At 36.3% G+C, this 60,948-nt stretch overlaps 3 protein-coding genes across 3 annotated transcripts; 2 read left to right on the top strand and 1 right to left on the bottom strand.

Moving 5' to 3' along the window:
* The first annotated feature begins 7,861 nt into the window (after positions 1-7,861).
* On the top strand, positions 7,862-28,102 carry LOC148942159 (uncharacterized). Its single transcript, XM_089103087.1, has 3 exons — positions 7,862-8,008; positions 20,881-21,029; positions 27,976-28,102. The coding sequence occupies exons 1-3, from the start codon at positions 7,942-7,944 to the stop codon at positions 28,096-28,098; spliced, it is 339 nt and encodes a 112-aa protein (XP_088959213.1). The 5' UTR covers positions 7,862-7,941; the 3' UTR covers positions 28,099-28,102.
* A 368-nt stretch (positions 28,103-28,470) lies between these two features.
* LOC148942158 (nicotinamide riboside kinase 1-like) lies at positions 28,471-29,078 on the top strand. The gene has a single exon (XM_089103086.1). The coding sequence runs from the start codon at positions 28,475-28,477 to the stop codon at positions 29,036-29,038; it is 564 nt and encodes a 187-aa protein (XP_088959212.1). The 5' UTR covers positions 28,471-28,474; the 3' UTR covers positions 29,039-29,078.
* A 4,743-nt stretch (positions 29,079-33,821) lies between these two features.
* LOC148942157 (protein CFDP2-like) lies at positions 33,822-34,217 on the bottom strand. Its single transcript, XM_089103244.1, has one exon. It carries the CDS (start codon positions 34,215-34,217, stop codon positions 33,822-33,824), a length of 396 nt encoding a protein of 131 aa, XP_088959370.1.
* Between the last annotated feature and the right edge of the window lie 26,731 nt (positions 34,218-60,948).

The raw sequence follows: 60,948 nt of genomic DNA, 5'->3' as shown, positions 1-60,948 counted from the left end.
TTTCTAATTATCACCCATCTAGGGGAGATAAGACAGCTAAAAAAAAATGCAAACAACCTTGACAGCTACGAAAAAATTTCAGTTTATAACATAAAGTTCATTATCAATACTTCACAAAACAATACATGTTTTTCAGGAACGTTTGTTTTTCGATGAGCAAAAAGCTGTTTTCTTCTCAGCCGAATTTGCCTGAAAAAGCTATAATGAAGACAGGGCTTTATAAATCACCTACTGATTAGCAGAAACTAAAAGGCTGCTGCAACAAAAGAAAGCTATTTAAGGGCTCATTTAAAAGCTTGTATTTAATTTTTTTTTACTTGTTTTATTCATAATCGCTTTTTATAAATTTGACTTGATAGCACATTCCCACAAAGTGCACTTTCGGTTGTTTCCCCAACTTTTTTAAATGAATTAAGTGCCTTTTCCAATGAAATTACAAAAAAAAAGTGATTTCAAAACCTAGGCAAGAGCAAAACATAAGGGGGCAAGGACGCCCGGTCCCCTCAATTACCGCCGCTAGAACTAGTACACAGGCTTCATCACAGAGTGAAGTCTGAAGATTCAATTCAAAACTGTTCAATTCAAGCTTAATTTTTAGTAGATGTTTAGTTGGAAAGTTTTTAGTTTTAGTGAATTTGTTTTCGCAATAATCTTTTACTTTTAATATGACTAGTTGATTTATGAAACTTACTATTACTAAGAGGGTCCGGAGGGGGAGTATATGTGAGGGGATTGTATAAACCTCCAGTTAAAGGCTTTTGACCATAATTACTGCAATGCTACCGTTTTATGCTTCCAAACTCTTCTACTTAAGAAATGGTACCAAAAGTGCTGTTTTTAGTGTATCCAAAAGTATCCACTTTTGGATGGTAAAATTGAAAAAAAAAACAATTAGATATGAGTTCAAAATCTGCCTTCCTGGGATATGCCTTATAAAATGAGTGCATCACGCTTACAAAAATAGCGGATTATCTGAAAAGTAATGATAAGAAGGGACAAACCATGATTAAAAAAAAAATCCAAGCTGGAATCGAACGCATGACAATCTAATTTGAAGTTTATCGCTGTACTGACAAAACCACGCCTCTAATAATGTAATTTAATATATTGGTGTTTGTAGGACTTTAATTGTATAGCTTATTAAGGGGTACAGGAGGAGGAAGTCTCAGGAGGTGTTCTTGCAAATCTCCAGTTAAGGGTTTTGGCACATAATCATTACAATGATACCGTTTTATGCTTCCAAGATTTTCCACTTAAGAAGTGGCACCAAAAATGTTGTTTTCAGTGCTATATCTCACTTTTGAATGGTAGAATCATAGACAGCACAATAGCGCTGCCTAAGTAAAGAACGATGTTGGCAGTATGTATTGTTTTTTTTTTTTTCTTGGTCTTAGACCAGGGCACTTCGTATCGAAGAAGTTGTCGTAGAAACTTCGAAAAGGGCTCATTTAATTGGAAATTGGAGTGGCTAGTGCCCTTTTTAATAGTCGAAAGTGCTTGGAGGTCAACTAGCCCTCTCCCCCCCCCCCCCCTACGCCCATCATTCCCCCAAACACATCCAATCAAAATTTTGAGATAGGCATTTTGTTCAGCGTAGTTGATTTCCAGATAGAAAATATGCTTTGAGGAGGTCACTCCCCCACAACCCTCAGGGCAAGGGTTTTAAGTTATGCCCTGGGGGCATAGAAGAACGATGTCGGTACAGTGTATTATTTATTATTTTCTTCCTTTAGACCAGGGCACTTTGTATCGAAGAAGTTGGTGTAGAAACTTCAAAAAGGGCTCATTCAATCGGAAATTGGAGTGGCCCTTGCCCTTTTTAATGGTCAAAAGTGATTGGAAGGCAACTAACACCCTTTCCACGCGCACCATTTCCCGGAACACATCCAATCAAAATTTTGAGACAGCCATTTTGTTCAGCGTAGTTGATTTCCAGATGGAAAATATGTTTTTGAGGAGGTAACTCCCCCCCAAGCCTCAGGGCAATGGTTTAAAGTTATGCCCTGGGGCCATATAAGAACGATGTTGCACAATGTATTTTTTTTTTTAGACCAGGACACTTCGTATCGAAGAAGTTCTTGTAGAAACTTAGAAAAGGGCTCTTTCAATTGGAAATTGGAGTGGCTTGTGTCCTTTTTAATAGTCGAAAGTGATTGGAAGGCAACTAACACCCCTTCAACGCCCACCATTTTCCGAAACACATCCAACCAAAATTTTGAGATAGCCATTTTGTTCAACGTAGTTGATTTCCAGATGGAAATGATGTTGTTGAGGAGGACACTCCCCCCACAGCCCTCAGAGCAAGGGTTGTAAGTTATGCCCTGGGGGCATATTATGTTTTTATAGAAAGCGTTGTCGTATAAACTTCAAAAAAGGCTCATTCGATTGGAAATTCAAAGGGCTAATGCCCTTTTAATAGTCGAAAGTGATTGGAGGGCAACTAACCCCCTCTCACGCCCATCTTTTCCCCAAACACATCCAAACAAAAATTTAAGATAGCCATTTTGTTCAACGTAGTTGGAAGTTCTGGAAATTAGGTCTTTGAGGATGACAACCCCCCCCCCCCCCACAGCCCTCAGGGCAAGGGTTGTAAATCATGCCCTGGCGGCATATAAGGTTTTTGTAGAACACGTTTTCGTAGAAGATTCAAAAAGGGCTCATTCGATTGAAAATTGAAATGTCTAGTGCCCTTTTAATAGTCGAAAGTGATTGGAAGGTAACTAACCCCCCTTCCACGCCCACCATTTCCCCAAACTCATCCAATCAAAATTTTGAGATAACCTTTTTATTCTGCGCAGTTTAAAGTTCAGGAAAATATACCTTTGAGCAGGGCACTCCCCCCACAGTCTTCATGGCAACTGTTATAAGTTATGCCCTGGGGGCATATAAGTTTTTATTGAATTCTTTGTCGTAGAAACTTGAAAAAGGGCTCATTCGATTGGAAATTCAAAGGTCTAGTGGTCTAGTTGTCGAAAGTTATTTGAGGGCAACTAACCCCCCTCTCACGCCCATCTTTTCCCCAAACACATCCAATCCAAATTTTTAGATAGCAATTTTGTTCAGCGTAGTTGATTTCCCCTTATAAATTATGTTTTTGAGGAGGACACTTCCCCCCAGCCCTCAGGGCAAGGGCTGTAGGTTATGCCCTGAAGGCAGATAAGGTTTTTATAGAAAGCGTTGTCGTAGAAACTTCAAAAAAGGCTCCTTCGATTGGAAATTCAAAGGGCTAGTGCCTTTTTTAATAGTCGAGAGTGATAGGAGGGCAACTAACCCTCCTCTCACGCCCACCTTTTCCCCAAACACATCAAATCAAAATTTTAAGATAGTCTTTTTGTTCAACGTAGGTGAAAGTTCTGGAAATTAGGTCTTTGAAAATGACAACCCCCCCCCCCCCCACAACCCTCAGGTCAAGGGTTGTAAGTTATGCCCTTGGGGCATATAAGGTTTTTATAGGACGCGTTGTCGTAGAAACTTCAAAAATGGCTCATTCGATTGGAAATTGGCATGGCTAGTGCCCTTTTTAATAGTCGAAAGTGATTGAAAGGCAACTAACACCAAAAAATCCAATCAAAATTTTGAGATAGCCATTTTGTTCCATGCAGTTTGAAGTTCAGGAAATTATACCTTTGATTAGAAAACTCCCCCCACAGACTTCAGGGAAAGGGTTATAACTTATTCCCTGGGGGCATATAAGTTTTTATTGAAATCTTTGTCATAGAAACTTGAAAAAGGGCTCATTTGATTGGAAATTCAAAGGGCTAGTGCCCTTTTTAATAGTCTCAAAAGTTATTTGAGGGCAACTAACCCCCCTCAAACGCCCACCTTTTCCCCAAACACATCTAATCAAAAGTTTTAGATAGCCATTTTATTTAAGGTAGTTGAAACTTCTGGAAATTAGGTCTTCAACGATGACAAACCCTTCCACCCCTACAGCCCTCAGGGCAAGGGTCGTAAGTTATGCCCTGGGGGCATATAAGGTTTTTATAGAAAGCGAGGTTTTAGAAACATCAAAAATGGCTCATTCCATTGGAAATTGAAAGGGCTAGTGCTCTTTTAATAGTCGAAAGTGATTGAAGGGCAACTAACCCCCCTCTCACGCCCATTATTTCCCCAAACACATCCAATCAGAATTTTGAGATATCCATTTTGTTCAACGTAGTCGAAAGTTCTGGAAATTAGGTCTTTTAGGATAATAACACCATCAGAGCCCTCAGTGCAAGGGTCGTAAGTTATGCCCTAGTGGCATATAAGGCTTATAAAGAAAGTTGTTGAAGAAACTTCAAAAGGGGCTTATTTGATTGGAAATTAAAATTGTCCTTTTTAATAGTCGAAAGTGAGTGGAGAGTAATTAACCCCCCTCTCACGCCCACCATTTCCCAAACTCATTCAATCAAAGCTTAGAGATAGCCATTTCGTGCAACGTAGTTGAAAGTTCTGGAAATTATGTATTTAAGGATGACAAACCCCCCATAGCCCCCAGGGCAAGGGTTATAAGTTATGCCCTGAGGGCTTTTAAGGTTCTTATAAATTTGTCGTAAAAACTTCAAAACGGGGTCATTCAATTGGAAATTGAGAGGGCTAGTGCCCTTTTTAATAGTTGAAAGTGATTGGAGGGTAACTAGCCCCCCTCTCATGCCCACCATTCCCCCAAACACATCCAATCACAATTTTCAGATAGCCCATTTGTTCAACGTTGCAGAAAGTTCTGGAAATTAGGTCTTTGAGGATGACAACCTCCCCCCCGTCATCCCTCAGGGCAAGGGTTGTAAGTTGTGCCCTGGGGGCTTATAAGGTTTTTATTGAAAGCGTTGTCGTAAAAACTTCAAAAGGGCTCATTTGATTGGAAATTGAAAGGGCTAGTGCCTTTTTAATAGTTTAAAGTGATTGGAGAGCGACTAACGCCCCTGTGACGCCTATCATTTTCCTAGACACAACCAATCAAAATGTTGAGATAGCCATTTTATTTAAAGTAGTTGAAAGTTCTTTAAATTAGGTCTTAGAGATGACAACCATCCTCACAGCCATTAGGGTTAGGGTTGAAATTTATGCCCTAGGATCATATAAGGTGTTTATAGAAAGTGTTGTCGTAGAAACTCAAAAAGGGCTCATTCGATTGGATATCGAAAGGTCTAGTGCCCTTTTTAATAGTCGAAAGTGATTGGAAGGCTTGAAACTTTTACAGTAAAAATCGATGTGGGTATAATGTATTATTTTTGTTGTTGTTGTTGTTGTCTAGACCAGGGTACTTTGTATCCATGTAGTTGTCGTAGGAACTTCGAAAAGGGCTCATTCGATTGAAAATCGAAAGGGCTGATGCCCTTTTAAATAGTCGAAAGTGATTGGAGGGAAACTAATCCCCCTCCCAGGCCCACCCTCCCATTTGCCTTTATGTTTAAAAACTAAATGTTGCCTTAAGATTAAATCAAAATGCACTGTGTTAATGCTAATTCCCAATAAGGTATCTCAGCAGTATCCCAAGAACGACTGAGGGTATTGTATTCAAACTTTCGGGGCTACTTCTGCTCTTGAAATTTAACCAAATCAAAATAGTGTAAGTGTATCCAAGCTATCAAAGAAAGTAAACAGATTTTTTTGCGAATGGTATAAAGTTTTCCATTTCAGGTCAACTAGAGGAGGTATGAAACTAAATTAAACACTACTATTTGTGTCCAGATTTTTAAAACGGTGTATGTTGTTAAAAATTGCTGAAAATTTTTGAAACCCAAAACTAAAATGAAAACAAAACGCAAAACGAACAGAAATTAAAATAAATAACCGAGACAAACTCAAAACGAGCAGAAATTAACATAAGTGGGGCTCAAAACCCTTATGCCTTCCCAAGGCCAGAACATAATTTTGCACTTTACTGAAAAAAATACAAATGTTTTTGCTTTTATAACTTTAATAAATCAAATAATATTAATATATTGTACCATTAAACATTAAACACATTTAGTACCATTAAACACAAAGATAAAAGATACTGATATAGATGATTGAATAACTCTCAAAACGAAGAAAAATTAAATTGAATGTTCAATTCAAATTTAAAACGAACCAAAATTACTACAAGTTTGTTTACTGTTATTTCCCGCCATCCGTAACAGTAGAACTTCTAAGGCGTAATGTTTAATTTAGGTTTTATGGAAAACTACATGTATTTTGAACAAGGGGGGCTTTAATTTTTTAAAATATTAAGTGAAAAATAAAGAATAAATTACTACAATAATCAAGATGATTGGAAAGATCCAATGAAATAAACTATATTGTCGATAGATAATGTTATTAATTCTTTAAAATCTCATAAATTAAAGGTTTCATTTCATTGTATTTTTTTTGCATTTTTCAATGCTATTAAAAAAAATTGTTCGTAGTAAAGTAAGTGCATAAATGAGCAAGTTTTATTTTGCTAAAGGCTATAGGGTCATAGCAATTCAAAACCAAAAGGAAAATTCACTTTCAAATAATCGACATTGTATAGCATTACATAACAAAAACAAAGAAAGATGAAGGGCTTCTCATCTGGTTTTAAGTGAAGCACAAATGCTGCAAAAGGGCTTAGAACTCTGAACACTCTTCAATGTGCACTAAAAGTCTAAACTTAATACCGCCAGCAGTTCTTCAGATATTGCTGATAAGTCCTTTTAACAACTATCGTGCATATAGTGTGTTTTGGTTTTGTTCAACAACCCCCTCAACATTTACTGAAGTTTCACCTCAATTCCCTAAGACTAAAGGGTAAAGTAGCTTAAAAGGGCGTGGGAGGGGGGTTGGCTGCCTTCCAACCAATTTTCAACATCCCCCTCAATATCCCCTGAAAGTCTCGACTTAATACGCTAAGCCATTCTTAAGATATTGCAGATATACTTTTCTGATCAACTGGATGTACATAATGTCTTTTGATTTATTTCAAAATAATCTTGAATTTCCTTTAAGTTTCACTCAAATACACTTAGGACACCCAGAATCAAACTCCCACCTTTTCCCAATGACAAATTCTGCATGCAAACAATGAGAAAATGGCTGGAATGGTATCCCCGGAAGCGTAGTTACTAGACCTTTTTACTACTTTGAACAAAAAACCTTTTTCAAAAATTTGGCAAGTTATAAAGAGAGGGACATATAAAAAGAGCTAGGGACGCTGGTTGCCCTCCGATCACTTTTCAACATGCCCTGAATTTTCAACTTGATTATAATTGACATTCTTCTAAACCGTTCTTGAAAGTTTCACCTTTACACCTTAGGTCTTTTTGGCAATTCAAAATAAAACAGTTCCCCTTTTCCTAATTAAAAAACCTTATATGTAAGCAATGGGCAGCTTATAACTTAAAGTCCTCGCCCCGGTGACTGAGGGAGGGGTTCTTATCAACCCCATAGGCATAGTTATTTTACCTTTGAACTTTTTTGAACAAAATAGCGGTTTAAAAATTTTGGTTGGACGTCCTTTTGGGGGGAAATGGGCGCGGGGGGGGGGCTAGTTGTCCTCAGTCACTTTTGACTCTTAAAATGGGCACTAGAAGTTCCGATTTCCAATCGGTTCAGCCTCCTCCGAAGTTTATATGACTACTCTTTTCATGTGAGGAGGCTGTGGGAAAAATACAAATAGTACCTTGAAGCCTTATGGCCCCTTACTTTAGGTAACGCTAGAAGGTTGCCTACACGATTGCCCAGAACGATTCTGACAAATATGATTATTTATCAATTATTTCCATTATATGCTTTCTTTTCAATATAATTGGTGTGTTTTTGACGGCCCACTAGAAACATTTTGATGCAGCCACAGAACCACTGCGACGCATAAGACAGATGAAATTTGATGGATCACGCGAAAACGGCCTTTTACGTACGACAAGCTAGTTTTTTGCTCCTGAAATGAAAACGCGACTTTGACTATCAGTCTACAATGCCGGTAACTCTTATTGAAGAAAAAGCACTTTGGTAATGTCTGATGCACTTTTGAAAAAAACACTGAAGAAGTTCTACTCTGATGATTGTACTACTCATGCAAGTAAGTCTAGATCCTGTCAAAATAGGTATAATCCCTTTTAAATTTACTATAGAAGTAGAGTAACCTCTTTTTGAGCTACTCCAAAACTTGCAGGGCTAGGCCCTGTACATTAGGCTAGGCTATCTGTTAAAAACCATTGAAATAGACATAAGCTTAGCAATCTACAAATGGCTATTTCAAAATTTTGATTGGATGTGTTTGGGGAAATGATGGGCGTGAGAGGGAGTTTAGCTGCCCTCCAATCACTTTTGACTATAAAAAAGGGCACTACCCCTTTCAATTTCCAACTGAATGAGCCCTTTTTGAAGTTTCTGCAACAGTGCTTTCTATAAAAACCTTATATGCCCCAAAGGCAAAACTTACAACCCTTGCCCTGAGGGCTGTGGAGGGAATGTCATCCTCAGAGACCTAATTTCCAGAACATTCAGCCATGTTTAACAAAATGGCTATCTCAAAATTTTGATTGGATGTGTTTAGAGAATTGGGGGGTGTGAGAAGGGAGTTACTTGCCCTCCAATCACTTTCAACTATTAAAAAGTGCGCTAGCACTTTCAATTTCCAATCGAATGAACCCTTTTTGAAGCTTCTACGACAATGATTTTTATAAAGAAAAACATTATATGCCCCCAGGGCATAACCTATACCCCTTGCCTTGAGGGCTGTAGAGGACGTGTCCTCCTCAAAAACAAAATTTCCTGACATTTTAACTACTTTGAACAAAATGGCTATCTCAAAATTTTGATTGGATGTGTTTGGGGAAATGGTGGGTGTGAGAGGGGTGTTAGTTATCCTCCAATCACTTTTGACTATTAAAAAGGGCACAAGCCCTTATAATTTCCAATTGAAAGAGCTCTTTTAGACAACCTTTGCCCTGAGGGCTCTGAGGAGGTTATATTCCTCAACAACCTAATTTCTAAGACTTTTAACTATGTAGAACAAAATGTCTGTCTAAAAATTTTGATTAGATATGTTTGGGGAAAAGGTTGGCATGAGAGGGATTAGTTGCCCTCTAATCACTTTTGACTATTAAAAAGGACACTAGCCCTTTGAATTTCCAATCAAATGAGCCCTTTTCAAGTTTCTACGACAAAGCTTTCAATAAAAACCTTATATGCCCCCAGGGTATAACTTACAACCCTTGCCCTGAGGGCTGTGTGGGAGTGTTATCCTCAAAGACCTAATTTCCTGTCTTTTTAACTACTTTGAACAAAATGGCTATATAAGAATTTTGATTGGATGTGTCTGGAGAAATGGTGGGCTTGGAAGGGGTTTTAGTTGCCTTCTAATCACTTTTGACAATTAAAAAGGGTACTAGCCATTTCAGTTTCCAATCAAATGAGCCCTTTTTGAAGTTTCTATGACAACGCTTTCTAAAAAAAAAACTTCTATGCCCCCTAGGGCATAACTTATAACCCTCACCCTGAGGGCTGTGGGGGCTGTCATCCTCAAAGACCTAATTTCCAGAACTTTCAGCCAAGTTTAACAAAATGGCTATCTCAAAATTTTGATTGGATGTGTTTGGGTAAATGGTGGGTGTGGGAGGGGTGTCAGTTGCCTTCCAATCACTTTTGACTATTAAAAACAGCACTAGCCATTCCAATTTCCAATCAAATGAGCCCTTTTCAAAGTTTCTATGACAACTCCTTTGATACAAAGTGCCCTGGTATGGAAAAAAATTGATACAAAGTCCTCCAAAAATGTTAGGGGGAATGGTGGCATGAGAGGGGGGTTAGTTGCCTTCCAATTACTTTCAACTATTAAAAAGGGCACTAGCACTGTGAATTTCCAATTGAATGAGCCCTTTTTCAAGTTTTCACAACAGTGCTTTCTATAAAAACCTTATATGCCCCCAGGGCATAATGTACAACCCTTGCCTTGAAGACTCTGGGGGGAGTGTCCAGCTCAAAGATATCATTTCCAGACCTTTCAACTACATTGAACAAAATGGCTATCTCAAAATTTTGACTTAATTTGCTTAGGAAAATGGTGGGTGTGGAAGGGGTGTTAGTTGCCCTCCAATCATTTTTGACTATTAAAAAGGGCACTATCTCATTTAATTTAGTTTCTACAACAACACTCTATAAAAAAAAAACCTTATGTGCCCCCGGGGCATAATTTACAACCCTTGCCCTTAGGGCTGTAGGGGGGGTTGTCATCCTCAAAGACCTAGTTTCCAGAACTTTCAACTGCATGAACAAAATGGCCATCTCAAAATTTTGATTGGATGTGTTTGGGGAAATGGTGGGCGTGAGAGGAGGGTTAGCTGCCCTCCAATCACTTTTGACTATAAAAAAGGGCACTACCCCTTTCAATTTCCAACTGAATGAGCCCTTTTTGAAGTTTCTGCAACAGTGCTTTCTATAAAAACCTTATATGCCCCAAAGGCAAAACTTACAACCCTTGCCCTGAGGGCTGTGGGGGAATGTCATCCTCAAAGACATAAGTTCCGGACCTTTCAACTATGTTGAAGAAAATGGCAATCTCAAAATTATGACTGGATGTGTTTGGGGAATTGGGGGGTGTGAGAAGGGGGTTACTTGCTCTCCAATCACTTTTGACTATTAAAAAGGGCACTAGCCCTTTCAATTTCCAGTCGAATGAGCCCTTTCTGAAGTTTCTACAACAATGCTTTCTATAAAAAAAAACCTTATATCCCCCCAGGGCATAACTTACAACCCTTGCCTTGAGGGCTGTGGGGGAAGTATCATTCTCAAAAACATAATTTCCAGACTTTTTTACTACTTAGAACAAAATGGCTATCTCAAAATTTTGATTGGATGTGTTTGGGGAAATGGTGGGTGTGTGAGGGGTGTTAGTTATCCTCCAACCACTTTTGACTATTAAAAAGGGCACAAGCCCTTATAATTTCCAATTGAAAGAGCCCTTTTTGAAAACCTTTGCCCTGAGGGCTCTGAGGAGGTTATAATCCTCAAAAGCCTAATTTCTAAGACTTTTAACTACGTAGAACAAAATCTAATAATTTTGATTGGATGTGTTTGGGGAAAAGGTTGGTGTGAGAGGGGGGTTAGTTACCCTCCAATCACTTTTGACTATCAAAAGGGGCACTAGCCCTTTGAATTTCCAATCAAATGAGCCCTTTTCAAGTTTCTACAACAAAGCTTTCAATAAAAACCTTATATTCCCCCAGGGCATAGCTTACAACCCTTGCCCTGAGGGCTGTGGCTGAAGTGTCATCCTCAAAGACCAAATTTCCTGTCTTTTTAACTACTTTGAACAAAATGGCTATCTCAAAATTTTGATTGGATGTGTCTGGATAAATGGTGGGCTTGGAAGGGGTTTTAGTTGCGTTCTAATCATTTTCAACTATTAAAAAGGTACTAGCCATTTCAATTTCCAATCAAATGCGCCCTTTTTGAAGTTTCTATGACAATGCTTTCTAAAAAAAACCTTATATGCCCCCTAGGGCATAACTTACAACCCTCACCCTGAGGACTGTGGGGGGCTGTCATCCTCAAAGACCTAATTTCCAGAACTTTCAGCCACGTTTAACAAAATGGCTATCTCAAAATTTTGATTGGATGTGTTTGGGGGAAAGGTGGGTGTAAGAGGGGGATTAGTTGCCCTCCAATCACTTAGTGTCCTCCTCAAAAACATACTACACTGAACACAATGGCTATCTCAAAATTTTGATTGGATGTGTTTGGTAAATGGTGGGTGTGGAAGGGGTGTTAGTTGCCTTCCAATCACTTTTGAATATTAAAAACAGCACTAGCCATTTCAATTTCCAATCAAATGAGCCCTTTTCAAAGTTTCTGTGACAATTCCTTTGATACAAAGTGCCCTGGTATGGAAAAAAAATTGATACGAAGTCCTTCAAAAATGTTTGGGGGACTGGTGGGCGTGAGAGGGGGGTTAGTTGCCTTCCAATTACTTTCAACTATTAAAAAGGGCCCTAGCCCTTTCAATTTCCAATCGAATGAGACCTTTTTCAAGCTTTCACAACAGTGCTTTCTATAAAAAAAAACCTTATATGCCCCCAGGGCATAACATACAACCCTTGCCTTGAAGATTCTGGGGGGAGTGTCCAGCTCAAAGATATAATTTCCAGACTTTTCAACTGCGTTGAACAAAATGGTTATATCAAAATTTTGACTTGATTTGCTTAGGGAAATGGTGGGCGTGGATGGGGTGTTAGTTGCCCTCCAATCATTTTTGACTATTAAAAGGGCACTAGCTCATTTAATTTAGTTTCTACAACAACACTTTCTATAAAAGAACCTTATATGCCCCCAGGAACTTACAACCCTTGCCCTTATGGCTGTAGTGGGGGGGGGGGGGTTGTCATCATCAAAGACCTAGTTTCCAGAACTTTCAGCTGCATGAACAAAATGGCCATCTCAAAATTTTGATTGGATGTGTTTGGGGGAAAGGTGGGCGTGAGAGGGGGGCTAGTTGCCTTCCAATTACTTTCAACAATTAAAAATGGCACTAGCCCTTTGAATTTCCAATCAAATGAGCCCTTTTTCAAGTTTTTATGACAATGCTGACTATAAAACCTTATATGCCCCAGGGCATAACTTACAACCCTTGCCCTGAAGACTGTGGGGGGAGTGTCCAGCTCAGAGATATAATTTCCGGACTTTTCAACTGTGTTGAACAAAATGACACTTCCCCATAGCTCTGAGGGCTGTGGGGGAGTGTCCTCCTCAAAAACATGATTTCTATTAGAAAATCAACTATGCTGAATAAAATGGCTATATCAAAATTTTGATTGGATGTGTTTGGGGAAATGGTGGGCATGGAAGGGATGTTAGTTGCCTTCCAATGACTTTCGACTATTATAAAGGGCACTAGCCATTCTAATTTCCAATCAAATGAGCCCTTTTCGAAGTTTCTACAGCAACTCCTTTGATACAAAGTGCTCTGGTATGGAAAAAAAAATAATACATTGTGCCAACATTGTTCTTTACTTAGACAGCGTGATTGCAGAATTTTTAGGAATAATTGTCTTATCTTGTCTCCTCTTATCTATGTTTCATTGTGACAATAATATTTGGGCAATTCAGTGTGGAAATCTCATCCTTGTAAATTTATACCTTCCCTGTAATTGCTGCAATGTAGCATCTCTGACTGCATTTGCCAAATGTTGCTCTAGACTCAAATTGTTCTTGAAAAACCTCTATTCTAAGAATCTTGTTTGGATTTTAGCTGGTGATAGAACTGTGACATCCTTCATGATTCAGATAGATCAACTCTCCTTTTAGAATCACTACCCAGTGGATATCATAATGGAGAGGAAAACCAATCATTCACATTTATTAATAATATAGAGAATACAAGTCTAACCTTGATCATGTAATTGCATCAGGTGGATCACTGATAAGCTTAGTTGTCAATTTTGATGAAAAAAAATATTGATGATGACCATCTGATTCTAAAGTGTGACCTCCTCATCCCATTGTCAGTTGAGTCTCTTCCCAATATAACACTTGAAATGTATTCTCCCTTTATATATTCCCCCTTATTGTATATATCTCCCTTTATATATTACCACTTTCAATGCATTGTTATCTTTAATTAAAGTGCCTTACCATTTTCTTTAAAGATCTGTTCCTGTTCAAGCCAGTTGTATAGATTTAAACTCCTATTATTACCAGATATCTACTTGTTTAAAAGCTGCTTGCGTGCCTATTACCTTAAATTACCTTACCTTAAATTTCATGTCCAGCGAGATAAGGTGGTGTTGAGCCTCCTTTAGAAATCTTGCTGTTGGTGTTTCAAGGTTATGATTTGACATCCCAGTTCAGCCTCCATTCAGCATTGGCCCAGTCTTGATCAACTCCTTTCTTGAAGGCATCTAGAGTTTTAGATTGGACAGTGGCTTTGGATAGGCGGTTCCAGAGTGGGACAGAATGGACTGAGAAGAACTTTTGGCGCTCTTGCTTGATGAAACGGGGGGTCTTCAGCTTCTTGGTGTGTCCTCTTGTGGTAGTTGAGAAGGACAGGGAAAAGACATGACTTAATAGGTCATTTTCTAGCAACTTACGAGTTGCTATTATGTCTCCTCTTTTCCTACGGTATACTAAGGTAGGAAGTTTGAGTAAGGTGAGATGTTCCTTGTAAGATTTGTCTTGGAATGCAGAGATAAGCTTAGTTGCTCTTCTTTGGACACTCTCAAGTACTTTCACGTCCATCTTATAGTACGGAGAGGCTAAGGTCATGCCAAATTCCAGGTGAGGACGGACTATGGCTTCGTACAGTTTCGTAATCACTCCCGACTTCCTGGTGGTAAATGTTAGCTTTGTGAGGCCAATGGCTTGGTTTGGTTTTGCAACTTGAGCTCGTGTGTGGCAGTGAAACTTCAGCTCACTGTCAACAATAACCCCCAGGTCCTTCTCCTCACTGACTGCCTCAAGCTGGGCGTCTCCTATGTGATATGCAAGTTTTGGATTATTGTGTCCAAGATTGAGAACTAAACATTTTAATCCATTGAACTGTAGACACCAATCTGATGACCATCTAGATAGTCTGTCCAGATCTTCTTGCATAGTTGACAGATTTAGGCTGTTCTGGGCCAGTCCTAGGAGCTTGCAGTCATCAGCATATAGCGTCAAAGGATTCTTCAGATTAGTTGTACAGTCATTGATGTACATGCTGAATAATGTGGGCCCCAGGATGGTGCCCTGTGGTACTCCGCTTGTGACTGGTAGTGGTTCAGAATAGACAGCATTGCCATTGCAGTTGTACACCAACACCCTCTGAGTCCTGCCAGTTAGAAAGGCTTCTATCCAAGCTACTATATCTTCATGCACTCCATATGCCTTTAGTTTCAAAATTAGTAGTTGGTGTTGAACTTTGTCAAAGGCTTTGGCTTGGTCGAGCAATATGACATTCACCAGCTGACGAGTATCCAAGAGTCTAGTCACAAAATCATATTACTCAATTAGATTAGTATCAATTGAGTGGCCTTTTTGAAAACCATATTGGCTTTTGATAAGCAATTGGTTTTTCTCAAGGTGGGACCAGTGCATTGTTTATGATGCCCTCAAGTACTTTACATACAACTGATGTGAGACTTATAGGCTGATAGTTACTAGCAAGATCCCTTCTCCCTTTCTTGTGTATTGGCTTGATGTTGGCTTGCTTCCAATCATTTGGAAGTATTTTGGAAGCATTGCCATTGCACTTGTACACCAACACCCTCTGAGTCCTGCCAGTTAGAAAGGCTTCTATCCAAGCTACTATATATTCATGCACTCCATATGCCTTTAATTTCAAAATTAGTAGTTGGTGTTGAACTTTGTCAAATGCTTTAGCTTGGTCAAGCAATATGACATCCACCGGCTGACCAGTGTCCAAGAGTCTAGTCACAAAATCATATGACTCAATTAGATTAGTATCAATTGAGTGGCCTTTTCGAAAACCATGTTGGCTTTTGCAAAGCAATTGGTTTTTCTTGAGGTGGGAGACCAGTGCATTGTTTATGATACCCTCAAGTACTTTACATACAACTGATGTAAGACTTATAGGCCAATAGTTACTAGCAAGATCCCTTCTCCCTTTCTTGTTGTATTGGCTTGCTTCCAATCATTTGGAAGTATTTTGGAAGTGAGGGACATCTCAAACATCATAGCAATTGGTTTGGCAAAGTATTTAGCAGTTTCTTTTAACAGTCTTGGGTGTAGGCTATCGGGTCCAGCAGCTTTGTTAGCCTCAAGTTTTTTTTAGCCTCTTCTTAACGTCCTCTTTACAAATAATTGGCATGACCATTGGTTCTGGGATTAGTTTTTCTGGTAGAGGAGGTGGTGTGTTGGCTGTGGGTAGGGAGAGAAATTCGTACTAAAACTGGAATTCAGGGGGTATGCTTTTTCTTTTTTACCTGAAGCTTTTTTACCATCCTCTCTCATTAGATCTGGGATATCTCGTCTAGACGGATTAGCTGCAGAGACATGTCGCCAAAACATCTTTGGGTTCTGTTTTGAGTTAGCTGCAATTGTATCTTCATGGTCCCTCATAACCTTCCCAGTCAAATTTCTTAGTCTGTTTCTACATTTCTTAAACCTGCCATGGTGGGACATTTACATTTTACATACTTGGCCCAAGCTCTTTTCTTTTTCTTCATTGCTCTTTTTACTTCTTTTGGCAGGTATGGGAGTGTTTTAGGCGGTAGACACCTATATTCTTGACACCAATAGACTCCCATTTAATCCTGGATAGGTCCTGCCTTATCTGCTCATAGTCTGTAAAGGATTTCTTTATCATGTTCTCCTTCTTATTGTTCATCTGTATCTTAGTCAAGATACAGACATGGTCACTGCTTCCAAGAGCAGGACGGTAAGAAATAGAGAGAACTCGTTCAGCATCATTTGTGATAACTAAGTCAAGTAAGGATGGTTGTTGTTGGTGCCTGAATCGTGTTGGTTGATCTACAATCTGTATCATTGAGAGAATTCATTCAGGTACCAGAAAGCCTTTATGGAATATTGATCCTGGGATAAAGCATGTTAAATCTAAAGTGAAGTTTTGGTTGCATCTTTAGTTTGCTTGTGACCAGCCGTACTCTGGGCCCGTTTTTAAATTAAACAGAAAACTAAGCATGACTATAAAATCAGTTTACTCTGTCCTCACTTGAATGCTTCGGGTAGACCAAAGATTAGCCTCTTGGAGGAATGGAATTAATAGGGAAAAACGCACACCAGTTGCTCATTCAAGTTTGAAGTTACATGATTTTTCTAACTATTACCATTCAGTTTTTAGTGTTGTTAATAGGTCCCTTCAAGAAATATTTCTTGCAAAGTTAAGATAACTTTTACCATACCATATTGACAATCTGATGTTTTGTCCATGTTATCAGATGACATCCATTCTGCACTCAAATTGATGAAAGTAAAATGACCCAGTGCTCTTGACAATGCTGGTATTAGTTTTCATCATTTTTCATTCAATCACCCTGCTCTTATCAGTAATTTGTAAATGCTATTTTAAGTTTGTCTAACTCAATCTATTGTACCAGATAGTTTTCTAATTGGTCATTTTAGCTCTATTTTTAAACAAGGAAAAGATCCTGATAGTTGTAGTTATTATTGACCAATTGCTGTATCATGGTTTTTGAGCAAAGTATTTGAACATTTATTACTACCAGAAATTAATTCCAAGTGCGATTTTATGTGTATGCTGGTTGGTTTCATAGTAGTTCTAACTGGTTGCAGGCTCACCATATTCTCACTTGCCTTACAAAAGATGCATTTAAATTCAAAGATCCATTTTATTGTCTAACAGTTGACATTTCTGGAGTGTTTGACAATGTTGTTAATGTTAATGCCCAATATTACCTTGCTTTATCTGGATTAAATAAACTGCTCCTGGCAGTTTTTTTGGTATTGTTATTCTGGTTCTAAAGTTCAGCTAAAACGGAATGTTTTAATAGTTGATATCAAGTGGCCACCTTTGATTTTGAAAATGCATCTCTTCCTTGCTCTACTTCAGGTTAATTGGCTGGGAATTTCGCTCAGTTGTTCTCTTACTTCTACATGATCAATCCTGATGAATAGAGTGGTTAAGAATCTAAGGGTAGCATATGAGAAAATTTCACCCAATGAAGAAAGATGTCTTTGCAGTTTGTACCACAGTTTTAGTTCTCTTGTCCTTCTTTTCCTTTGTTGTACTACCCATTTTTTTCAGAAACAGAATTGTAGTGCCTTACAAAAGTGGCATATTTCAGATACTTTAAATTTTTGCTTTGTTTACCATCATGGCGCCAAAACAGTAAATTAGTGGATGAGTTTGTCCTTACTGATATACAATCTCAAATGAATAGTCTTACTGAAGCTTTATGTGTGTAAACTTAAAATAAAATTTCTGATTATGACCCTCTTTTCCTTTTTTTCTTTCCAGAAGTTAGTTAATTTTTCTTCTCTTTTTGCCTACAGTATTTGAAGTCATTTTTGTGTCGTTTTTTACTTTCTTTGCTTTTCTTGTTTTTGTCCTTGTATTCCACATTGGTGCTTCCCTTGCAAAAAATCAGTTTCCTTGTTGTTCAAAGTGGGGAATTGGAATAGTAGGTTTGTGACCTTGCTGATTCCAATGGTGCACATATTATTCTGATTTGACGCAATTTTTGAGGGGTTTTAGGCTCTTTTTCGGATTTCCTTTATTTTGTTACAGAAAAATTTTGCTATTAAGGTTAATCAAGATAATTGTTGCCATTCTTGAGTCAGGTACAAGTGGCAATTTTGTTTTCACAAGACAATTAAAAAAAAGAAAAGTGTTTTAAAACTTTGGTTATTATGGGTTGTCGTTTTCTCTTTACTATGTTTGCAAATTTAAAAAAAATTTTGTCTTTTTTACTGTTTTTAGATGTAAAGTATGCCAAAAACCAAAGGAATCATTTGTGTTGAAGTAAGCCTAGACAGTCATTTCAGAGGGAAGACACAAGAAGGTTATGTGATTTGGAAATTCTTTCCTGTATTAATAGAGCTTCCTAGTTTTAAAAAAGTCTTATTATTTTTGGAGATTTTAGTTTCCATTTCTAGCATGGGTAGAAGGCCACGAATACTTAAGAAATGTTTCAGTAGTCCTTTTGTTGGGATGCCTAGAAGAACCTTCACTTTTGTATTGCTAATGAGGGTCAATTCAAGCTGAAGAAACAAAATACTTATCGACTATATTAAGTGTAAGGTAGCTAGAGATCAAGTGGGAAAATTATTGAGGAAAATGACACAGAACTGTGAGGAGGCTTTACCTGTGCTATCCAAATCCAACCCCAAAACGTTTTGGCACTATGCCTTATCCCAAAAGGCAGGACGTCATTCAGTAACAAACCTAGTGGTACGGAGCCAAGAAATCCTTGACCTATGACATATTGCGAGTGATCTTAATGACCATTTTGTGTCTGTCCTCACAGCACCAGGTGACAGCACTATCCTTGATTCACCTGAGTATGAGATCGAAAGTCTGATGTTATTCATCGTAATTGATCAATTGTACCTTCAAAACATGATGAAAAAACTAGATCCTAATATATCAGTGGTTTCTGATGGTATTTATATCAAACTGTTGAAGAGGCTCAGACATAAGTATCTAATCCTGTTGATGCTTATGAGCATATAACTGTTCTATTGACCATGAGATTCCCGTGGACTTGGCTCTTCTTGACTTTGACAAAGTCTGTCACAAATGCCTTTGTATGAAGCTAAATGCTGCAGTTTCACACTTGGATGTTGTAGAGTGGATCCATAGGTTCTTGTCAGAAAGAAAATTACGAGTAAAATCTATCGAGAGAGTGCTGAAATCTTCATGTCTAATGTCAGCAATATTCTAAGTGGAGTACCTTAAGAAACCGTCTTTGGACCAATACTTGTGACATTTACATAAATGATGCCCCAAGTTTTGTCCAGAACAAGGTGAGTCTCTATACTGACGAATCAAATATTATTGCCCCCTCTTTTCTTTCATCACTTCAGTCTGACCTTGACTAGTTCAATAATTGGGCAGTTTGTGGTGTCTGCAGTTTAATATCCAAAAGTGTAATATTAGGCACTTTGGGAAGAAGAACCTGATGCAGCAGTATTACATGGTCAAAGCAAATGGATCATGAGACCCCCTACTCCCAAACAATACTAAGAAGGATTTTGGAGCCCTCGTTAATAAATACCTCAAATTGGGTTGCCACACTTGGACAACTGGAGCCAAGGCCAAGCAATCACTGGGTATGATCAAGTGAACGTTATGTAGCTGCTGTCATAACCAAGATTTTAATTGCCTTAATCCATCCCAAAATGAAGTTTGATATATGCGTTGCCCCCTCCCCCTCAGCAAAGGAAACAACAAGCGCTGAAGTCTGTTCAAAGGCAAGCCACCAAGTGCATGGAAGACAGTCATTTCCCAGAGCGTCTTGAGAGACTCAAGCTTCTTACCCTTAGCTACAGAAGGAAAAGGGAGATGATGGACTACAAGCAACTAAATTCTGGAGAATTCCCAATCCAATTGGACAACTTGACCAGAACAAGAAGCCACCCTGTGAAGTTATTTCAAAGAAGAGCAAATACAAGGCTAGAAACAACTTCTTCTCAAACCATGCCGTGAGTATATGGAATTCCCTTGCAAATAAAACAGTGACATTCCTGCAGTACTGGTCCTTCAAAAATTCAGTTGGTCAGACTATTCAAAACCGTGATGAACTGCATGGGATGCTCCTGATGTTCCTGCTCACCCCAACACTGAACCAACATATATAATTTTACCTTGATTTCTGGATTTCTGATTGAAGGTAATTTAAGGTAAATAATTTTATCAATGACTTTTATTGCCCCAACTAGATATACTTAGTGGGTTGTTTTCCAGGATAATTAAACTAGTCTGAAAATTTTTGAATTTTAGAAGGAGAAACCAACATAGACTAAGGATTTTTGTGAAAGTGGGTGGGAGGGGTTTTCAGACTACTATAAAGTTTACCTGAGTCCCTCACCATGTGTGTTGGCATATCATTAACACTGAACGCTCAAGATGGTGGTTTGGTCGTGAAGTGGACCTATTTTTTCTTTTTCTTTTATAGATGTTAAATGCTTATATTCAGGAATAGATTAAAATTAATATTTTTGAGTATATTTATGATATAATGTCTAATATGTGTCTTAGTTAAGATGTTTTGACAGCTGTTGTATCTCATTCTTATTCTACTAAAGTAAGCTTTCTAATTCTTTATTGTTCTCAGATTTACCTGATATATGTGTATACTTGTCAGGGAAAATTTGTCATACAATTGTTTTCTGATCTTGCTAAATTATAGTGAAACAATGGATCAAGCTTTTGGAACTTTCATCTTGAAAGCAGTGATTTTCTAGACATCAACACTGAACCATCCAGTTGTTGCTAATATGAAATTTATTTTCAAACTTAATTATTGTTCCTAGGAGTATCACGGCAAAAGAAGAGAAAAGCTTCATCAGCAGTAGAGAATTACATTGCCGCCTCTGAAGATCTGGTAGACAAAAAGGGAAAAAATTTAGAAGCACTTTTGAAGCTGTCATCCAAGAAGCTAAACAAAACTTATGCTGAAAAGGTCATGCCTTTTCTTTTCTATCAACTTTTAGTCTTAAGAATTATGTGTGCTTTCTACTTCTGTTAGAACTCGTACTGCCAATGACAGTTTTTTTTTATTACTTCTTCATATAAATAGAATGCTTTTGAAAATTTTAACTCGAAAAAGAAAATAGAATGAATGCCAGTTGAAACGAAAATATGTAAAAGCGGGTAATGTTTTTAGTAAGGCTGTAAAAAAAATTATTTATACAAGAAAAAAAAAAAAATCCAAAGATGTTGGCTCCCAGCAAGAAGCCTCTTTCAACTGAAGAAAAAAAACTATCTTAAACAAAACATATGAAAGAACAAAGAAAGACAAACACTGAAGACACAAACCACTGTACAAAACGAAAGGAAAGTTAAAACAAATATTGTATTTTACATAACACGAAAACTCACTTTTAAACAAAATCCAATATGGCTTTCACATAACCAAAGATTTCGTTTCGTTTTCTTTCTTTTTTAGACAATGTTAGTATGTTTTCCTTTATTTTTTCATATTTTATGTTTAAGCTTGTCGTGTTTTGTTATTTATATTGACAATAGCTTCAGGGGTGGCGCCGAAATATTTTTAATTCAAAATCCCTAGACTCCCAGTTGCTATAGATTGTTTTAATATTTGTAAACCTGGAGGAAGAAGGGCATATGGGGTGCTAAAGAATTAAAGAAGTGTTGGAAAATGAAGTAAACTATATGGGAGTCTCCAAAGAATTTTTGCTATCTGGTTCTAGGCCAGCTTAAATGCTTAATTTTACCCAAAAAGAAGTATCAGTGTCTGACCTTCACTAGTTGGGTCTGCTGTTTTTCTTAAGGTCATATGAATTTTAGTGATTTAAAAAAATATGATAATTGCAACTTGGACTGTACAAAACTGAAAGGCAACCTTTTTTTTTTATCAAGATTTAACTAACAAATTCAGACGTTCTGAATTGAACCTTTTGGGAGTTTTGGAAACCAGTCTTACATGGTTAGATTGGATGAGAATTCGAGAGGGACCTTCCAAGAAATATTGGGGTTCAACTGAATGTAATTGAGAATGTAGAACTAGTTTAAAAAATTTTATAGAAATATTTCGTGCATTAAAAGAAGAAGACTATAGGAAGGAAAGTTAGAAACACAGCTAGGACATACGGCAAAAACGGTTTAAGCTTAGTTAAAGAGAAAGGGGGCTAGGACAGAAGGTTTCTTGGTGATAGATCATATGAGAATAATTATCAAGTTTAATAATAATTATTGAGAGATAGTTGAGTAGATGTGAAATGGGGAAAAAATGAAAAGCAAAATGAAAGAAAGAAGAAATGAATGAAAATTTATTTTGGGAGTAGGAATTAGTGAGAATTCTATAAGGGCTGAAAAATAATGAGGCCTCGTATGCTGATAGTATAGCAAAGGAATTTTTGAAATATGATGGTTGCAAAGTTAGAGATAAATTACATAAGATTTAAATATTATTTAAAAAAAAGATGAAGCTCATAGTGATTTTCGGAAAACTTTAATTATACCCATTTGTTAAAAAGGAAATAAAAATGAGCGTAATAATTACAGACGCATTAGTTCGGTTTCTCAAAAGGAATGAATTTTTGAAAGTTAAAAGGTTTCATAGGGCAAGACTATGTTTGAAAATCAATGATAGCCAGACTAAGTTTTTTAGAGTAGGAATAAACGAAGGTGAAGAGGTCATCCTAGGTGGAAAGAAAATTTAATTGACGAAGTTAATAGCTTCCTTTACTGGATTGCATCATTAGTGTGGATGCAGACATAAAAGACGCAAAAAGTGGAATAACCAGAACATAGTTTAATAACCATTGAATAACCATAGAACATAGAATAACCATGTTGGAGGGTGCTTTTTTTCAAAGTTAGAACAAGATTGGAAGAGCAAAGAAATAAATATGTGAACTAAGATTATAATATTTCAAGCCCTGGTCTCAACAGTTGTCAAGTATGATTCTAAAAATGGGGTGCTTTGAAATGCTGAGGAAGATTTGTTAAATGTTTTATAGAGGAATTGTCTATTCCTTTGTGAGTGTAGGAGCCTATGGTTAAACAAACTCCCACGTAACGTCTGAATTTCAGATGCTATATGAGGCGAAAACGCTTGTTCCTGTTGTAAGATTCAACATCTAAGAAAGGAAATGTCTATGGTTAGTTTTAGGTACTCGTTTGGCGGACCATACATCATCAAACAGTAAAGCTTACGAAAAGACAGGTTCATTCAGCTTTAACAAAAGCAAATAGATATATTGCTAAATCTTGTGGTACCTGAGCTGCAAGAGGATGTTGCCAACCAGCTTAAACAACAAAGCGTTTCTAAACAAAGTCGCTCACGGTTTACTAGTCGACCACACACAGAAAAGAAAGGGACGATTTGCAAATATTTTGGTCACGGAAAATGCATCAAAGCTAAAGCTTGTACTTATGTTCATCCTTGCAAGTTTTATACAGCTAATAAGTGTAAGAGTCAGAACTGCAAGTTTAATCTCCCGAACCAGTGAAAGAATGGTTCGCTACGCCAGTAACCAAACAAACATAAATGCAGCTTCGTACACACCACGAAACAGGAACTGTCTCCAAAGCAACAACCGACGAGGCCTCCAAATACAAACCATCCTAGGCGTTTCCCATTGAATAATCATAGAAGACCGGTTTCTAACGAGAGAGGTATTTCCCTTTTGTATTTAATGTACCCTAGCCAAAATGCTGCTCCTTCTTTCTTCTCAGTTAACGTCCAAGTTGTTCAAGCTAGCCCACTTCTCCCTCCCAACTGGAGTATGGCGATCCACTGACCATCTTTTGGGGTCCCTGCAGCTCCCACGCCCGTTGTCCAAATTCTAATAATTTGGGAAACTTCCAGCATTTTTCGGTGATCTACCCCAGGTAGATAAAAAGAAAGAAATAGCTAGTTCCTACAACCTCCCCTCTTTTCTCCTTGTTAATGCCCAGTCTCTAAGCAATAGAGTGACAGAACTTTCGACAAGACTAAATGACAGTAGAACTGATATTTGGTGCATAACAGAGACGTGGTCTGCCAATGAGTTTAACGCCCAGATAAGTAACTATAATTTTCTCGTCAAGAGTAGGCGAAACAAGGAAGGTGCTGTCGTCACACATGGAGGAGGAGTAGGTATGTACATTCGGAATGATATACAGCATCAGATATATGAAGGCTCTCAGACTTCCGACTACGAGCTTTTGTGGGTAATATTGAGACTAAAAGTTCTTCCCCGTAAGTTTTCCTCGTTCGTAGTTGGAGTGCTCTATTTTCCGCCGCGGTCGAGTTACAGGCGGGAGCTCATAGCACATCTACAAGCTTGTTTTGATGAGATTAAATTGAGACACCCAAACAGTTCTGTGGTTCTTATGGGTGACTTCAACGACCTACTACCCAGCTGGATTGAACGATCGCTAAGCTTGAAATAAGTTGTTCGTGAAAAGACAACTCAAAAGTCTGTCTTTGACCTCAACTTCACAGATATTTCCGATTTCTATAGTGATCCAGTGACATTGCCGAGTCTTGGTAAAAGTACACACTTTTGTATGCACTGATGTCCCAGGGAGGAAAAGAGAATAGGAACCAGGCGAATTTTTCAAGCCGGCCTCTGACTGAGTCTGGAAAAGAGCTATTCGCTAAATGGGCTATTTCGAAAAACTGAAAAAGTTTGTACAACTGCAATGTCAACGACATGTATAGAATATTTTCTTCTGAAATACGGATAGCTTATGATGTATATTTTCCAGAGAAGACAGTCACAGTAAACTCAGGTGGCAAGCCCTGGACTAACTCGCGCCAGAAAAGGCTGATACGCAAACGCAACAGGCTCCATAAAAAGGGAAGATAGGTGAAGCTTCCAAGCTGAGAAATCAAGTGGTCTATGAATGTAGATTGGCTGAGAAGTCATACGGTTCAAAAATTAACGAGCTCATGACCACAAATCCAGCCGGTTACTATAAAGGAATACGGCTTCTCACTGGCTCCTCTGTAAGGCAAAGTGTAAGCGTATACGACAAATCTTGGAATAAGCTCGACGCAAATGCTATTAATAAGTATTTTGCTAGTATTTGCAGAAGCAGTCCACCAATTTCCAGTGTTCCCTTCTTGGCTGTTCCATCTGAAATACCTTTGATTTTCCCTCACGAAGTTGCAAAGGTTCTTCAGAGACTTGACCCCAATAAGGCAACCTACCCTGGAGACATTCCAGAAACTCTGTATACAGAACACGCAGTCTTTCTATCTGAACCTCTAACTGCCTTTTTAAACCAATTTCTGTTGAATGGTATCTTTCCGGATGATTTAAAAAAGGCAGTCGTAACGCCAATACCTAAAGTTTTGAATCCAAAAGGGGAGAGTGACCAAAAGGGGGTACGACCTATATCCTTAACCCCTATTGTATCTAAAGTTCTCGAACATTTTCTAAAGAAATGGCTACTAGAAGATTTCTGTGATAAAATAGATCCCTGTCAGTATGGGTTTATCAAAGAATCTAGCACAGTGCATTATCTAATTAAAATTATGGAAGAAGCCCCAGAGCATCTAGAAAATAAAGATGTATTTTTAGAAATATTGCAAGCAGACTTAGAAAAGGCTTTCGCCAAAGAAAGTCCTCCGGATATTCTTGAGTCAATGGAATGTTTTAGAGCTGTTTTAATTCGTATAGCTTATAGTTTTTTAGACGGACGGCAACAGTGTACTAGTACTGATGGGGTACAATCGGATGTTCTTGAGGTTTTCTGTGGAATACTCCAAGGTACCAAAACGGGACCTGTTTTATTTTTAATACTGTAACAAAATTGCGACTTGGCATGAAAACAGAGCGAAGTTTGCAGATGATTTATCATTGCTGATACTTCATAAGCTAGGATCCATGATTAGTACGGATGGCATAATTTGCCATCTGGATGCTGACTGTGAAGAAAAACGGCTTTCAATTAATAGGAAAAAGTCAGCACTTATGAGAGTCTCGTTTAAAAAAAAAAGTTCCTAGTCAAAGTGATATAATTGTGCCAATTGTAAATAATATGACAACTTTAGGTTTGACTTTTAACTCAAAAATGTCATGGATGGAACAAGTAAATAATTGTACTAAGAAGGCGAATATAGCGTTGCATAATCTAGTCACAATTCGGCGATTCGGTTTTAGTCGTTTTTCACTGTTGATTTTTTATAAATTGTACATTTGGAGTATTTTAGAGTATGCTTGTCCTATGTGGCACCCGGGGCTAAGTAAAGAGCAAAGAAATTACCTTGAGAATGTGCAGGAACGAGCTACCCGTGTGATAATTAGGTCCGGAATTCACGAATTATGATGATAGCCTTAAAATCCTAGGCCTAGATGGACTTGATGCCAGGCGACACCAGCTTACAATGGCCTTTGGACATAAGCTTTTGGAGTCAAGCAGGCATCGAGATTTGCTCCCTGAACCGGCAAGAACAGGGTGTATACAAGGCACCTGAATAAACTCAAGCCTTGTAAGCCCGTGGCTACCAACCGATACAGATTGTCGTTTCGACAATATTTTGTGTCTCATTTTAATAAATAAGTGACAAGGAAGAGTGATTATTTAGATTATATTGTGTCTCATTTAATTCTTGTTGTTTGACATAATAAATTCGTGTCGTATCGTAAGACTGCGTTGTACAGATTAAGGATAATCTATTGCTAAGGATTTTGCACTTTTCCATCCGTCTGGGGATAAACGAAAAGAGCTGGTCATTTCCGAATTGGGTGTGGGAGGGAATTGTAAGGGATCTAAAGAAAATTGGATCTAAAAAAAGGAGGGGATAATGTGCGAATCTCAAGATATTGAAACAGAGGAGGAGCTTGCGGCGCTCTAGTTTCCTTAGGCGAATGTGCTGCTCTGAGCTTTTAGTAGTGGTGGTATTTCCAGAAACTGTTTTTATGCAAAATGAGTGTATTTTACCGATATAACTGTAGAAGGGTCCAATTTTTTAAGTAAAAGACGAACCGCGTCGGGTTGTAGAGCCTGTTGTTGAATTATGCATTGTCTCCTATATGGGAGGATTTCTTGCATTATAACACTTCTTGAAATTCTCTTTTTGTTTTATTGACTGCTCATTTTCAAACATGGCAACACCCGCAATACCAGAGAACTTGGTGCTACAGTGAGTCGTGAGTCATACTAGTAGTAAAACTTTTCTACCATTTCCTAAACTCTGGTAAAGATATAACCCCAGTTACTCGCAAAAGAGGGGTTTATCAAATACCATGTGACTGTGGCAACTACCATGTTGGCAGAATCCATCAAAATTTAGTAAAACGCCTTCAACAGCACGAAGATGACATGACTAAAGCTTTATATTGTAATAGTTCAAATATTTCCTTTGATTCTGCTTTAAGCAGTCATATCTTTTATAATTGTAGCCATAAAATGCTTTTTGAAGAAACGTCCCTTATTAGCTATGATTTAGGCATAGAACAGGTTGTACGAGAGGCAATTGAAATTAGAATCAAAATAAATAGTAATATTTCTTTAAATAGGGATTCGGGGGGATATTAACTTAATGCCTTATATAGAAATTTACTTTAAAATGATTTAACTAACTATAATAAAAAAAAAACAGTAAGCAAATCCACGCCCTATGGGCCCTCCTTGACTCTGATGAATCTAAGGTAAGGTGTAGAAATCAGAAAAAATATTCATTAAAAAACCTTAGCTTTTAAAAATAAAGCTAAGAGGAACTAAAATTTAATCAAAAAGAATTAACCTTCATAAAAAGGGACTATGACATTTATAAGACCCAACGAACAATAGATAAAATCTATTGGTAATTTAGAGCCCTAATGGTGGGTCGGAACTGGAATCGTTCTGTGAAGTGGAATTGGAGTCAGGAATTTTTTTTTAGCATTGTCCCATCGGTAGTCTATTTTTATGTCTTATCTTTAATTGTTTATTTATATTTTTTCCAGGTTATAAGAAATTTTCAACCACCTAAAGAGCATAAAAGTGAGTCTCTGCCAAAAGAAGAAAAGGTTTTCAGTGACGCAGATTTTGAACTTTTTGAAAGTGAATACTTTGTGCAGAAGATTTGATGGTGTTTGTGTATAGGAGTTTGAGACAAGCGAAGATTAGCCTCATTTGTTGTGTTACCCTATTTTTGTGTCTGACTTTTCTAGTTTTGATTCTGCCATTTTTTGAGGATTTTTCATTTGCTAAGTATATTGTAAGGCCTGCCATTGTTGTCAAGTACTTATTGATTGCCCAAATTGTCTTGCTTGCATCCATAATATCATACATTGTATACATAATGAAAGTCTGAAGTATTTCTCTCAGTAAGAACTTGTATTCAAGCCCAACTCCATTTGTTTTAGTTTTCTTCTTTCCGTTTTTTTTTTATTCGTACTCAAACTATTATTCACTAAATAGTATTTCACTACAAGATAATTATTTCACTGTAAGATAATAAAAATGAAACCTGTAGTGGTAGCTCTTGGTGGAGTGACTAATGGTGGAAAGTCAACCATTGCGAAATTACTACAGGATTATTTTCCACCTTCGAAAATAATGCGACAGGATGATTATTTTAAGCTGGATAATCAGGATGGAATGGAGTATATAAGCGAATTAGGTCACTACAACTGGGATATTATGTCAGCTATTGATATGAATAAATTCGAAAGTGAATTTAGTCAAAACTTGACTGTGCTTAGTGAATTACCATCCAAATCGCTTTTGATTCTTGAAGGGTTTTTGGTGCTCAACTATAAGCCATTAAGACCTCTAATGGATCTGAAGTATTTTTTTGAACTTGAGTATGACGAGTGCTGGGCTAGAAGGCAGACGAGACATTATGATCCTCCCGACGTACCTGGTTATTTTGAAAAAGTGGTTTGGCCTATGTATTTAAAACATAGGAAGGAACTTCTTGATAACTGCCGGGATATGCATTTTATCAGTGGCAGCGTTCCTATAAGTGAAACTTTTCAAAAGATAATAGGTGATTTGGAAGGGTTATCTTTGAAGCATTTATAGTTTGTTTTTGAAATTTACTTGAATAGATGGTTTTCTATTATTTATTGTGTTCATGTTTGGTTAAAATATTTTTCGGCTTAGTTTACAAACTATGGAATATTTTCTACATTTCATAACTTCCGTCCTAAAAACAAGAAGCTGCAATGAAAAGTTTTGGCTAGAATAAAGAGCAAATTAGTATCCTATTTGATCCATTCTTTTTTCTAGTTTTCATATTTATTTTTTCTTCTTACTTTAACCATAAAAATGCATCTTAAGCAGTTAATTGCATCCAAATTTGCTATTTCATGCAACGACTTGCTGCCGTTAAATTTTGTTCATGGCTGTTGTTTAAGTGATATTGTAAGTGGCACCAACTTACGTTTATAATATTACTACTAATGAGACTTGCTGCAGCACCAAGCCGCCTTATCCCAATCTATTCAAAGCTTCCCTCTTCACCCCTTCCCATGAAGTTTCTAATATCCTTCAAATTCTTCCTTGCGGTCTTTTCCCATCCCATTAAAGGTCGACCAGCTGTTCGTTTGGCCCTAGATGGTGGCCATAAAAGACGAACTTTGGTGATCTGCCATCCTTCTTCCGCAAAACGTCTCCTAACCATCTCAACCTTTGTTATTATAGCCCTAGAAAGTTGGATACAGTCATATTTTTCTTACGGTTTTTTTTCTGTTTGAAATACAGTCAGTCAAACGGTTACCCAAAACTATTTGTAGACAATTCCCCTGGAAAACATCTAACAAATCCTCTTCCGTCTTCCAAAGAGTCCATTTTCAGAACCGCACTTAAATGCTGTCATCAACTTTAGCTTCCAATATTCTTATCTTGGTTCGTACAATTATCTTCCTTTCTTCCAAACTTTTTGCAACTGTGAAAAACCCCGGGCCTTGGCTATTCAACTTTTTACATCCTCACTGCATTCACCATCTTTGCTGCTAATAATATTACCCAGGTAAGTAAAGCCATCCACTGGATCTTGTCGTTACCCAATATTACTACCTCTTCACTTTCATTTATTCCTAGTCTAAGCAACTTAGTCTACTTAATATTAATTTTCAAAATTGTTCTTGCACCCTCAACTCTCAAAATGTCCAAAAATCCGTTCATTCTGCTAACAGTTTGATCTAGAAAACTTATATCATCTGCGTAATCCAAGTAAAGGAGAGCTCTACCTTCTCATTTGATTCCATACTCTCCCAAGGTTTTTATCGAGTTCTTCGATTTTATCTGCCAGTCTTTGACTTACAGCAATATAATCCCTGTTGTCCGCCGTCTTTCCATCTCAAGAATACCTTGCTAACTAATGTGTCATTTTATGACCAAATACTGTATTGGTTATAACTGGATTGTTATACCTACGGAATTGAAGCAGTCTATAAATGTTGCTGTTTTCCTAACTTTCACAAGATTTACCTCGCCTAGGATGCCATCTATCCCTACCAACATAGATATTAAAATACCCTAATAAATATACTATATTTCTACTCGAAACCCTATTTGTTCCTGTAACGAAGTAAAATCTGTTTGAGTCACTACTATTTTCGTCAATCATTTGAAAAATATATATAGCTTGTTGTTCCACTCTTTTGATTCCTCAAAAAGCGTTCTCAGTACAAATATCAAGTCAAAGCACGATTTGCCGGCTCTAAAGCCATGCTGCTCTTCTCGCAGATGTGTATCTAGTGCATTTCGAATCCGGTACAATATAATAGAAGCAATGCAATATATTTATACGGTCAAAAAGATCCGTATAAGTGGGGATGAACCACAAATCTGTTTAACTCCTGATTCAATACCAAACCAGCTACTAACTTAATTTCCAATCTTAACTGGATCAATATTATTTTCCTATATAGCTCTGATCACTTCAATATTTTTATCTGGCGCATCTTAGAAGGAAAGGACCTTCACTGAAGGTCTTCTGTTGGCTGAATCAAACACCTGTTCATAATCTATAAAACGGTGAATTAACCACACTGTTCTTCTGAAGCTTTATCATACTATGCAATTTGCTTCCTGCAGAAACCAAGCTAATGCTCCTATAATTACCACACTCAGTCTTTTTATCACCCTCCTTGTAAAGGGGTTTAATTAAAGTTTTACTAAAAATTGCTAGGTACTTCCCCTGTTTCAAAATTCAAAGTCATAATAAAGTCAAAATTATCTCTAATTTCACAAAGACTATATTTCAGAAACTCATTTAATACACTATCATTAACTGAGGCCTTATTATTTTTTAATCCTTTTAGTACTGGCTTTGAATCTTTTTCCTAAAATAAATCCTCTTTCGCTTTTAAATTGTCGTAGACTTCTTTCGTTCGCCTCTATAACACTTTTTGTAAATTTACCACGGTTTATCTCATTTTCAAAATTTTCTGTCCAACTCTTTTTAATACTTTTATTTTCGCTCATTGAGTCCCTGTTTCTATCCTTAACTGGGATAAGTCCAGATTGACTGCTTCCTCTCAGTTTCTCAACAAACCAATACAATATTTACTATTATGCCATCTGGCTGCATCTTCCCGATCTTCGGCAATTTTATCCATGGCCTCTACTTAACATCTCCATAATTCTTACTTTAAAGCCTTCTCATCCTCCCTTACTTTCCTCTTATTCTCATATGATCTATCACTTAAATACTTTTTATACAAACCCCTTTCTCTTTTCTACGGAGCTTAAAGTGTTTTTGCGAGCTTAAAGCTGTGTCTTAACTTTCTTTTATAAGACACCATGTGCTACATCACGAACTATTTTCATAAGATTATTCAATACATCTTCTACATTGTTAAATTGTAGACTCTTTAAGTTTCATATTCAACTGTTCCTGAAAGTTCCCCTCAAATTATCATCAGGGAGTCTTACCAACGTCATCACTTGCCTGAAGGTCATTTACCCTTCCTAAATTTCAGCTTTTAAGATCAATAACATCATTTAGTATATTGTATGAGTCATCACTGAGGTTGGCCTTCGTTCCATCACAAGAATACCTGCTAACTGATGGGCCATTTTATGACCAAATACTGTATTGGTTATAACTGGATTGTTATACCTACGAAATTGAAGCAGTCTATAACTGTTGCTGTTTTCTTTTCCTACACACGATTTATCTAGCCTAGGATGCCATCTATCCCTACCAACCTGGACATTAAAATACCCCAATAAATGTACCATATTTCTACTCGGAATCCTATTTGTTCCTGTAACTAAGTAAGATTCGTCTGAGTCACTTCTATTTTCGTCTGTCAGTTCAATAATATATATAGCTTGTTGTTCCACTCTTTTGAATCCTCAAAAAGCGTTCTCAGTACAAATATCAAGTCAGAGCACGATCTGCCGGCTATAAAACCATGCTGCTCTTCTCGCAGGTGTGTATCTAGTGCATCTCGAATCCGGTACAATATAATAGAAGTAAATTTTTACACGATACTGGCAGAAGGTTAATACCTCTCCAATTATCACACAACATTGTGTCTCCCTTTTTGAAGATTTTCACCAATATCCCCTTGGTCCATTCACGGGAAACCCTTCCTATATTCCATATACTGGTGAAAACGGTGAGCCACACTGAGACGCATGTTCTTATTGAACATGCCTCATTTCTGCCAGGAGCTCGTCCGTCTATGCCAGGAGCTCCATCTATGCCAGATTCTCGTCTGTTTTTTTTTTTGGTGGTGGGGGGGGGGGGGATTTTTGCTGCATACATGACCTCGGCAGAGCTTGGCGGGTCTGTATTGATGTCGAGCTTTAAAAAGAAGGTGTCAGGTAAATTTTCTCGGTCACTGGGTCTCTGTCTTTAAAAGTTTCTCGAAGTGGGCAGCCCACATTTCGTCGATTTTATCTGGATCTGATAAAATCACTCCATTCGTGTCTTTGACCAGGGTGATTCTGCTGCTCTGTTTCCCAACCATCTCATTAGTCAGCCGGTAAACCATTTTAGGATCATCCTTTCTAGCAGCTTCCTCTGCTAAAGCTGCTTTATTTTCGAGGAAATGTCTTTTGTCCTTCCTAGCTTTCTTTTTAATTTCTTTGCCCCTCTCCTTGTAGAGTAGCTGTTAAGCTGACTGTGCACGCCGTGTGGCAGCAGACAGTAAAGTCTGTTTAAGTACTTTACGCTCGACAATCAACTTCTACGTGGTGTCAGAGATCCACCTTTCCTTTGATTTCTTCCTGAAACCCAGCTTTTTTTCGGCAACCGTAGTGTATACACTTTTTACGGTGTCCCGCTTCCTTTGAATGCTTTTCGGTTCGCTGGCTCCCACTGCTGGGGCATAAAAATTATTCTGCAGAGTCATACAAAACTCTCTGTGAACCTTGCGGTTATGCAGTTTTTCCGTATCGTATGTCTTTTTTATGTTTGAGCTGGTTTTTCTAGGAGCACGAAGTTTGATATGCACGCGATCGACCATAAGTGTATGATCGGACTGTACGTCAGCTCCTCTCTATCCATGTACATCTAAAAAGCTTGTGCGCCAACTGCGGGAGATCAAAGAATGATTTGTCTGATTCCAAATTGAGCCGTCTGGTAACGTACATGTGTATTTATGCACTATTTTGTGGTCAAAAAAAGTTCCGGTAACAACAAGGTCATTATTTAGTGCATAGTTTACTAGTAGCTTGCCATTTTCATTTATGTTACCAAGTCCATGCTTTTCTAGATCTTCAAGATAAGAAAGAAGTTCCGCCAACAACAAGATCATTACTTAGTGCATAGTTTACTAGTAGTAAGCCATTTTCACTTATGTCACCAAGTCCATGCTTTCCTAGATCTTCAGGACAATACTGGCGATCATTTCCGACTTTTTGCATCTAAATCCCCAAGAACAAACAGTACATCATGCTTGTGGATGTCTTTAGCAACAGCCTGAAATGTTTCATAGAAACTGTCCTTGACATCCTTCTCCGCCTCATTTGTAGGCGTATAGCACACAATCATTGATAACCTTGTGTGCTTTTTAACGCATCGAGTTAACATTATTCTGTCATTCACAGGTGTCCATTTGAGAACAGATCTATTTACCCCTGACCTATGATGTATGTCATCGCCATTATAAAATAACACATATTCATCCTCTATGTTCTCTTGGCCCATACCTTTCCACCGAATTTCACTTCGGGCCAGTATGTCAGTATTGTACTGTTTTATCTCTCTGAGAACTTGCTCGGTCTTTGATAACTGACTCATAGTTTTCACGTTCCAGAAGTCAACTTTCGTCGGTTGTTTCGCAGCCAAGAATTGTATCCGGGGGCGCGTTAGGTTTGTTATCAGGGAAGAAGATGAATCATCCGACACTACTGTCGACGTTTCCGTTGCTGGGTCTTTTTTACAGGGACAGGTAGCAAACCTGTCGCCTAACCCTCCTCCTTTATCCTGGCTTGGGACAGGCTGTCACGTCAATGAAGCTGATTACAGGCGAATTATATTTCTGATAATGATAAATTAGCTTTTAAAATATATAATGAAGCGGATGATTTCGATTTTGAAACAATTAATCTCCCGTTCTCAGAAAGAGATTTTTTTTTGTAATTTCTCTCTGTTTGTCTGATTTGGGCTCTTCTATAAGTATGCCGTGTTGTGCCCATGCCAGCTTGGAAGGCTTTGAAATTTTACAACGGTTTTCCAATAGCCAATAAAACAATTTATTTTCGGAGCGACCCTTGGTTTCTTGAAAATAGGCCTGTTTCTAAAAAAAATTGTGCCTGTTGACTAGTTTATTCCTAACAGAGATACGTCTAATTTAGTTTTATCTTTTTTTTTTATTTTTAATGATTTGATTAAAATCTATGAATTTCACAAGGTTCACCTATCACAGGGACATCATATTTAACAATTTATGGTAGGGGTGCCACTTTGCTTCGAGTGCTAATCTGTTGATTTTGTTAGATTAGGGAAACAGTTTTTTTTCGTAATCATCGAATAATTATTTTTAACACATTATACTGATGTTTGAAAAAATTAATTTCCGGGATTTTTAGCAGTATTTCGATTTTTTCAATGTCTTAGTTTGCAAAAAAATCTGTTTTAAAATATATTTTGCTCTCAGTAAAATGTAAATGCAACTCTATTCTTTGTAGGGAAGTGGAGGGATGGTTGAAGGAGTGGAAGACCCACTTTTATTTTTAATGATCTTCGTCGTTTGAATTTTGGTTTTGTTATTTTTCACAGGCTTTATACGATGACTCCTGTGGCAACAACAAATAAATAAACACACTACCGGGATCGCCGCGGGAAAATTCAAGGTTATCTGGTATGCTGAATTTAATGGTGTAGCTTAAATAAAGACGGCGTGTATTTTTGGGGTGTCTTCTCCCTTTTTCTAAAATCAGGCAAACGTGTTCAGCTTCACAAATTTCGATAGACAGCTTTAAAGTTATGGAATTTTTCATATTTAGAATCATCAGACGAAGCAAATTTTCGCGATGTATATATAAGAGCTCAATTCGTTTTTTTAGAACTACGGTTGTCATTAGCACAAGTCGCTCTATACTCACAATTCGATGCCACTAGCTGTTTGAAAGACCGAGTAGTTACCGCCACTGTTTAAAAATCTGGAGGCGAGGTGAGCAATGCTGTAACTGAATCCGTGCTAAAAATCCATAGAGCTCTTTAAATGCGTACTTCGTACATTTATTTTGGCTTAAGTGTCGATTACATTTATCTCTAACTTTTTTGAATTTATCTACACATTAGTGCAAACTTACTGTAGCTGAAATTATTTTTGAAAATAGGCTGATTTATCGCTTTTAATCTCTGATCCAATATGTTGTGAGGCATGATAGTTTTTGTAAGCTCTTAATAAGTGTTAGTATTTTTTTCCTGCTTGTTAAGCTACCAATTAGTTACCTTGGATAAGAACAAGACAGCTACTGAATCAATGGCTAAATTCTTACTGTGATGGGGATTAATGTTCCCATGGGGATTATCCCAGGATTGAGTATAAATTATTCAACGTTTTCTATAATCTAATCAACTATAAGACGATCACAGCATTTAAGAATAGGTTGGATAGTTTTTAACACCAGAAGATATTTTATCCTAATGAATTAAAAAAAAAAACTAGGTTTTTTGTGAAGGTTTTGTTTTTAAATATTTTATTCATGGAAGTTTTTTAGTGGTTTAGTCTGTTTTTTTAGTGTCAGTTTTTATACCGCAGTTTTATTTTCCTTTTTTTTTAGAGATATTCTTTTTATTTTTTTAATATGTCATTCTTATTATTATCAAGTCGGAACACATATCTACAAATAACATTGATATTGTCTCAAATGTACCCGCTTCCCATCTGTCAAGACAGTTAAAGTTATTGGCGGCAAGTTTATTAAAGTTGCTAGGGTGATTGCTGTGCAATTCGAGGTAGAGAGGAAGGTGAACATATTCTGATGATGGATGTGATTGTTCTAAGGACACTGTTGTCTTCGAGTTTGTTGGTCAAATGCTTGGCAACAATATAGATAGTATTGACTAGTACCAAGTGCTGCACTTTGAAGAAATCCAGGATTCAGTAAAGCGTTATATAAATATATCTAGTGCAGGAAAGTCGGTAAATGCCCGTGATGATCCAAAAATACCGAATCTTAAGCCGACCAAGGGAGCCTTCTTAAGGCGTATGTAGTTATTACAGGCCAATTTTCCTAAGCCTTAAATTATTTGCAAGGTGAAAAACTACTATCTTGGCACTTTGTAGCCAGTTATTAAGGGTTTGGGGGCTTAACTAAAAAGTGCTTCAGAATGTTTGTGTTGTAAAGCTTGCTTTGCCATTAATAGAGGCCATTCTAGATGGTTCGCGTTAACATTTCTTGCAAGCGTTCTTAATTACAATGGAAAAGAAAGTATTTTTTAAACTAGACACACCTACTTACTTTTGACGTAATTCCGAATTGCGATGGCTGCACTAATCCATTTAGCGACAAAAAGACAGTGTAATTCACATTATGAGCATAGAATTGAAAAAGGGCCAGGTTTGTCTCCAGGGATTAGCAGGCTTAAGCTACAGAGAAGTCTGGTAAAAATGAAAGCGATGTTGTTTTTTTTTACATGAAAGATGAGGATACTTTCACTGATCAAAAGTGAATGTAGACACTAATCTCAAAGCCGAGGCTGTCAATTTTCTTCAAGATAAGAGGAGGACTATATAGACCACCGTTGCATGATAGGAGGGAGAATTTTCGGGCGGTACAGTATACTAGTATTAACGGCTTATGTTTGGCTTCTTATTGCTCACATGAGTTTTAAATGACAGATTTGCTTAGCTGGATCCCAAAATACCTAATATTACCGTCTCTATAAATACCATTACAGATATCGATCACCACACACAACAAGTTTGATGTACGATCGCCAGCTTGAAAGAAAATAACAGCATCTGATTTAATGCAATTCACCGCTAGCCGTTTACCTTGAAACCACTAGAAAACATGCCGTAAATCATTTACAATTTTCAAATGTAGTACCAATTCAGTATTAGATTTAACGCGGAAAGCAGTGTCGTCAGCAAATACCAATGTTAATTCAAAGTCCTTAGGAACAATAAAAAAAGCAGTAATGTAAACGAGGAAAAAGGGAGGACCCAGGATTAAGCCTTAGGGCACACAAAAAAGAGCATTTGAAACGGGCTCTTAAGCAAAAAACAAAATGTGACCATCACTAATAAATTAAAAATGATATTGTAAGATCCGAACTTGATTTGCATTTTTACATATTCCAAATATGCATGTATGGCTTAACATGTTTCATCAAACTGTTTTCTAACCGTTTTTGTTAGTTAGCAGTTCTTTTTCCGCCTGTTCTGCAAAATTTGTTCGCTAACAATGTGACTGCGGAAAAACGTAAATATCCCAGAAAAAAATTAACGCGTCTTTCTCGGCTACTGAAAACTTTACCACTGTTCAGTCGAAGGGATGGTTTAAAAAAAACCGCCTTTTCTCGAGGCCGGCACATTGATCTACAATTTTATATGACAAGTCTTATTTTATATACCCAACCTAGCCTGACGTATATTTATAGTACTATTACTACAATTTTAATAATAAGACGTCTATGGGCCGGCGCCGCAGAATGATACTTGTCGTAACTTAAGTGGCATCGTTACCCAAACCAGTGTTGTTAACTTGCGGTCTTTCATGTATTTTGCACTCTTTTTACCTCGTCACACTCTTGCTCGAAGGAGGGGAAAATCGCTCTTTATGCATTTTCTTTTTTTATAACTAAAATCACTCTTTTTTCGTCTTTTTTTTAGGTCTTTCCCAGTTGCACTTCCAACCAGTTAAGAAAAAGTGTGTCAAAGTAGCAAGTAGAAACGTGGAAAGTGGAAATTCAGATTTAATAAAAAGTCAAAACATGTTTGGCGCAACCATTCTTCTTGGAAAGCGAAAAGTGAGTATACAGTAAGGTGATGAGAAGCAACGGTCGAAACAAGCCTTTTTTAATGTCTGCTCTGGAACTGAAGATTGTGTAATTTATTATTTAAACACTATGCTTATCAGAAGTTCAGATATTCCATTTCTCATGTTTTTTATTACTCATTTGATTTTTAGCTTTATTTATTAATTTAGGCGCCAAACAGTTCGTGTAAACGAACTGTAAGTATGGAGTCTGGAGTAAGTTTAATGTTACCAATCAAAAGTTACGAGTCTGAAAAAATTTGCTCATTTTTTTAAAAAGGGGAGAAACGCCTCCAAAACATTAAGTGAGCTTAATGAAAATCACTCTAAAAATGTGGAATCTTGCATTTTCTACCAGAAAAAAGATCATGGATGTGTGTCTGTTGTTTTTTTTTTTTTTTTTTATTTTTTTCCCAATCGTGATTGAATCGAAAAAATTTTCCTAGATGATCGAAATAGGACTCATTCGAAAATTAATCAAAAGTTCTAGCGTCTTTTTAATTTGACAAAAATGATTGGAGGGCAGATAATCCCCCTCCTACGCCCAATTACTTCCCAAATTCGTCAGACCTAAATTTTGAGATGACCTTTGTTCAGCATAGTTGAAACGTTCAATAACTATGCTTTTGGGGATAATATGACCCTCCACAGTTCTCGAGGAAAGGGCTGTCAATTACAAAGTTTACCCATTGTTTAGTTAAATATTTTTCAGCGAGAATGGAATTGTCCGGAGGCTTTTTGGGGGGAAGGGGGGCGAAACTTCCTGTGGAGGAATTTCCTCTGAGGGGAGGGAATTTTTCATGAATGGAGAGCCTGATTTAACAGCATTTTTTGAAAAACGATCAGAAACCAGAGGCAACGCTATAGCGTTGCCTATAGTAAAGGCCATACGGCTCCAATGTTTTATTATTTATTTGTTATTATTATATTTTTTTTCCAGAGGCACTTCATATGGAAGGGGTCGTCGTAGAAACTTCAAAGGGGGCTCATTCGATTGTAAATCGAGAGTTCTAGTGCCCTTTTTAATAGTCGAAAGTTATCGTGAGGAAACTAGGCCCCCCCCCCCCCCCACGCCCCTCAATCCCCCAAACACATCCATTCAAAATTTTGAGATAGCCATTTTACAAAAAATTAAACAAGAAAAACAGGTTTTAATTTCTATAAAGCAGTGAATACAAAACACTTAATTAAACAAAAATGCACCGAATATTTCGGCCCCACATCCGGGAGCCTTTCTGAACGAAAAAAAAAAACAAAAAAATTTTCTTACATCAACATAAAGAACATACTAAACAAACAAAAGAAAAAATATAAATAAACAGGAAAAGAAAACTCACATATTAAATAAATAAACAAATTAAATAAACCAAAAATTTTTGCAGTTAAAAAGGGAACAAGAAAAACAAAAACCATCAACGTATAAGCCTAATTATTTCCCTGGCCCTGGGGTGAATAATTTAAGCAAAAAGGAGTTAGCCAAAGAACAATAGGAAATCCTTGAAAGAGTTATAAAATTCTGACTAAATCCTAAAAATGTACCGATAGAGGAAATTATTTCAAAGATTGAAACAGGGATTCATAAGTTTCCAAAAGATATAAATAATGTAGATGAGTTAAGACTAAGGGTAGTGAATATTTTAACAAATTTTAGTAGTTATCAAGAAAACGTTAAGAACAAAGAGAGTGTGTAAAGTGTGTCTAAGAAATAATGTGTGGTCTAAGAAATGAGATAGCCATTTTGTTCAGTATAGTTGATATCCGGAGTGAAAATATGTTTTTGAGGAGGACAGTCCCCCACAACCCTTGAGGCACTGGTTTTTAGTTGTGCCCTGAGGGCACAAAAGTTTGTATTGTAGGTGGTCTTGTAGAACCTATAAATAAGACACATTGGAATGGAAATTCAAAGGGCTAATGCCTTTTGCAATAGTCGATAGGGATCGGAAGGCACCTAGCCCCCCACCCCCCTAATTCCCCCAAACACATCCAATCAAAATTTCGAGATAATCATTTTGTTCCGCGTAGTTGATTTCCAGATAGAAAATATGTTTTTGAGCAGGACACTCCCCCACAACCCTCAGGGCAAGGGTTGTCGTATAACATACTAGAGAGAAACTAACTCACCTCTCACGCCACCTTTTCCCGAAACACATCCAATCAAAATTTTGAGACAGCCATTTTATTAAACGTAGTTTTAAGTTCTGGGAATTAGGTCTTTGAGGATGACAACTCCCTCACAGCCCTCAGGGCAAGGGTTGTAATTTAACGATTCTCCGAATCCTTCCCAGTATTTCTTATGGAAGGGATGCTCGTATAAACTTTAGAGAGGGCTCATTTGATTGGAAATTGAAAGTTCTTGTTCACTTTCTAAGAGTCAAAAGAGATTAGAGGGCAACTAGCCCCCCCCCCTCCTCTACGCCCTAAACGCACCAGATAAAAATTTTGAGATAGACATTTTGTTAAAATAGTTCAAAGTTCTGATAACAAAAAACTCCGGTGTCGACACAGTCCACCAGGGCCCGGGAGTAGGCGTTGTAAGTTATGCCCTGGGGGCATATAAACAATCATTAAATAAAAAATCAATGCAAACAAACATACAATAGATATTAAAGTAAATTCATACATAAATTTAGTGCTGATATTATTGTAAATTAATAAATAAATTTCTGCTGGGTGGAATTTAATGCGGGGGAATTATCAGCAGGAAAAGAAAATGTTCTTTGAGGGGGGAGGAATATCCCTGGGGTGGGTTTTCCAAACGTGAATTATTCAAGGAGGGGACGGCTAAACCCATTCGATAATATTCTAAATTTTACATCTGAAAGTAACGGGAATAAAGAATCAATGGAAGTGTCAGAAATAGCACTTCAGGTTTCTTTAGACGATTTTGTTCGTGGCCTTGGATAAAAGGCCATTTTAAAAAGACAGATTATTTCCAGTTTCACTACTTTCTCTGTGCCTGCTCGATTATGCTTGTGAGGGGGGAGGCTTCCCCCAAACAGTGGATACGCAAAGTTTTCATTTTTTATCACAAGGCTTAAACCAACAAACAAAAAAAACAAAAAAAAAAACAAAAAAAAACGAGACTGTGGCCAGTGGAGAGAAAAGAAAACACAAATGAAAAACAACGCGGATATTTCGCCTGTATCCAAAAAAGGTGTCTTCAGCACGACATAAACACAACAAGAACAGGATAAAAAAAAAAAAAATATAAAACAAAAAACCAATAAAACCACCACCAAAAAAAAAAAAAAAAAATGTACAATTGGCGCAAACTGATCCACGTAGGGAAAAGATGCTATTATAGAGTTACTTCAGTGAGGACACCAGAGTAACAAAGGAAAAATAAAAAAACTGTAAATTAATTTAATTATTCTGTTACGAAATAATCCTTTTGTTAGCTATTACTGAAGCAAATCGTTTTGATCTAGCAGGTAAAATAGTCCCCTGGTGATTATTTAAAATCTTAACTCCCTTATTGACTGTTGATTCACTTTTTAGAAGGTTATCATAAATTGGGTCAATATTTAAATTACCTGTGTCCCTATTTATCGAAAGGTTAGCAAACATATGTTTTTTAATTTCTATGGCTTTCCTCGTCCATTGAGTGTAACCCTTATCATTTGAAATAGCTAAGGCCTCATCAAATTTTACAAAATGATCTGGTTGAAGCCAAATATGCTCTGGTAAAGCTGAAACAAGTTTCTGGAGGCTTGCTTAATTGTAGGGTTTTTTCTACTGAGTTTCGGTGTTCAATAAACTTTTCAACAAATTGGTGATGAGTCCTACCAATATAGAACTTCCCACAAGAACACGGAATTTTATACACCCCACTTACTAAATTTCCCCGAGTTAAATCCTTACCAGAATTAAAAAAACCACCCATTGGCCTCAACGATTGGAAACATGTATCAATACCAAATTTACGTAAAACCCGTGAAAGTTTCTCACCCAAACCAGGTACATATGGTAATGAATGAAACTTTTGGATACAACTAAATCTAAAGACTGAGAAACCCCGATAACCCTACTATCATGTTTAACCCGTCTATTTTCAATTATTTTGTCAATGAACTTAATCGGATAACTATTACAAAACAAAATATCCCTCAAGTATAACAATTCCGAATCCAGAAATTCCTGGGAACAAATTCTAAAGGCTCTATCCACTAGTGAAATTACAACCCCCCTTTTCACCGACATAGGGTGGCAAGAATGAAAATTTAAATACCTATCATTGTACGTTGGTTTTCTGTAAATCGAGAAAAGTAAATGGAGATCCCTTTTAATTAATAAAATATCCAGAAAAGGTAATTTATTATTATCCTCAAACTCAACTGTAAATTTAATATTATTATCAAAACTATTTAAATGCTTACAAAATAGATCTAAGGAGTCCAATCCATGTTTCCAAACGCACACCACATCATCAATGAACCTACCCCAGAAACACGGGGAGATTCTAAAACTGTTTATAGCGGAGGTTTCAATGGCATCTATGAATAGATTTGCCAATAAAGGAGAAAGAGAAGCCCCCATAGGTAACCCAAAATTTGTCTATAAAACGCCCATTTAAAACCAAAATAAAAAGAAAATTCATTTACAAGGATAACTAGTCTCGATATGATTTCAATATTCAAAATGGGCGAAGTTACAGCCCTCACTAAATCAAAAAACTTTTCTAATTTAATTCTTGAAATATCCTGACACCTTTTTAAATCATAATTTGAATGCACGGAAATAACATTGAAACAGCAAAGAATTGAAGTACCCTTAAATGTGAAATTTTTCAAATTATTAGTATGATCAGTCATATTTTTTAAATATGATTTTTGTGTTCCCAAAAGTGGACGCAAAGCTACCGACAACATTTTCCTAATTTTGAAACCGGTACCAGAAAAGTTGACACAATGGGATGGAGGGGGGCTTCAGTCTTATGAATATTATCTGGACCATAGATCTTGGGTGTTGAACAATACCTAGGATGATATTTATTATAAAAATGTGGGGTAATGTGAAAATTATTTGTCACTGACTCCAATTCCTTTCTTGTTGATTTTACATATTTATCTGTTGGATCAAAATCAAGTTTTTTGTATGTAATAGTGTCAGAAATAATGGATTTCATTTGATTATTATACTACTACTACTACTAACAACTCATCGCAGCACCAAGCCGCCTGAGGCCAACACAGCTACGCACGCTCCTCCTCCACCCCAATCTATTCAAAGACTCCCTTTTTACACCCGCCCACGAAGTTCCCATTTCCTTTAAATCTTTCTTTATGACGTCTTCCCAACCCAGACGGGGACGACCTGCTTTCCGTTTAGCCCTAGATGGTTGGCCGAAAAGAACAATCTTCGGCAATCTGTCACCCTTCATCCGAACAACATGCCCTAACCACCTCAACCTTTCTTTCATTATAGACCTAGAAAGCGGTATTGAACCACATTTTTCGTATAGCCTATTGTTTGAAATACGGTCAGTCAGCCGGGTACCCAGAACAATCCTTAAGCAATTTCTCTGGAAAACATCTAGCAAATCTTCATCCGCTTTTCGGAGCGTCCATGCTTCAGAGCCATATTTGGCCACTGTCATCACTGTAGCTTCTAATATTCTAATCTTGGTTTGCAGACTTATCTTCCCATTCTTCCAGACTTTTTTTAACTGTGAAAAAAACACCCTGAGTCTTTCCTATTCTACATTCGACAACTTCACTGACCTCCCTATTTCTAGTAATAATGATACCTAGCTAAGTGAAGCTGCTCACTTGATCAATGTTTCCATTACCCTGTGTCACCTGTTCATCTTCTCTTATTCCTAGCCTTTGTGACTTATTCTTCTTAGTATTAATTAATTTCCCCGAGTTAAATCCTTACCTACGTGGATCAATTTTCCCTATGTGGATCAGTTTCGCCAATTGTACATTTTTTTTTTTTTTTTGGTGGTGGTTTTATTGGGTTTTAGTTTTATCTTCTTTTTTTTATCGTGTTCTTCTTGTGTTTCTTTCGTGCTGAAGACGCCTTTTTTGGATACAGGAGAAATGTCCACGTTGTTTTGCATTTGTGTTTTCTTTTCTCTCCACTGGCCACAGTCTCGTTTTTTTTTGTTTTTTTTTTAGATTTTTCTCATTTTTGGTTTAATCCGTGAGATAAAAAATGAAAACTTAGCTTAGACAGTGGTGGGGGGAAATCTCCCCCTCAGATGCATAATTGAGCAGCCACAGAGAAAGAAACGTAAATCAAAATAATCTGTCCTTTGAAAATGAATTTTTTTCAAGAGACACGAACAAAATCGTCTAAAGGAACCTGAAGTGCTATTTCTGACACTTCCATTGATTCTTTATTCCCGTTACTTTCAGATGTAAAATTTAGAATATTATCGAATGGGTTTAGCCGTCCCCTCCTTGAATAATTCACGTTTGGAAAACCCACCCCAGGGATATTCCTCCCCCTCAAAGAACATTTTCTTTTCCTGCTGATAATTCCCCCGCATTAAATTCCACCCAGCAGAAATTTATTTATTAATTTACAATAATATCAGCACTAAATTTATGTATGAATTTACTTTAATATCTATTGTATGTTTGTTTGCATTGATTGTTTATTTAATGATTGTTTATATGCCACCAGGGCATAACTTACAACGCCTACTCCCGGGCCCTGGTGGGCTGTATCGACACTGGAGATTTTTTTTATAAGAACTTTTAGCTATTTTTAACACATGTCTGTCTAAAATTTTTTATCGGATGTGTTGTGAGCGTAGAGTAGGGGGGTGGGCTAGTTGCCCTACGAGCTCTTTTTAATCTGAAAAAGTAAACAAGAACTTTCAATTTCCAATCAAATGAGCCCTCTCTAAAGTTTATACGAGCAACCCTTCCATAAGAAATAATGGGAAGGATTCGGAGAATCGTTAAATTACAACCCTTGCCCTGAGGGCTGTGAGGGAGTTGTCATCCTCAAAGACCTAATTTCCAGAACTTAAAACTACGTTTAATAAAATGGCTGTCTCAAAATTTTGATTGGATGTGTTTCGGGAAAAGGTGGCGTGAGAGGGGAGTTAGTTGCCCTCTAGTCTGTTCTACGACAACCCTTGCCCTGAGGGCTTTGCGGGGAGTGTCCTGCTCAAAAACATATTTTCTATCTGGAAATCAACTACGCTGAAAAAAATGAGTATCTCAAAATGTTGATTGCATGTGGTTGGGGGAATGATGGGCGTGAGGGGGTGGGCTTGGTGCTCCCCAATCACTTCCGACTTTGAAACAGGGTTCTAGCCTTGCGAGTACCCAATCATTTAAGTTTGCTTTGAATTTATCTCGACAACGCTTTCTGTAAAAACCTAACACGCCCGCAGGGCATAACTTAATACCCTTGCTCCGGCCATTATGGAGGAGTTTCCTCCTCAAAAACATTATTTCTATCTGGAAATCAACTACACTGAACAAAATGGCTATCTAATTTCTTAGACCACACATTATTTCTTAGACACACTTTACACACTCTCTTTGTTCTTAACGTTTTCTTGATAACTACTAAAATTTGTTAAAATATTCACTACCCCTAGTCTTAACTCATCTACATTATTTATATCTTTTGGAAACTTATGAATCCCTGTTTCAGTCTTTGAAATAATTTCCTCTATCGGTACATTTTTAGGATTTAGTCCAAATTTTATACCTCTTTCAAGGATTTCCTATTGTTCTTTGGCTAACTCCTTTTTGCTTAAATTATTCACCCCAGGGCCAGGGATATAATTAGGCTTATACGTTGATGGTTTTTGTTTTTCTTGTTCCCTTTTTAACTGCAAAAATTTTTGGTTTATTTAATTTGTTTATTTATTTAATATGTGAGTTTTCTTTTCCTGTTTATTTATATTTTTTCTTTTGTTTGTTTAGTATGTTCTTTATGTTGATGTAAGAAAATTTTTTTGTTTTTTTTTTCGTTCAGAAAGGCTCCCAGATGTGGGGCCGAAATATTCGGTGCATTTTTGTTTAATTAAGTGTTTTGTATTCACTGATTTATAGAAATTAAAACCCGTTTTTCTTGTTTAATTTTTTGTAAAATGGCTATCTCAAAATTTTGAATGGATGTGTTTGGGGTATTCATGGGGGCGGGGGGGGGGGCTAGTTGCCCTCCAATCACTTTCGACCATTAAAAAGGGCATTAGAACTCTCGATTTACAATCGAATGAGCCCCCTTTGAAGTTTCTACGACGACCCCTTCCATATGAAGTGCCTCTGTAAAACAAAATAATAATAAACAAATAAATAATAAAACATTGGAGCCGTATGGCCTTTACTATAGGCAACGCTACAGCGTTGCCTCTGGTTTCTGATCGTTTTTCAAAAAATGCTGTTAAATCAGGCTCTCCATTCATGAAAAATTCCCTCCCCTCAGAGGAAATTCCTCCACAGGAAGTTTCGCCCCCCTTCCCCCCAAAAAGCCTCCGGACAATTCCATTCTCGCTGAAAAATATTTAACTAAACAATGGGTAAACTTTGTAATTGACAGCCCTTTCCTCGAGAACTGTGGAGGGTCATATTATCCCCAAAAGCATAGTTATTGAACGTTTCAACTATGCTGAACAAAGGTCATCTCAAAATTTAGGTCTGACGAATTTGGGAAGTAATTGGGCGTAGGAGGGGGATTATCTGCCCTCAAATCATTTTTGTCAAATTAAAAAGACGATATAAATTTTGTTTTATTATCAAATAAGCCCTCTTTCTATAATCTAGGATCATTAGTTCTATTCAATCACGATTGGGAAAAACAAACAAAAAAAAAAAAAAAACAACAGACACACATCCATGATCTTTTTTCTGGTAGAAAATGCAAGATTCCACATTTTTAGAGTGATTTTCATTAAGCTCACTTAATGTTTTGGAGGCGTTTCTCCCCTTTTTAAAAAAATTATCAAATTTTTTCAGACTCGTAACTTTTGATTGGTAACATTAAACTTACTCCTTACTCCTTACTTACAGTTCGTTTCCACGAACTGTTTGGCGCCTAAATTAATAATTAAAGCTAAAAATCAAATGAGTAATAAAAAACATGAGAAATGGAATATCTGAACTTCTGATAAGCATAGTGTTTAAATAATAAATTACACAATCTTCAGTTCCAGAGCAGACATTAAAAAAGGCTTGTTTCGACCGTTGCTTCTCATCACCTTACTGTATACTCACTTTTCGCTTTCCAAGAAGAATGGTTGCGCCAAACATGTTTTGACTTTTTATTAAATCTGAATTTCCACTTTCCACGTTTCTACTTGCTACTTTGACACACTTTTTCTTAACTGGTTGGAAGTGCAACTGGGAAAGACCTAAAAAAAAAGGTGAAAAAAGAGTGATTTTAGTTATAAAAAAAGAAAATACATAAAGAGCGATTTTCCCCTCCTTCGAGCAAGAGTGTGACGAGGTAAAAAGAGTGCAAAATACATGAAAGACCGCAAGTTAACAAAACTGGTTTGGGTAACGATGCCACTTAAGTTACGACAAGTATCATTCTGCGGCGCCGGCCCATAGACGTCTTATTATTAAAATTGTAGTAATAGTACTATAAATATACGTCAGGCTAGGTTGGGTATATAAAATAAGACTTGTCATATAAAATTGTAGATCAATGTGCCGGCCTCGAGAAAAGGCGGTTTTTTTTAAACCATCCCTTCGACTGAACAGTGGTAAAGTTTTCAGTAGCCGAGAAAGACGCGTTAATTTTTTTCTGGGATATTTACGTTTTTCCGCAGTCACATTGTTAGCGAACAAATTTTGCAGAACAGGCGGAAAAAGAACTGCTAACTAACAAAAACGGTTAGAAAACAGTTTGATGAAACATGTTAAGCCATACATGCATATTTGGAATATGTAAAAATGCAAATCAAGTTCGGATCTTACAATATCATTTTTAATTTGGTCAGGATAGTAGGGAAATTAGCATAGGAGATTAGTATTGGATTTCAAGCTCATGTTTTGTCACGAAACACACCCTTTTGTATTTCTGTGATTCAAAGACAGCCCTCCCAGGATTTCAAAGACATGCCCTATTTCTAGGTGAAATTCCCAGGTGGTTCAATTACCTGTAATATGGTGAGGATAATAGGGAAATAAACAACGGGGAGCTCTTAATCCCTCGCACCTGCACAACGAAGTTAGCTGTTTCTATTTGTACCCTGTGATGTCACGGTACAAACCCCTTTTCCCATGTGTATTTCAAGTGCATCGCCTCCTTTTTCCTATAGGATTTCTACGGCAACCGAATCGGTTATACTCGGTTATAAAGTGGATTTAAGATTTTGTTTCTGCAGGATTCAAAAAATTTTTGTTGATTAATAATATTTGCATGTTTTTTACCTAAACTAATAAAATAAAAAATGTCATAGGTCAACATAGGTCTTCTCTCATTAGTAGTGATTTGGGGATAAAACAGGTATTCCGGGAATCAATCGAAATTAGGCTAAAAAAAATAAAAATATTTCTTTAAATAGGGACTTAGGAGAATATTCACTGAATTCTTTATATTCAAATTTAATTAAAAATGATCTAACAAAATATTTTATTAAACCAATTGACAATAGTATTGAACCCATTACAAAAAGGCCTTTAAGACTAGCTGCTAAAAAGCAAGATTAGCTTTTAAAACTTGCAGTTAATAATTTCATTTTATTTCGTTTGAAAAGTTTTTAAGTGCATTTCTAGTTTTAAACTTCGTATTTTAATGTAAGTTGTTTATATATATATATATATATATATATATATATATATATATATATATATATATATATATATATATATATATATATATATATATATATATATATATATATATATATATATATATATATATATATATATATATATATATATATATATATATATATATATATATATATATATATATATATATATATATATATATATATATATATATATATATATATATTTTCTTTAACGTTGTGCTGAAGACGGCCCTTGGAGATAGGGCCGAAATATTCACCGTTTTAAATTACATTGTCTTGAAAAAGATTCCCGATTGTTTTTAAGTTGTATTTGTTTGATATAGAAAGGCAGTGTGGTCTTCGTCAATATTTTGCTTTTATTTTATCGGATGACTCTTGTCAAACACTGTAGCAATAGCAATTTTTTTTCAGCTTTTCCATAAACCTTTGATCACAATTTTTTATTTTTTTAGTTAAGAACGCCGTTTTGCCTGACATTGATGAACCACATAGAAACAATTTTAATGGTGTTTTAAATTAATACATATTGCTGATTCCTTCAACAGCTCCCCCTCAACTAACTGTACGCTATAGATGTCTAATGACTAAATAATTTCCCTATTACTACTGCTCCGTTCAAGAATAATGAGAAGAACAAAATCAATAAAGAATCATATTTTCTTTTATTATTAACATAAAAGCAGCACTTTACAAATAATACATTACAAAAAGAAGACATTTTAAACAAGAAAATTACACTCAAGATTTTTTTTTAATTTATTTATTTATTTATGAGAAAAACATAAAGATATATTAGAAATAGGCACTAGGAAAATACACTTAAAATAATATCACACACACTTTATATTTAATAAATACACTTTTTATTTATTTATAATAACATTTATTAAACAATGCACTTAAAATAATATCACATTTTTTTTCTAAGACATTTTTTAATTTGAAATGGGGTCTCCCCCCACCCGGGGGCGGCCCCCGGGGGGGGCTAAAAGTCCTTTACGATTTGTAACCATATCATAGATTAAATGAAGCAGAATATAGCTCTTGCCCTGAATTATAATTTCATTCCCATTGCTATCAACTTGAATATGATCTTGACCACTTTCCATGAGATATGTTATGAGTCGTTTACTTTGTTCACGATTTTAGTTTGGCATTATATTTCCCATTCTCGACACTATTTAATACAAATACTCCATTTTTAATTGTGTTACAGTGATAGCAGAAGGATCCCGTGGAGATGATTCTTTTTTGTAATCAATGACACTGGCTTTCGCAAGATAGGGCTTATGTTTGTCCACTCGGCGAAGTGCATCTTGAAGTAAAAGTAGTTTTTTATCATCCTCAATATTCTCATTGTACAATGAATTTACTCTGATTGTCCTCAAAGTGTTCAATAGGTGAGATAGCAAATACTATCTGGATTAATTTATGGGGTTTAACTATATATAGAAAAATGTTCACAAGTACTGCAAATTTTGGTAGTAGAAGTGTAAAAAAGCTACTACCCGCCTGAAGAAGATATTTCCTTTAAAAAATTTTTCGTTTCTTTTTACAAGCCAATGCATGTACAATGTAACAATGTTGCTTTGGCTGTTGCTTAACTACTTCTGGCAGTTGAACATTGCCCTCGGTTAAATTTAAACAAAGTTCAAATATTAGATTAATGAAGTCATTGTCAATTCCGTGTTGGAGTATGGCTATCCTAAGTGATGATTTTGAAGTGCTTAGAATGAAAAATAAATGTCTATTTTCATTTGGTTTTTTCAGTGTCATGATGACAGCTAATATCCTTTTTTACTGTTCACTGGGAGATGTACTGTAAATTCATTGTCAAAAATATCTGTGGCTATACGTAAATCATCGGGTGTATTTTGATTAAGATCCAATAGGATGTAGCCGTAGGGCTTATTAGTTGCCTGATTTTACGCTGAGAGCAGAAATTTGGAGCGCCGGGGTATATTTGCATATTGAGAGCTATTAGCGAGCTAGAATCATGAACAACTCAGTAGATGATATAGTAGGTGCAGTTCAAAGCAAGTGTTCGCATACATTTGCTTTGATGAAAGAGATTGTGTAGAACTAGAGTAACGGAAATCTGTTCATGATGAGAGCTAACGGTAAACAATTGTAGCATCTCCTGGGTCCTGGGAACATTGTTCAATGGATTCAACTGAATCGTCAATAATCAGCCAAGAGTTTGGTTCAATAATGTCGAAAACATCATCCCCTGTATGAATTGTATCTGCACCAACCACGATATAGCAATTGCTTTTATTTTATCGTATGACTCCTGCCAAATACTGTAGCAATAGTAGATTTTTTTTCGGCTTTTCCATAAACATTTTATCGTAATTTTTAATTATTTTAGTTAAGTGTCGTTTTGCCTGACACTGATGGACCACACAGAAACGATCTAAATGGTGTTTTAAATTGATATATATTGCTGTTCCCTTCAACAGGTCACCTACAAATAACTGTAGACTATGAATGTCTAATGACTAAATAATTTCCCTATTACTACTCCATTCAAGAATAATGAGAAGAAGAACAAAATCAATAAAGAATCATATTTTCTTTTATTATTAACATAAAACTAGCAGCACTTTACAAATAATACATTACAAAAAGAAAGCATTTTAAACAATAAAATTACACTCAAGATTTTTTTTTTTAATTTATTTATTTATAAGAAAAACATAAAGATATGTTAGAAATAGGCACTAGGAAAATACACTTAAAATAAAAAAAAAAACAAAGAGAAAATCTCAATGAAAAAAAAAACGACAACAAACAAGACTGTGGCCAGTGGAGAGAAAAGACAAATGTAAAACAACGCGGATATTTCGCCTGTATCACAAACAAGGCGTCTTTAGCACGAAAGACAGAAGAAGAACAAGATAAAAAAAAAGAAGTTAAAACTAAAAAACCAATAGAGCCAGTACAGGAAGATACACTTAAAATAATATCAAACACACTTTATATTTAAAAAATACACTTTTATTTATTTATAATAAAAAATTACAAAATTTGTTAAACAATACACTTAGAATAATATCACATTTTTTATTTACAATTTTTTTTAATTTGAAATGGGGTCCCCCGCCCACCCGGGGGCGACTGCTGCGACGGCCGAAGGCCGAAGCAGCCACTGCGGCGGTCGAGAATTGCGGCGGGGGCCCGCTGCGGCAGGCAGGGGCCGGAGGGGGCATTAAATAACTATGAAGATTATGAAGAAGTAACTGCTCTGCCTTGCACACACACACACACACATATTGAAAATTTTTTGATTAAAAGAAAAAAATTAAACACCCACCACCACACACCTTGTACTGTTAAATAATTTAAGTTAATTTTTTCAGACCGAGTTGCTTTCTATACTCTACACATTCAACTCTGTCTGAGATTAAATAGTGACCGTGTGGTAGTACCTTCACACCATCCTCAAGTACATAAATTTTGTCTGATATGGTCGACATGGCGTTTTTCTCAACTCCGACTGTGTACTTTTTAAATTTTAAAGAGCGAATCGCCATGAATTTCGCTCTTGGGACTAAACTACGTTCCACTCAGTTTCTATACACTCATATCGAAATTATTTTTTACAAATAATTTCGTGTTTAGGCACCCCTTGCAAACTTGTTTAATATCCTTGTTGCGCGTTTCCACACAGTATATCTTCGGCCCAGGAAACACACCACTGGATATCAGATCGCTTCCCTTTCAGATTTGAACATTAACAATTGATTTGGGGCTTGGTGTTTCACTAGCTCTGGGTAGAGGGATTTATTCCAGTTGGTGTAGTCCATTCGTGAGCTAATGTGCTCTGCATTTTCCAAATCATTCAGAAAATTTTTAGTTTTAACTTTTAACAGGAGTGAATCAGTGTCCCCGTGATACACTTGAACTTCTCCCTCAATCGCCCATTGTACCATGTATACATTATAATAAAATGACAACGTGAGTTTTTTAGATATTTCCGTTATTGCACTCCCGCCTACAATGTTTTTATTTAAAATGATGTTTCTTTTCTTACGATGTAGGAACACCATATCAGAGTCTATGATTGTGAACGATGTAAAGTTTGGATCCGCAAATCCCTATCAGACTAAAGATATATCTTCAAAAGAATATTGTCCCATTCTTCTGTTTTGCTGTGTTTCACATCTCTTTCGTTACTAATAAAGATTTTTATTGGATTATAAGAGCGGAATAATATAACACCTTCGTAAACATAGGAATGAATATGATGTTACTGTTTTTAGAGTAACATGTGATAATTTGATAAAAATTGCTTTTGTATTTCTACTCATAACTTAACAGTACAACAAGGTATATTCCTCCATATATAACGAGAGAATTTTGAAAGTATATAGTCAGTTAATATATTGGCTCCTAGCAAGATGTCGGCTAGAAGCGTTTTGTTCGAGGTTTGTTACAATTTGGCTGGTCTAAATCAAGTAAGATGTAATATGAAAGTTTTTTTCAATGCAGAAATTTGTGCTTCAGTTATATATTTTTTTATGTGTTTAATTTAAAAGCCGAAAGGGAGTTTGTCTGGTCACATAAAGTTCTCTTTGTTAATGTATTTTTTTTAAACTGTGGTGAACTAACAAGATCTGTCAGATCTAATTCTTATCCCTCTTTGAGTGACGTGTTCACACTTACAAAAATAAAAAAAATTTTTTAACTCAAGAAATTTCGTTCTTTTTAGTAGTATAAAATTTCATACAATAGAAACGACCAGATTTTGAGATTTTTTTTAATTGGCTCAAAAATTGACATATCATCAACGGATAAATACAACGACGAGTAAAATGGCTGGACTGTTTGGCTTCCCTCTGTGAGATGTGCTTAAGGGATAATGTGATCGCCTTGCAAAAATGCAAAATAAAAATATTTTAATAAATACGCCAATACGTTCGCAGATATTATTCAAAAAATATTCCTTTGATTAAAAAGAGTTAAAATAGCACTTTGGTACAACCCCGTGCAAAGGCTTTCAGTTATAAGATAAGTCTAAAAAAAGGCATGAAATGCCCTTTTCGGATCCAAGACGACAGTGAACCATTAAACTGTGTTCAAGGCACAGAAGTGATGCCAAATCAAACGAAAAAAAAACCAACAATCCTAAAATACTTTATTTTTATTCTGTAAAGTGTCCTTAATTGGTTTGCTTTTACTGTACCAAAACTCCCTATTATTTTGTGTTTTCAGTAAATCGCTAGTAGTGTTATATCAATTGAAGAGAGCGGGCACATAGGATATTACTGTGTCAATTTAAGAGAGCGGGTCCAGAGGATATTACTTTGTCAATCTAAGAGAGCGGGCAGGTGGGACATTACTGTGTCAATCTAAGACAGCGGGCAGGTGGGACATTACTGTAACAATCTAAGAGGCAAGACAGGTAGGACAGTAATGTATTAATCTAAGAGACAAGACAGGTAAAAAAAATCCAGATTACCTTTTATACATGTATCATAAAAAAAACACCAGGCCTATAAAATCATATCTTCGTTTGGTTTTTTATGTTGTAATTATAATCAACATACCATGAAAATTCGTGCTATTCACGGTACAATGATTTCATATAAATTTTATGTTGCTGATAGAGTCATGGCTGTTTTCATACACCGATGTTTTTTTCCTGGTAGGATTAAATGAAGTTGATGGTTACGAAATTCTGTCTGTTAAGTAATATGTTAGGCGTGTTTTATTATATTTCACCTTGAACACTGGTATAAAAAATCTGATGACGAGTTAAACCCATAAGGGGTTGCAACTATTTTGTGATAGAAAGCCGATTAACGACAACGCCCATTATGGATTAGTTAGAATGTGATTAAGTTTAATTTTGTTTTTCATAAATTAATTGAATACAGTAGTTTATTTTGTTTTAATTGGATACTTTTTGTATGTAGGCTATGTAATACAATTTTACATTATTTTTGTTTTTTATGTTTACTTTTTTAAATTTTCTTTTTGAAAAGTAGTTGTTTTTTTCGTAACCTTGCAACCTATCTTCAATCTCCACATGGTTTGCTATAGAGAATATGGCTCTAGGCGTTTACCCCCCCCCAGTGTAAAAATACCCCCCGTTAAATACCCCTCCCCCCGTGGAAATTATGGCTCTCCAAACTGAAGAATTTTTTTGAGTTTTATTTTTTTTTATTTTCGTAGGAGGAACGAATATTGGTACTTGTGTATTATCCGCCACTCACTCAAGTTTACGCTGTGGGAAATTCGAGAACATACCAGGTTTTTCGTTAGTTTTCTCGTTATGTTAGAAATAAATTCCGGCTATAGGTTTGCACATTGGGGGGCTGAGGACTAAGTATATTGGGTCTGCTTGCAAAATGTGTTTGGTACAATTATTCTGCATATTAGATAGATAGATAGAGAAGTGTATTTTAAAGTCAAATATACGACCATGAACATAGTAAAATAATATCAATAAAAGGTACAAATAACATAAACTTTGATCAGCGATCATCATAAAACACGTATATGAAAGACCACATTAACCTAATAATAGTACTTAATACTTAGAAAATAGATCATTGATAAAAAAAACACTGAATACTTGGAAAAACACTTCAGTGAAGTATTATTTTAACTCTTTTTCATCAAAGGAGTACATTTTGAATAATGTCTGCGAACTTAATGTCCTGCCCTTTTTTTAACTTAAATTCAAATTGGGAGTTGCAGTGATACAAACAATTTTAATCCAAAAAAGTAGCCATCAATGAAAAATGAGATATACCCAACAGTATAAGCGGGGAGAGGGTAAATGTTCACCAGTGAACTTCTCGCGCGGATTCAGAATTTTAACGTTGACCTTCCTCAGCATTATTTAGTTATTTTCAATTATATCAACTCTGATGACGAGTTAAACCCCGAAGGGGTTGCTAACTCATAGGCAATTTATTATAAATTTGAATTGCATAATTAGCATCAATCTATGGAAATGATTAACGATGACAAGATGACATTGTGACTTGACCTAGCTTCACTTCTTGGATGTGTTCTTTATAATACACAAGTACCATTTAAACAGTGTTCTCAATATAAAATATGCTATAACATTGTAGTATACTAACAAGTTGATGCTAATAGAGTTGTAGATGCCAAGAAAAGAATTTTAATAAAGAAATTCAGAACAATCTTTAGAAATCCTTAGAAATCAAGCAGTGAGACGATTAGGAATATGAACCATCAAGGATCAAAACCATCAATGACCCTAACCACCATGGACCTCAACCTCTAAAGGTTCCCTATTCCCAAACCTCCAAGGGGCCCCCGCCCACCAACTTTTTTGGGCCCCCTCCCCTCATTTTTTTATACTTTTTTTTAACATGGTATTTTTTCAAGTTTTTTTACATCTCTTAGAATGACATGAAACATACTTAAAACACAAAAAATTCACATTTAATAATTTCCAAATTCAAAATGAGAATGATATAGAAATGTTAGTCGTTACTTTTACTATTAGAAAAATATTGTTTGTAGTAGCACTTTTTTTGGACTGAATTTTTTGGACTTCGAAATTATTCATTTTTTTAACAGATCAGCACACCATGAATGGCGGCGTGCTACGCCCTCGTAGTTACTTAGGTAAGTCAAAATGCCAAGTAACCGTAGCAAGAGCGCCGCCATTAAATTTTTTTAGAAGAGGGAAGGGGATTTCCAGGATGATTCTTGTTTTTGCCTGATTTTAAACTGGTCTTTCTTATTTTAATCCTTTTACACATTTCTCAAATTTCTTGTTCCCCTTGTCCTCCTTGACGGCGCAAATTAAGGATAGGTACCAATGACTTTAAAGGTTCACTGAAGTCCCTAAAGTCCCTAACGCGAAAACTGTAATTAAATTTTCAGAAAGTCAGGTTGCTACGTGGATCTTTAATGTTTCAAAATTTACCTTTCTTTCCAAATTTATCAAAGAGAATTTCCACGATTATAAAATGCATGAAAATTTAGCTCAAGACACTTACTAAAGATTAGAAATACGAGTTAACAGGGGGAAAACTGACTACTTTTATTCATGCTCCAATCCCAACAATAGGTAACATAAAAAGTAATTGCTGAGTTAGTAATCGCGGAAATATGGTAAAACTGTGATAACGGTGCTTGTATTACATTTAAGTAGTGCCGTAAAAAGGACAAAAGTAATTTGCTATTATTTATAGACGATCTTTCATCGTTTATAGCCTATGCTGGAATACATTATGTAGTGAACCATTACAGAAGCTATTCAGTTACATTCAATTATTCAAACTTTGGGTATCGTCTCACTGCAGAAGCATATAACCTGCTACGTGGATCTAAATTTCCCCGAGTTAAATCCTTACCAGAACAAAAAAACTACCCATTGGCCTCAACGATTGGAAACATGTATCAATGCCAAATTTACGTAAAACCCGTGAAAGTTTCTCACACAAACCAGGTACATATGGTAATGAAATGAAACTCTTTGATACAAATAAATCTAAAGACTAAGAAACCCTAACAATCCTACTACCATGTTTAACCCGTCTATTTTCAATTATTTTTTTAATGAACTGAATTGGGTAACTATTAAGAAACAAAATATCCATCAAACGTAGCAATTCCGAATTCAAAAAGTTTTGGGAACAAATTCTATCGGCTCTATCCAGTAGTGAAATTAAAACCCCCCTTTTCACCGACATAGGGTGGCAAGAATGAAAATTTAAATACCTATCATAGTTCAATTCTTTGCAGTTTCGATGTTGTGTCCATGTATTCAAATTGTGATTTAAAAAGGTGCGAGGACATTTTAAAAAGTAAATTAGAAAAACACTTTGATTTAATGGAAGATGTGACTTTAGCCAGTTTGGATATTGAAGTCATTATGAGACTAATTATTCTAGTAAATGAATTTTCTTTTTATTTTGGTTTTCGAGTGGTTTTATAGACAAATTTTTGGGTTACCTATGGGGGCTTCTCTTTCTCCTTTATTGTCAAATCTATTCATAGATGCCATTGAAACCTCCGCTATAAACAGATTTAGAATCTCCTCTTGCTTCTGGGGTAGGATCATGGATGACGTGGTGTGCGTTTGGAAACATGAATTGGACTCCTTAGACCTATTTTGTAAGCATTTAAATAGTTATGATAATAAAATATAAAATTTACAGTTGAGTTTGAGGATAATAATAAATTACCTTTTCTGGATATTTTATTAATTAAAAGGGATCTCCATTTACTTTTCTCGATTTACAGAAAACCAACGAACAATTATAGGTATTTAAATTTTCATTCTTGCCACCCTATGTTGGTGAAAAGGGGGGTTGTAATTTCACTAGTGGATAGAACCTTTAGAATTTGTTCCCAGGAATTTCTGGATTCGGAATTCCTTGAGGGATATTTTGTTTTGTAATAGTTATCCAATTAAGTTCCATTGACAAAATAATTGAAAATAGACGGGTTAAACATGATAGTAGGGTTATTGGGGTTTCTCAGTCTTTAGATTTATTTGTATCCAAAAGTTACATGTCATTACCATATGTACCTGGTTTGGGTGAGAGACTTTCACGGGTTTTACGTAAATTCGGTTTTGATACTTGTTTCCAATCGTTTTGGGCAATGGGTAGTTTTTTTTAGTTCTGGTAAGGATTTAACCCGGGAAGATTTATTAAGGGGGGTATATAAAAGTCTGCGTTCCCCTGTGAAGTTCTATATTGGTAGGAATCACCAACAATTTGTTGAAAGGTTTATTGAACATCGAAACTCAATAGAAAAAACCCTACAATTAAGCAAGCCTCCAGAAACTTTTGTTTCAGCTTTAGCAGAGCATATTTGGCTTCAACTAGATCATTTTGCAAAATTTCATGAAGCCTTAGCTATTTCAAATGATAAGGGTTACACTCAATGGGCGAGAGAACCCATAGAAATTAAAAAACATATGTTTGCTAACCTTTCAATAAATAGGGACACAGGTAATTTGAATATTGACCCAATTTATGATACCCTTCTAAAAAGTGAATCAACAGTCAATAAGGGAGTTAAGATTTTAAATAATCACCAGGGGACTATTTTACCTGCTAGACCAAAACGATTTGCTTCAGTAATAGCTAACAAAAGGATTATTTCGCAACAGAATAATTAAAGTAATTTACGGTTTTTTTTGGTTTTTCATCAGTTACTCTGGTGTCCTCACTGAAGTAACTCTACAATAGCATCTTTTCCCTACGTGGATCAGTTTGCGCCAATTTTACATTTTTTTTTTTTTTTGGTGGTGGTTTTATTGGTTTTTAGTTTTATATTGTTTGTTTTTTTATCCTGTTCTTCTTGTGTTTCTGTCGTGCTGAAGACGCCTTGTTTGGATACAGGCGAAATATCCGAGTTGTTTTTAATTTGTGTTTTATTTTCTCTCCACTGGCCACAGTCTCGTTTTTTTTTTTTTTTTTAGATTTTTCTCTTTGTTGGTTTTTGTCATGGCTGGCCAGTTTGGCTTAAGATGTTTCAATCTCAAGGCTTAAAAATGAACGCAATGCGATAAAATTATAACTCGAAATAACATCTATAGAATAATATATGCACATGACCCGGAAAAACTAATCAAAATTGCATATTTTGAGTTGAGGCTCACCCAAATGATGGCCCAGGGGGCTCACCATTCCACAATCTATGAAATAAACCCTGCAATAACTGAAAATATAAAGTATTTTTAAGTATTTTAACGTCTTCCACAGCTCAAATGGTCCAACATTTTACAGCCCAATGAGTCTGTCTAATCTCCTAAATCGGGAACGGAGGAGATAAGTGAAGTTCCGCCCCGTATTGGATGAGTCTCCAATCTCCTCCTCTCCTACTGTCTACGCTAAAGTTTTCTTCTTTATGCCAAGTACGCCACCCCCATCCCAAAGATTTTAATAAGGTAAAGTTTTGCATGGGAAGAATACATAGGAAATCTATTATAATTATCCAGTTATAAGGTTAAAATACATACTCTGGGATACATGCAAAATTGCTTTGGCACACAAAATCCTATTAAGGTTAATTCCAAACAGTCGTGATACCTTTGTGTCAGCAAGCTAAATGGTTTAAACCCCCTTATTGGAGCTATTTTTTCAATCCATTCATTGTTGTCAATCGCTGTCCACAAGTTATCCGCGGCTTAATTTACATATATATATACGTATCATTATATATCTAATATTCAATTTGATTTTGTTTATACTTTCCACGACTGTTCAAGACTCATATAGTTTTCAGTATGGCACCAATGACGCAGCAGGTTATATGCTTCTGCAGTGAGACGATACCCAAAGTTTGAATAATTGAATGTAACTGAATAGCTTCTGTAATGGTTCACTACATAATGTATTCCAGCATAGGCTATAAACGATGAAAGATCGTCTATAAATAATAGCAAATTACTTTTGTCCTTTTTACGGCACTACTTAAATGTAATACAAGCACCGTTATCACAGTTTTACCATATTTCCGAGATTACTAACTCAGCAATTACTTTTTATGTTACCTATTGTTGGGATTGGAGCATGAATAAAAGTAGTCAGTTTTCCCCCTGTTAACTCGTATTTCTAATCTTTAGTAAGTGTCTTGAGCTAAATTTTCATGCATTTTATAATCGTGGAAATTCTCTTTGATAAATTTGGAAAGAAAGGTAAATTTTGAAACATTAAAGATCCACGTAGCAACCTGACTTTCTGAAAATTGAATTACAGTTTTCGCGTTAGGGACTTTAGGGACTTCAGTGAACCTTTAAAGTCATTGGTACCTATCCTTAATTTGCGCCGTCAAGGAGGACAAGGGGAACAAGAAA

This window comes from Artemia sp. Qi Xiang Cuo, chromosome 17, assembly GCF_049724085.1.
Source record: "Artemia sp. Qi Xiang Cuo chromosome 17, ASM4972408v1, whole genome shotgun sequence".
In the NCBI taxonomy this organism is placed as follows: Eukaryota; Metazoa; Arthropoda; class Branchiopoda; order Anostraca; family Artemiidae; genus Artemia; species Artemia sp. Qi Xiang Cuo.
The sequence above is the reverse complement of the archived record's forward strand: the minus strand, read 5'-3'. Positions and strand labels throughout refer to the sequence as shown.

Coding starts and splice junctions, on each gene's coding strand:
- LOC148942159 (XM_089103087.1), top strand. CDS start 7,942: ATGTCTGATGCACTTTTGAAAAAAACACTGAAGAAGTTCTACTCTGAT. Junction 8,009..20,880: donor TGATTGTACTACTCATGCAA/GTAAGTCTAGAT, acceptor TATTGTTCCTAG/GAGTATCACGGCAAAAGAAG. Junction 21,030..27,975: donor ACAAAACTTATGCTGAAAAG/GTCATGCCTTTT, acceptor TATTTTTTCCAG/GTTATAAGAAATTTTCAACC.
- LOC148942158 (XM_089103086.1), top strand. CDS start 28,475: ATGAAACCTGTAGTGGTAGCTCTTGGTGGAGTGACTAATGGTGGAAAG.
- LOC148942157 (XM_089103244.1), bottom strand. CDS start 34,217: ATGAGTCAGTTATCAAAGACCGAGCAAGTTCTCAGAGAGATAAAACAG.